This window comes from Echeneis naucrates, chromosome 6 (genome assembly GCF_900963305.1).
Source record: "Echeneis naucrates chromosome 6, fEcheNa1.1, whole genome shotgun sequence".
Taxonomy (NCBI): Eukaryota; Metazoa; Chordata; class Actinopteri; order Carangiformes; family Echeneidae; genus Echeneis; species Echeneis naucrates.
In genome coordinates, this window is record NC_042516.1 from 2,931,433 (window position 1) to 3,003,521 (window position 72,089).

At 42.2% G+C, this 72,089-nt stretch overlaps 3 protein-coding genes across 4 annotated transcripts in view; 1 reads left to right on the top strand and 2 right to left on the bottom strand.

Annotated features, from left to right (window-relative positions):
• Positions 1 to 3,394: 3,394 nt before the first annotated feature.
• tgfb2 (transforming growth factor, beta 2) lies at positions 3,395 to 37,405 on the bottom strand. Its single transcript, XM_029504509.1, has 7 exons — positions 36,362 to 37,405; positions 20,288 to 20,451; positions 13,985 to 14,117; positions 13,792 to 13,902; positions 11,601 to 11,781; positions 5,474 to 5,627; positions 3,395 to 5,397 (listed from the first exon to the last, which is right to left on the bottom strand). Exons 1-7 carry the CDS (start codon positions 36,705 to 36,707, stop codon positions 5,239 to 5,241), a joined length of 1,248 nt encoding a protein of 415 aa, XP_029360369.1. The 5' UTR covers positions 36,708 to 37,405; the 3' UTR covers positions 3,395 to 5,238.
• A 1,259-nt stretch (positions 37,406 to 38,664) lies between these two features.
• Positions 38,665 to 44,620, bottom strand: rrp15 (ribosomal RNA processing 15 homolog). Its single transcript, XM_029505402.1, has 5 exons — positions 44,562 to 44,620; positions 41,200 to 41,474; positions 39,622 to 39,719; positions 39,352 to 39,541; positions 38,665 to 39,202 (listed from the first exon to the last, which is right to left on the bottom strand). Exons 1-5 carry the CDS (start codon positions 44,599 to 44,601, stop codon positions 39,065 to 39,067), a joined length of 741 nt encoding a protein of 246 aa, XP_029361262.1. The 5' UTR covers positions 44,602 to 44,620; the 3' UTR covers positions 38,665 to 39,064.
• Positions 44,621 to 65,503: 20,883 nt separating this feature from the next.
• The window catches only part of vegfaa (vascular endothelial growth factor Aa), a 7,958-nt gene continuing 1,372 nt past the window's right edge, over positions 65,504 to 72,089 (top strand). Inside the window, exons 1-6 of one of the 2 annotated variants that reach the window (XM_029504612.1) lie at positions 65,504 to 66,122; positions 67,762 to 67,804; positions 69,284 to 69,480; positions 69,912 to 69,988; positions 70,076 to 70,108; positions 71,480 to 71,611. In XM_029504612.1, the coding sequence (XP_029360472.1) occupies positions 66,057 to 66,122; positions 67,762 to 67,804; positions 69,284 to 69,480; positions 69,912 to 69,988; positions 70,076 to 70,108; positions 71,480 to 71,611 (548 nt within the window). In that variant the 5' untranslated portion in view covers positions 65,504 to 66,056. The remainder of the gene's footprint in view (positions 66,123 to 67,761; positions 67,805 to 69,283; positions 69,481 to 69,911; positions 69,989 to 70,075; positions 70,109 to 71,479; positions 71,612 to 72,089) is intronic. The other variant, XM_029504611.1, reaches the window with a different exon arrangement.

Here is a 72,089-nt window from a genome sequence, read left to right on the forward strand (position 1 = left end):
ATTTTTCTGTGTTGACAACTAACACTTTGCACAATTTTTATGAAATATATATATTTTTTTGAAAAGTTTTGCACTGAAGCACTTAATTTATCTTTCACATTTTATGACATAGCGATTTTTGATTTTTAGAAAACACTTTATTATTACTGCCATCTGTCTCTCTCTCCCACTCTCAATCCAACCGGTTGAGGCAGATGCCCGCCCTGGTTCAGAGCCTGGTTCTGCCCGAGGTTTCTGCCTCTTAAAGGAAGTTTTTCCTTGCCACTATCGCCAAGTGCTTGCTCATAAGGGGATCTGCTGGGTTCTTTAAATAAGTTTGGACTAGACCTGCTCTATATGTAAAGTGCCTTGATGTATGATGATTTTTATGATTTGGCACTATAGAAATAAATCTGATTTGATTTGATTTGATAATGACAATGTGAAAAAAGTTTTTGTTTTTTTATATTTTGGCAAAAAATAACAATAAAAAACTAAGAAATTAGGCATTAGGCATTAGGCACAGGGTGGTATTTGGAAGGTTGGGGTGGACCTTGAACCACACTCAGATTGTATCAGGTTCTGGTGTCAAATTGCTGTCAAAGGAAAGTCTTGGCTACAACAAAGTCAGACATGTAGTATGTGACAGTGTGTTTCCTCTGCTGATGGAGCCAGTGCATTGCTGACTGCTGATGTCACAGCTCCAGTGCCTCGATTGTGTGTTTTTGTGCCGGCAGCTGCAGCTGAGTAATCAAAATCTCTATATCGCTTTTCTCCCCAGAGACTGAAAGACTTTTGACCTTGAAAATCCCCCATATGGCTCTCACAGAAGCTGCATGTTGCAGGAAAGAGGACAGAGGGCTGTTAGCTTACACTATACAAATTTACTAATGCACTACGACATGGACTCTTTTGATTAACAGATTATTTATTATTTTATTTTTATATTCAAAATTGTTTTTAAACTCTTGAGTAGAGTTGAGCCAATTGATTTTTGCTGACTGTTGTATATATGTTATATGTAGTTGCTTTAGTTTTCAGTTACAGGGTAGCAAAATAATGTAAGATGATTAATAATACATCATTTCAATATAAAATCATAAGCACCAAAACAATGGTGCTGTTGTTGTTTCGTTAAATTAGTTTATTAAATTATTATTTCATCTTAATAGTCTTTTCTGTGTATGTTGTGGTTTTGTCTTTTTGATATTTGCTTAGATAACAATATTAAAATCCAGATGTCCTAAAGGCTTAGTAATTGTATTAACATTGGAGTAATTTATGTGTATTCATGTGAAGTAATTTAGTACATTTACCTTAAGTGCAGGACTTAAGTATAATTCCGAGTACCTGTATTTCAATTGTTCATTTCCATTTAATGCTATTGGAAACTTCCACTCCTGCATTTTCACTCAACCACATTTATCAAACAGCTTTAGTTAGAGTATCTAACACATTCTTCTTACTTGTTTAAGTACTGTAACATAGAAGTCACTGAAGAGGTTGCCTTTAATTTTATCATGATTGTATATGCAGGAAAACTAAGGCTCAGGAGAGGATAGAAAGTGAGCAGATAGGGAAGGCAGGAGGGGGTGGGGGGTTGGGGTACAAAAACAACATCAACTGAAAAAAACAACAGTAACAACAATATTTATATTTAAGTACGGTTCAAGGGATCCTGATGATAGACATGCAGGGAACTGATTTCCTCATAATGGATGTCAACAAATGGCATAAACAACGTGTCAAACTAAAGGCCTGTGAGCCAAGTACAACCTGGGATACAATCATATCCAGCCCACAAAAACATTTCAATTGTCGAATTTTTAATGGGATGACTGTATATTAAGAGCCTATAACACTCATACTACTAATCTCATAATGCAGTGCCACACCTGTTGTGCCAAACATAGGCTACCTGCAAGAATTTTTGTTTCAGCTTCCCTTACAACACACGAATCAGGCATCTGTGGATGTTTTATTTGTGTACTAAATGTGTCTTGTTTGTGGAGCTAATGTGGCTGTAATTTAATGTAATTGTAATTAGCGATTTTTGGTTCACAGAAGTTTAGAACATCTACTCATGTTTACCAAATTACTAAAAAGATGATATGTCATCACTATGCATTCCTGCTCTGCCCATTATTGCCAATGACCCAGCTGAGGACACACTTCAATGGCTTCTGGATGAGATGTTGAATTGTAATTCACTGAGGTTCAGATTTTGACAGGGAGCCAGTGCCAGACTCTCCTCTGGCCTTCTCCCCTGCCTTAGAACCACAGAGAGCCAGGACCACATGGTCTTTATATCTTTATTTATCTGCTGCTCTACCACAAAGACGTAATACCTCACACAGAGCCTAGTAGAAAGCCTCATTCCAGAGCTCACAAAAACCTCCCCCACATTGTCAATGTTTTTCCTCACTCCTGCCAGAAGTGCATCCCATCTCTTTTAGACTGTCAGCATTAGGGGGTCGTCAGGGGTTTTGACAACATGATTTAGATGAGTAGGCTTTATGCAATCATGGGAATCATCACACAGTTCATCTTGCAGGAGCAGATGTGGGGGAACAAATTGGTCAAATTCACTCATTCATTCATTATCAGCTTCTGGTCGCAGGGGGTGCTGGAAGCAATCCAAGCTTACATTGGGTGAGGGTGAGGTATATAGACTCAGCAGTCTATGCATTGCAGGGCCAAAATACAAAGACAGGCAAAGACAAACAACCATTGACATTCACATTCATTACTGATGAATTTAGAGTCACAAAAAGCTAAACATGGATATCTTTTGACTGTGGGAGGAAACCGGACAACCTGGAGGAAACCCATGCAAGCACAGGGAGAGCATGCAAACTCTGTATGGAAAGGCCACAGGCCCAGGAACCGAACCTGCAACCTGGTGTTAAGGTTTTGGAATTATGTAGAACATAAATCCATTTTTTGATTGAAATCTTTTCTGGTGCACTGGTCAGCCTTACTGTGAACAGTTTGATCCTTACTCATATAAAAACCGTAACCCACACCAGGAACACATTATGTTAGTATGGAATGGGATTCGGCTGTTGATTTCTTATGTCAGCAAAACAGTATGACAGAAGGAGTATTTTAAGTACATTTAAGAATTAATTGACAATTGTAAGATCCTGTGCTGGACTTTGCCTTTTCTAATTAGTTAAAAGTGCAAAGAGGAGTGGAGGTGGTGAGAGGAGAGGAAAGGATTAAAAGAGAGCTTTCCATTGGTCACATCAGCAATCTCATCTTCATCTTCTACTGCTCATCCATCGCAGGAGATGATGAAGCCAATCCCAGCGCACATTAGGCGAGGTCACATCTAACATTAGACAAATAATCAGCATCACAGCACATGAAAACACACAGGCGCAAACACACATACACAAAACTCAAGTTCAATTGAAAATTAAATAATTTATTTACCACTAGAGCACCACAACAATACTGTGTTACAATACAGCATAGTCGGTCACAATAATGCCAACATCATCTTTATCACAACAATAACAAATACAAATAAAAATAAACAGCTCTATCGCAGAGTCATGCCTCCCTCACTTCTGTTGCTCCTCACAAAGTCCACTGGCACTGAATGTCCACAGGGGTCAGGATGCCTACATTAACACTGCTATTTCATAAAAGCTTTGTGTGTGTGTGTGTGTGTGTATGTTTGCATGCATGTGTGTGTTGTGTGTGTGTTTGTCAGTTTGTTTATATGGGGTGGGGGTCAAACGAAAAAGGAAAACTAAACGTTTAAAGTAGAAAATTAAAACAGCATCAGTGCAAATGTATATTATTTCACATACAAGGATGAAAAATAAAATAACTGAAATTTGGATGTTTATGAGTCAAAATACATTTCGTGTGGGCAGCAAGATGACACAACTGCATAACAATACTAGAACACTGCTACACATCAGGAATGTTTGCTGGAGTTGTCATCTCCTCTTCATTAATACCTTAATTATAAATCCCATCTCCCTCAGCATCGCTTCACCACCACCATGATCATCATCATCTTCTTCTTCTTCCCCTGGAAAACAAACCTCAGCTGCTGTGAACTGAGGCTGAGTAAACACTGATGTATTTCCCATCCTCTGCACCCCACCTTGAATTAACTCCTCCACTCCCCGCAGACTCAGTAAAAAGATTGTCTTGGTTTATTAAGTAATTTTTAGTCTTCCATTTCCGAACCTGCAAATACATGCTCTTATGCTTTTTGCCAAAGTTAGGAAATGTTTTTGTAAAAAGTTTTTGTTAAGTACAAAATATTCTAAGTTTTACAGGTACCTCATTGTTTGGGGGGACATTACCTTTAAATGTATCATTACTTTCAACCTTTTCTTGATCAACAATAAAACATTTAACAGAAGAGTTGACACCAATCACATAGTTGGAATCAATGATTTCACTCACAAAACACTTGCAGATTATCTGAAATTTGTATGCGATTGCACTCAAAGCTGCCACTTGTTTCATTAAAAAGAATGATATTTAAATAATTTCCTGGCAAACAATCTCAAAGCTTTCTCTTAATTTTTTCACATTACAGCTTCCTTTTGTTACAAAATTTAAATCACAAAATTGAGCAAAATTTGGCAAAATCTATTTCAAGTACTGAGAATAAACTTTTAAATTAGGTTGAGTGCAATGAACAATAAAGCTTTCATAAGCACACAAACTACAGGCGATCTGTGGTTTTTTGCAAGCATAATAATGTTTTCAATTTAGGCTGTGTGAATGGTGATAATTATTGTGAATTATTTATTTATAATCAAAGAGGATTAAGGAGAAACTGATTTAGTTTTTAAAGATGCAGCCTCTCCCCTACCCTGTAACTTATTGAAATAATTAGTGAGCCTTGCATCTAAAAATCATCTGTGTGGGGATGATGTTATTGATATAATGACATGATAAAAAAAACAACAGAGTAGGTGAAACTGAGAAACAGAAGTGAGGAGAATGTTGGTTGGTTAGAGTGTAAGATGATAGAGAGAGGGTGAGGCGGGTGGCGAGGCTGTGTTAACTTCTGGACCTATTTCACATATAGACACTTATCACTTATTCTTCCAGTGTTTACCTTACATTTGTGTCTTGGTATGTGAGGTTGTGCAGGAGACAGACCTGTACAAAAGCCAGATCAGTGTGTGTGTGTGCGTGCACACGCACATGTGCATGCATTTGTGTGGTTGGGCATACTAATGCGTGGTCTGCATGTGTTGATAAAATGGCTTCTATAGGTTTCTAGCTGCATTTGCAGGACTTGACCTTCATATTGGAGAGCTGCTCTATTTTGGGGGTTTTCCCGATATAGTAGAGGATAGTGAGGGGCTCCAGGTCCTGAGAGACGCAGCAAGGCGATGCTGATGCTTCAGGGTTGATGGTGTTATACAGTCCTAACACCTGGAAGACCAGAATTCGTACCATGAAGAAAATATCAGGTCTCACAGAGTAATTAACTCTGCCCCTCACTCCCTACCTTTGAATGCTGGGTATCAGCACTCCACAGGTATGGGCACGCTCCAGCACAGAAGTTGGCCTCATATCCCTTTGGCTCGTGAATCCACTTCCATCCCAGGTCCTTCTTGAAGTCGATGAAGAGTGACCGTAAGCAGCAGTTGTCCTGAACATTTCTACATACAGAGGAGAAACACAGGTGACCCCTTGGATCTCTTAAAGGTATAAGGTTTAATCATCTTAGCTCCACTGTAAGAAACCTTGGAGTAACCTTTGACCAGGACATGTCCTTTGTCTCTCACATAAAACAAGTCAGTAGGGCAGCTTTCTTCCATCTGAGAAATATTAGGAAAATCAGAAACATCCTCTCTCAAGAGGATGCAGAAAAACTAGCCCATGCATTCGTAACTTCAAGGCTGGACTACCATAACTCATTACTATCTGGATGTCCACACAAATCTCTGAAAGGTCTTTAGTTGATTCAGAACGCTGCTGCATGAATATTAACAGGAACTAGGAAATAGGAAAAGAGATCGCATCTCTCCTGTGTTAGCGTCTCTTCATTGGCTGCCAGTAAAATCCAGAATAGAATTTAAAATCCTTCTGTTAACATATAAAGCTCTTAATGGCTAAGCTCCATCATATCTCAGAGAGCTTATAGTTCCTTATTGTCCTAGTAGGCCACTCCATTCTCTAGATGGAGGTTTACTTGTGGTTCCTAGAGTCTCCAAGAGTAAATCGGGAGGCAGATCTTTCAGTTATCTGGCTCCTCTTCTATGGAACCAACTTCTAGTATCAGTCAGAGCGGGGGCCTCTTTAGCAATTTTCAAGACCGGGCTTTTTTGTATGATATGATATATATTTTTTTTTATGAACCTTACTTTACTTTCAATACGTGCTTCTATAATTGCTCCCATTAGTTATCATTACACACTTATTCACACTTACTGCTAATATTCACCAATGCATATTTAGTGGAATGGCAATTACTCCTTACATCATTCTTATTTGCTTGTATTTTTATTGCATTTCTCTCCATCTCTCTCTCTCTCTCCCCTGATTCCCTCCACTGCCTTTTCTCTCTCTCTCTCTCAACCCATGGCGATGGCTGTCCTCCCTAAGTCTGATTTTGCCCAAGGCTTCTGCCTCTTAAAGTATGTTCTTTCTTGCCACTGTTGGAAACTGCTTGCTCATATATGGAATTGTTTTGTGTCTTTTTAATAACTCCATAAAGAGTTTTTTTTATGATTTGGCGCTGTACAAATAAATTTGATTTGTTTTCATTTAATAGAAAGCATCAACAAAACTAGTGAATTATATACAATTTCTCCCACAGTTGTCTTGAAAGAGGCCATTAGCCACAGACCGTCAAACCAAAACTGTTATTTGTGCCACGCTGTTCATTTCTGCTGTTAAGTAGTGAGTTAAGGGTATTCATTGTTGCAGCTAAACTCTTTTGATCTGTAGATGAAATGTAGGTTTCGCTCTTCACTGTTGGCTTCATATCTCAGACCCAGAGGTTGGAGGTACTAGCTGTGTTTGGATGACTGATAGATTCATCATGGAACCGAACTAGAATCAAACCTCAGCGTAAAATTGATTATTTTCTTTTGTGGCAGAGTCAGCTAAAACAGGAGAGTCTAGGTCAAAGTTGAACATAGTTTCTACCTTGACTGAGATGAATGTTCAAGTTATATCTGACCCATCTGACTTTCTCTCTGTTGTACGGTGACCGACGCTCCTACCTAACTCAAACTGTTATTTTATGACCAGAACAATTCTCTCAGTGACACAGGCGAACGTCATGACTACTTCTTTCATTTGTTTTATCCACTTCAATTAAAAAAAAAATAAATAAATAAAAAACATAAAGTACCATAACTCTCCAGAGGCTATTGGAACAAAGTAGCTTATGAATCAACAAAGAACAGGCAGGCGACCAATGGAGAGACAGTTGACAGCTCTGCAAGATGGCACATGGGACAGTATGGGTTAGCAGCCCATTTATCTTATTTGAAAAAGAACTAAAAAACCTATGGAGGGATCTACAGATAGATATCCTGGCAGTGTAGTTCCACAGCAGATTAAGTACCCCCCAGTCAGCAGATGGACTGCAGTTTGACTAGGATGTGTCATGAAACAGCCAATGGAGAGGTCGACAGTCAACTCCAAACACAAATCACCATCATCATCAGCTATGCCGTAGAGAGATTTGGCCAGATTGAGAAGGGAAACACCAAGACCACCTCATACAGCGGGAACCACAGGACCACCAACATATAGTAGCTGTGTCAGAAGCTTTGTGCCCTCAAGAACACAACAAGAAATCCACTGATGAGGAGAAACAGTCATTGGAACTGCAAAACATCCTGTGGAAGAAACTGATGGTCCTTCGAAGAGCAGAGTGGCACAGGAGGCAGGGTAGAAAAAGAACCAGGAAACAAGCAGCCTTCATTTCCAACCTCTTTGGCTTTACAAAACTATTCCTTGGAGACAGACACAGTGGTCAGTTAAGAGTTTAACAGAAGTAAATCACTTCCTCCAAGACACCTTTAGTGATCCAGTTGGAGGGGGGGCAAGATTTAAGTGCCAATTCGGCCCTAGTCAACAACATGACCCCAAAAACGTAGTTCAATCAGAAGTAACCAAATCTTAAGGAAGTTGAAGAGGTAATCTGTCAGGGTTTTAGTTTCTCTGTTATAGTTTGAGTTCTGTGGTCAGGTTTTGAGTTTGGTCTGGTTTGTGTTTCACTGTCTGGGTTTGAGTTCTGTCTAGTATGTTCGGTTTGTGTTGTCACTTCCTGTTTTATTTTCAAGTCCTGGTTCTGTCGTGTTCCTCATTCTTTACTTCCTGGTTGTTTCCTCCTGTGATTGCCTTCCCTGCCCTAATGTGGTTCACTTGTGTCTTGTCTAGTCACTGTATTTAAGTCCTGTTTTCTGGTTAGTCCTGGTGAGATCCTTGTCTCTTGTTCACATTGGCTGTGATTGTGCCTGTGTCTCTCTGTCTGTCTCTCTGTGTCCCTGATCACATGTTGTCTCTGCTTGTGTCTTTGCATATCTCTCTGCCTGACTCCTGCCTGTCCCTGCCTGTCTCTCGGCCTGTGTCTACCTGTCGCCCCTTCACCTGAGTTATTTTGCAGTATATAGTTTTGTTTTTTTTTTTATTAAAACCATTTATTTCACCTCAACCTGGTTTCATGGCTCCTGCATTTGGGACCTCATTCCCTCAACAACCACACCAACATGACATAAGGATCTGACCAGTTATGGCCCTCGCCTACTCCTTCCTCCAGCCAGCCCCTCCAGTGTCGCCGCCTCTGGAGCCCTGGCCTCCCCCTCCCACTACCCTGGAGTCCAGGCCTTCTATTCCTGAGTTTGCGGCGTTGCCTCTGTCGTTGCCTCTGCTGTTGCCTCTGCTGTTGCCTCTGCTGTTGCCTCTGCTGTTGCCTCTGCTGTTGCCTTCTATTCCTGAGTTTGGGGGCTGCCACCGCCACCGCCACCGCCTTCTGTTTCTGAGTTTGCGATGCTGCCACCACCTTCTACTCCTGAGTTCATGGCACTGCCTCTACTGCCTTCTGTTCTCCAGTTAGCGGAGCTACTGCCACTGACTTCTGATCGCGGCGCTGCTGCCTCCACCACCACCTTCTGTTCCTGCCTCATCTGGGCCGCTGCCTCTGTAGCCCTGGCCTCCTCCTCCCACTATCCTGGAGTCCTGTTCCCTGCTGTGATAGTCCTGTTCACTTGGTGATGTCGTCTCTCTGTGTCTCTGCTCGTGTCTCTCTGCCTGACTCCTGCCTGTCCCCGCCTGTCTCTCTGCCTGTGTCTACCTGTTGCCCCTTCACCTGAGTTATTTTGTAGTTTTTTTTTTTTTGTTTTTTTTTTTTTATTAAAAGCATTTATTTGACCTCAACCTGGTTTTGTGGCTTCTGCATTTGGGTCCTCATTCCCTCAACAACAACATGACATCATCAAGGCAACTCGTTCAACATCTACCCCAGGCCCAGGCCACAGTGGTCTATCCTACCTTGTAGGATCCCAGCACCTATGGAAGATCTTGAAGGTGATCTGGTGAAGAGGGAGAGTTGCTGACTAGTGGAGGTGTGCTGAGGGAGTTTGGATCCCCAAGGAGGAGAAAGAAACATCGACCAGTTCTCAACAATCTCACTGCTGAGTGTCAAAGGGAAGGTGTTTTTTATCATTGTTTCTCTGAGACTGAGGGAGTTTCTCCTCAACAGCTTCATTGACCCATTGGGGCAAAAGGGTAGGATCCCTGGATCCTATGGCTGTTTGGAGCACACAGGTGTAGTAACCTGTGTTGACCTTGGTGAGCTAAGCACGTAAAGAGCATGAGAACAGAGGCGTCCCTGTTGTATTATGGTTGGACCTGGCCAACTCTTATGGATCAATATCACACAAGCTGGTTGAGCCAGGAACCAATAAGAGCCTACATCGACAACCTCACCATCATTACAAAGTCAGTCCCAGGGTGGAGGTGGATCTTACAAGGTTTTGAGAAACTCATCCCCTGGGCCAGGATGACTTTTAAGACCTCCAAGTCACGGCCCATGGTATTGAACGGTAGGTGACAAATTCCGATTCCTAATCTCAGGAACAGTCATTCCATCCATCACAGAGCAGCCAGTCAAGAGCTTGGGTAAGATCTTTGACACAGGCTTGAAAGATACCACTGCCATCCAGAAGTCTGCTTGGCTCACCAAGGTCAACATGTCTGATCTACCTGGTAGATTTAAAGCCTGGATTTACCAGCACTCCATCTTTCCCAGAGCCTTGTGGCCTCTGCTAGCCTGCGCAGTCATAATAACAACTGTGGAGTCCCTCGAAATTAAGCTTTCTCTGGAAGTCGCTGGGCTTTCCATACAGCCTCACCAGCACAGCACTGTGTGGGACATGCAACACCTTCCAGCTACCATTTAGTGGATGCAAGGAAGAATTCATGGTGACTCGCACACGGGAAGTCATCCAGTACAGGGACTCCAGGGACATCATGTTGAGGACAGGAAGGAAGTGGAGAGCAGAGCAGGCATTGGAGGTGGCAGAGTCACACCTGTGACGAAAGGCACTGGCAATCGGTAGAGTGGCTCTGGACTGAGAGACCACCTTCTCCAGGAAGAGGCCCGACCAGGGGTGGAAGAAGAGCGAGTGAGCAGGGCAGTGGGACTCTGACAGCAGGGAGCATGGACCAGATGGGAGAGTACACTGCAGTGCAGGGTCACCTGGTCAAAGATCATGCAGGCAGATTTCTGTTGAGTCTGGTTCTTGGTGCAGGCAGTCTACGACACCTTGCAAAGCCCAGCAAACCGCCATATCTGGGGAAAGAGCGAGACCACCTCCTGCCCATTTGCTCTGGAAGAGGCTTAGATCATCTACTCAGAAGCTGCCCAAAGGCTCTCGCAGATGACTGCTATTGCTGGTGACATGACCAGGTGCTTAAGGCAATTGCTGAGAGTTTAGTATTAGCAATTACCACTGGGAAACAGGCCTATGCACCAAAGGAAGCACTCACCTTCATCAAAGCATGAGAAAAAGCCCAGACTCAGGCAACATCAACAAAAGACCTTCTCCACACAGCCTGATCTGGGAAAACAGCTGACATTCCCACAGCACATTGTGGTAATTTCAGTCCGTGCAGACATGATCATCACCTCAGAGGCCCAAAAACACCTGAACATGCTGGAACTGACAGTGCTTTGGGAAAAGTACACTGATCAGTCCAATACAATGCACAGGGGCAGAGCCATAGGGTGGAAAACATTCTATGAGCCCGTAGAAGTTGGCTTTGGAGGATTTGCAGGACCTTCTTTCTGCAAGGTTCTCACTCATTTGAGCATCACAGGAGCAGCCACAAAGAGATCCATTCAATCTGCCCATGAAGCTGCAGAAAAAGCCACTAGGTGGTTAAAGAGGGTGTGGGCGAGGGTGTATGTTGTGAGACCCGAAACACCTTATGACCCCAGTTCACACACTGATGATGCATCCCAGTGCTATCTGGAGATGTTTCTTGAATATTTGATAGTACAATGAAACCTGGATGGAACAACTCTGATGTCAGGAGGATATCCTGACATCTCCTTACAATTATGATTACAATTTGTGCGTGAGAGAGTGCGTTTCTGGACAGCAGGTCAGTACTTGGAGCAGTAGGCAGCATCCAAGGCTCTTTTGGATCTATGGTTTTTGTGCTGGGTCTGAAGCTGGGATTCCAGTCGGTATGAAGGCAGCAACATGAGGAGGAGGTGTGGCGCTCGGGTGCTGTGCCGCCGTGTCCTAAACACCTTCAGGTCACTGCCAAGAATGAAGCTGTCATCAATACCTGTGAATTTCAGAAAGAACAATAAGCTGTGTCTCAATGCTTAGTGATTCCCTGAAATAGATGTAGTTTCCTTCAAACCTCTGAGTCTAATAAATCAATAAAGCTAATTTTCAGAAAACTGTACTTTCTAAGTCTAAATATGGGACTAAACATTCAAACTCATTAAAGCTTACACATCCATTACAGAAAGTGCCTCTTTTTGGCTAGAAATTGTGGCACATAAGCCAAACAAATAAATACAGTGCATCCGGAAAGTATTCATACCACTTCACTTTTTCCCCATTTTGTTATGCTACAGCCTTATTCCAAAGGGATTAAATTCCTTTTTTCCCCTCAAAAAAAAAAAAAAAAAAAAAACCTATACAAAATACCCCATAAAGACAAAGTGAAAAAACTTTTTTATAACATTTTGCAAATTTATTAAAAATAAGACACTCAAATGTTGCATATGCATAAGTATTCACACCCTTTACTCAATACTTGGTCGAAGCACCTTTGGTCGCGATTACAGCCTCCAGTCTTCTTGTGTACGATGCAACAAGCTTGGCACACCTGGATTTGAGGAGTTTCTCCCTTTCTTCCTTGCACATCCTCTCAAGCTCAGTGAGGTTGGATGGGCAGCGTTGGTGCACAGCTACTTTCAGGTCTTTCCAAAGATGTTCAATCAGGTTCAAGTCTGGGCTCTGGCTGGGCCACTCAAGGACATTCAGAGACTTGTTCTGAAACCACTCATTTGTCTTCTTGGCCGTGTGCTTAGGGTCATTGTCATGCTGGAAGATGAAGCGTCGCCCCAGTCTAAGGTCTTGAGTGCTCTGGAGCAGGTTTTCATCAAGGATGTCAATGTACTTAGCTGAATTCATGCCCACAGCATGATGCTGCCACCACCATGCTTCACCGTAGGGATGGTATTGGCCAAGTGGTGAGCGGTGCCAGGTTTCCTCCAGACATGACGCTTGGCATTCAGGCCAAAGAGTTCAATCTTTGTTTCATCAGACCAGAGAATATTGTTTCTCCTGGTCTGTGAGTCCTTCAGGTGCTTTCTAGCAAAGCACAAGCGGGCTGTCATGTGCTTTTTACTGAGGAGTGGCTTCTGTCTGGCCACTCTACCATAAATGCCTGACTGGTGGAGTGCTATAGAGATGGCGGTCCTTAGGGTTAGGTAGGGTTCTCCCATCTCCTCTGAGGAACGCTGGAGCTCTGTCAGAGTGACCATCGGGTTCTTGGTCACCTCCCTGACCAAGGCCCTTCTCCCCCGCTTGCTCATTTTGGCTGGGCGGCCAGCTCTAGGAAGAGTCCTGGAGATTCCAAACGTCTTCCATTTCTGAATGATGGCGACCACAGATATTTTTCTGTAACCTTCCCCAGATCTGTGCCCCGATACAACCCTGTTTAGGAGGTCTACAGACAATTCTTTCGACTTCATGGCTTGGTTTGTGCTCTGACATGTTCTGTCAGCTGTGGGATCTTATATAGACAGGTGTGGCTCTCCAAATCATGTCCAATCAACTTAATTGCCACAGGTGGACTGCAATCAAGTTGGAGGAACATTTCAAGGCTGATCAGTGGAAACAGGATGCACCTGAGCTCAATTTTCAGTTTTATACCAAAGGGTGTGAATACTACATGCAACATTTGAGTGTCTTATTTTTAATAAGTAAGCAAAATGTTCTAAAAAAGTTTTTTTTCACTTTGTCATTATGGGGTATTTTGTGTAGAATTTTTGAGGGAAAAAAGGAATTTAATCAATTTTGGAATAAGGCTGTAACATAACAAAATGTGGAAAAGGTGAAGTGGTATGAATACTTTCCAGATACACTGTAGCTTAAAGATTTTCAATTTAGTGTTTTCACATTGGAGAAATGTAACATCCACATACTATGTTGGCTGCAGTCCCTGAGATGTGGGCTTGGGCTTGTTTACATCACCTACTATTTATTACTGTGGAGTCTTGTTGTTTAATAGATTTTCTTAAAATGCAGACTAACAACTAAACTATCAGAATAAAGTCACCTGCAAACCGGGCCTCCAGCTCTTCACTCTTGTTGGGAATAATGTAGTTATTTGATGGAACAAATGTGCAGCAGGGGCAATGCAGGCTGATCTTGAATCCACTGTTTCTGTCTGCAGAAAAACTAATGTCAGGTCAAGGTAATGTCACCAAGTAACATTTTGCAAGGATGAAGGAGGGAAGAAACACACGCACCTCTGTGGTTGAGCCACTCACTCACTGCCTCTGTGACATCAAATGACAGCCACTCTCCTTCCATTTGTGTCCGGACCACCTTGCTGTCAATGTACCGCTGTGTTGGAGACTTCAGGTCTTTGTGTGCTAAAATCTGTGAGCAAACCACAGTCATTAGAGGTCAGAGATAGACAGAACCAGGCTCGGTGTGGGGGGGCAGCAAGAAGGGGGGAAAGGGGAGGATGCTCAGTGCTTCCCCCAGAAGCAGCATAGTTAAGGAGTAAGTGAGATTTGACTTTTCAACTATAAGTTCTGTCATAAAGAAACGTTTTAAGCCCGGTCTTGAAAATTGCTAAAGAGGCCACCCCCCTGACTGAAACTAGAATTTGGTTCCATAGGATTAGGGTTAGAAGAGCCAGATAACTGAAAGATCTTCCTCCCGATTTACTCTTGGAGACTCTAGGAACCACAAGTAAACCTCCATCTAGAGAATGGAGTGGCCAAGCTCCATCGTATCTCAGAGAGCTCATAGTTCCTTACTGTCCTAGCAGGCCACTCCGCTCTCTAGATGGAGGTTTACTTGTGGTTCCTAGAGTCTCCAAGAGTAAATCTGGAGGCAGATCGTTCAGTTATCAGGCTCCTCTTCTATGGAACCAACTCCCAGCAGGGGGGCGGACTCTTTAGTAACTTTCAAGACCAGGCTTAAAACTTTCCTGTATGACAGAGCGTACAGTTAAAAAGTCCTCTACTCTTTAGGTATGCTGCTATAGGCCTAGGCTGCTGGGGGAAGGACTGAGCTTCTCTCTCTCTCTCTCTCTCTCTCTCTCTCTCTCTCTCGCTCTCTGTCTCTCCCTGTCACCCTCTCTCCCTCTTTCTCTCTAACTCCCTCCTTGCATGCGCTGATAAAAACCATCAAGTTTCCCACCAGTTTCACCCAGTTCTAAGCATTTATACTGCATTTACTAACCATGTTCTGCCAAAGTCTCTGTCTCTCCCAGTTCCTCTCCTCTCTCTCCCTGTCCTCATCCTGCAGGTGGTGACTCATCTCCATCCCATGTTCCTGCAACACCTGCTGGTCCCATATAGCATGAATTCTGTATTACAGCTCAACTCCATGAACTTCATGCAACAACATGTTCCTGCCTACACCCCCCCCCCTGCAATGCCTGCCTGCCTGTCTCTCTCTCTCTCTCTCTCTCTCTCTCTCAACCCAACCGGTTGAGGCAGATGGCCGCCCCCCCTGAGCCTGGTTCTGCTCGAGGTTTCTGCCTCTTAAAGGAAGTTTTTCCTTGCCACTGTTGCCAAGTGCTTGCTCATCGGGGGATCTGTTGGGTCTCTTTAAATAAATTTATAAAGAGTTTGGTCTAGACCTGCTCTATATGTAAAGTGCCTTGATGTAACTTTGTTATGATTTGGCGCTATACAAATAAATCTGATTTGATTTGATTTGATTTGATACTAGGACAATAAGGAACTATGAGCTCTCTGAGATATTATGGAGCTTAGCCATTAAGAGCTTTATATGTTAACAGAAGGTTTTTAAATTCTATTCTGGATTTTACTGGCAGCCAATGAAGAGATGCTAACACAGGAGAGATGCAATCTCTTTTCCTAGTTCCTGTTAATACTCGTGTAGCAGCATTCTGAATCAACTGAAGGCCTTTCAGAGATTTGTTTGGACATCCAGATAGTGACATAATAATGAGTTACAGTAGTCCAGTCTAGAAGTTATGAATGCATGGTCTAATTTTTCTGCATCCTCTTGAAGTTTCTGATTTTCCTAATGTTTCTCAGGTGGAAGAAAGCTGCCCTACTGACTTGTTTTATGTGAGGGACAAAGGACATGTCCTGGTCAAAGGTTACTCCAAGGTTTCTTACAGTGAAGTTGGAGGCCAAAATAATGCCATCCAGACTGATTAGATGATTTTGATAGGGGTTCTCTGCTTAGGGCTGAGTATAATAACTTCAACTTTGTCAGAATTTAGAAGTAAAAAGTTACAGGTCATCCAGACTTTTATGTCTTCAAGACATGTCTGCAGTCTGACTATCTGATTAACTTTATTTGGCTTCATTGATGAATGCAGCTGAGAATCGTCTGCACAACAGTGAAAATTGATGCTGTGCTTCCTGATCATTTTGCCTAAAAGAAGCAGATATAAGTTGAAAAGGATTGGTCCAAGTATTGAGCCCTGTGGAACTATATAGTTTTCAAAAGTGTGTGAGGAGGAGCTATTGTTAACATGAACAGACTGATGTCTGTCCGATAAATAGAATTTGAACCATCTTAGTGCAGTTCCTTTCATTCCATTTTCATGTTCCAGTCTCTGTAATAAAATATTATGATCAATGGTGTCAAATGCAGGACTGAGATCTAAGAGGAGAAGTATGGAGGCTGATCCACTGTCTGAAGCCATTAGATTATTATTGGAAATTTTAACCAGCAATATTTCTGTGCTGTGAACTCTAAATCCTGACTGAAACTCTTTGAGCAAGCCAATCCTATGCAGATGGTCATGTAATTGTTTTGCAACAGCTTTTCTGATGATTTTAGAAATGAATGGAAGGTTCCATACGGGTCTATAATTGGCCAAAACTGGATCAAGATTAATTTTTTTACGTTGAGGTTTGATAACTGCAGTCTGAGGTACATAACCCAAAGATGAGATCAAATTAATCAGATATAAAATGAACGGATCAATTAAGAAAGAAAATCTCTTTAAAGAGGCTAGTTGGTACTGGGTCTAAAAGACAGGTTGATGGTCTGGATGATGAGACTATAGAAGCTAAGATGAGATGAGATGAGAATGATTCCAGATGTAAAATAGGCATTGCAGTTGATTCAGGAGCTGCTGAATTCAGTAGAAGATTATTGTCTAGTGTAGGTAAGAGCTGATGAATTCTTTCTCTGGTTGTTATAATTTTATCTGTCAAAAAGTACATAAAATCATCACTGCTGAGAGCTAAGGGGATCACTCGGGGATCACTCGTCCAATTGACCTATGACTCTCTGTCAGCCTGGCTACAGTGCTGAAGAGAAACCTGGGGTTGTTCCTGTTTTCTTCTATTAGTGCTGAGTAATATGAGCTTTTACCATTGTGGAGAGCTTTTTTTTTTTATGTTTTTAAGCTTCCTTTCCAGGCGCTGTGAGACTCTTCCGAGTTACTGGAACGCCATTTTCTTTCTAATTTCCATGACATCTGCTTTAAGGTACAAATTTGAGAATCACAGAGCCAGCCTCCTCTGTTTTATTACTTTCTTTTTTAGAGGGGTAGCATTATCAAGATTTGAACACAGTGTGGCTATAGTGCTAATCACAAGGTCATCAACCTGTGTATGGGAGAAATCCTCAATTGAATTTAGACATGGCATTGTGGCAAATGATGGCCGAATATTCTCTTTAAATTTAAAATTTAAATTTAAATTTCGGTAACACACCAGTGACCGGAAATGTCACAACATGCTTACCGCAGTGATGAGGCACTCAAACTGCAGCTTCAGCTATTTTTACATACTGGTGATTTTTACCAATTCATATTTAGTGTTATTAGTCATTACTATTTACATTATGTGAATATTTTGTTTCTAATTTATATGCTCTCCTTCTCTATCCCTCCCTCTCTCTTTCTCTCTCTACCCTCCTTTGGTCTCTAAGCCCAACCATTCAAGGATCTTGGCTCCACCCACCCTGAGTCTGGTTCTGTCTGAGGTTTCTGCCTCTTAAAGGAAGTTTTTCCTTGCCACTGGCACCAAGTGCTTGCTCATGGAGAGATTTGTTGGGTCTTAATAATTCTGTAAATACTTTGGTCTAGATCTGCTCTATATACAGTGGCTTGGAGTGGCTTTGTTATGATTTGGCACTATATAAATAATATAGATTTAAGAGATTCAGGTTTAATTCAAGTATGAGCAGATTCTCCCACAACCTGTATTTTTAGCTTGATTTACTGTTGTGACTGAGCTTTACAACGTATCTCTACAAAACTCATGTCCTGCTATTTATGCAAAAGGTCACTGTCTAATTTCAACAGTTATACAACTAGTGTTGTTATTGTGACAAGTTTAAGTCAGTAAACTATGATCACATGAACATATTTTAGACTGTCATTATGAAAAGTTTTATCATGCTGAGAATATGGTGCAGCCTCGGACAAACCCGTCAATACCATTGTGTGGTAGGTTGTACAGTAATTACTCTGACATTATGAAACAGGGCAGTGTGGCATTATAACTGTCCTTTTTATGTGCAGAAGCATCAATGGTAAGGAAACATCAGAGTAATTAATAAATGAAAATCTATTTGTTAGTTCATGTTTGATGTTTGTAAATCAACTAATACACCTTAAATGTATGTGACATATTCATTTGCTTTTATCTCTCTTAATGACAGACACTTCAACAATGATCTGATCTTTGAGCCATTTGAAAATAAAAAATTTCCACCAGGTATTGTGTGAGAAAGCTTTATTTTTTTGGTCCCTGGCAGCACATGTCTGGTGGTAACAGTGTGGTGTGATTTTGAAACTACTGTTTTCAGTTCAGTGTATGATGACAGGATTAAATACAGGCAGCGGTAGGTGGGCCCGAGAGGAAGATAAACCGTTGTAGAGACATGACCTGAATTTAAAAAAATACCAGAAATCAAAGACTGTAAATCAGGACTTCAGCTGGATAATATCTTGGTCTTTTTTCTCCATGTATTAGCAAAATATATGCGCTGTAGTCAGAACATAGTATCAATAGATATATCCACACAGAAGGCATCCAAGCATGTCTGGCAGCTGCATCAGAGAACAATGAGCTGAGATTGAACAACCCCCTGTTTTCACTCTGATGGATTGATCAGGTCTAGGAGTATCAGTGAGAATATGACCTGATGCTGGACAGACTTGTTATTCTGCTGTCCCCAGGAGTGTTTGTGTTGGCCCAACTATACCTAGTGTGTAAACCACTACTCTGCTATTTCCATTCACATCTCCTCCTAGAGCTGCTATGGGAAGCTTTAAGGTGAGACACAAACAAAAACTCAATCACTCTTAAATGTGGATATAAGTCCTTATCCATTTGAACTTAACACAAAACACTGACTTTTTCTGTTAGTGTAGTTTAAAAAACATTTGTGTCAGTAAGACAGATGATGAAATCATTCAGTTATATCATCTATATAGTAGTGGTATTTCACAGTGTGGGGATTCGATATGATGATATGATGCTTTGACGTTATATGTCAAAGAAAAAGAACAGATCCTTAAACATTCTCCTTTGGGAATTAGAGGTTCTGTGTCTTCATTTGGTGCTCAAACTTCAAAAGGCCTGTCAAAGGGTTGTCATTAGTTGGGGTTGTCCCCCCGCCTAAAAAACTGATGAAAAACATGTAACTAGCTCTCACTCTAAACTGACTAAAATGAAGGCAGGATGTAAAAAACTCCAGAAGAAAATATACTGTAATTTCTGGACTACTTTTTTCACATGCTTTCACATGCAGTTTAAACAACGATATGGCTAATTTATTAATTTTTACGGGTAACGATGTTCATGCCACCAATGCATTTAGCGTCACATCAGACCAATGAAATTGGTCATAGAGGACCAATGAAATTGTTAATTAATTAAACACACCCACACTAAATTCTTCAGATCAGTCATTTATTTTGCGCTTCATGCACCCACCCTTATCATGGAAAACACATGAAGCAATGCATATGATGCAACTTCAAGTTAAAGTCGAACGATCTGGCGAAAACTTTCTGTGTAACATATTTCCTGCCATATGCCATTTCCTCCCATATTTCCGACACCTGTGGCTTATAAACAAGTGCGTCCTATATATGTACAAAATAGTTTTTCTCTTTAAATTTAGCAGGTGTGGCTTATATTCAGGTGCGCTCTATAGTCCGGAAATTAAGGTAAGCTTCTATTGCATCTGACATTTGTAACTGTACAGTACGTGGTACTGTAGGATGGGCCTTCCATTTGTGACAGCCTTTTCAAAGCTACTATATGTGTGAGATTGCCTGTTTACCATGCAGAAGCCAGAAGGTGCACCACATCTCTGCATACACGTTAAGGCCTTGGATGACACAAATGAGTATTGTAGTCCTGTATTCGAAGTGTGGTGGCTGGGTAATTCTGGGACAAGAAAATTGAGTGTATGTTCCTGGTCCTTTCCCGACATAAGAGAAAGACCAGGATATAAGGATATGATGGGATGAGCTGATTTAATTTGACTTTCATTGGATAATAAAATATAATTAAGTTGAATTGAATAACATTTATCTTAATTAATTATTCAGTACAGTAACTGTTGGAAAGTAAGGGGTCGTGTACCTGGTAGAGCTCAATTCTCTGCTCGGAAACCCGTGCTCTAGGGTTCTGGAGACGAAAGATCCTGAGCTCAGCCTTAACCAGGTTGGATGCATTCTTCTCCATGGATGACACATCAAAGGTCAACCGCCTGAAGTAAGGGTTGAAGTGTGTTGGCGAGATGACATCTACAGAGAAGGAGACTTTGTGTTAAACTTTTAAAGATTTCTTACCTTCTATGCAGTTTCAAAGCTGACACCGTCACATATTATAGCTCCAAAATGCTGACAAAAATATGATGACATCACTTTGATATCATTGGGTTTACTTTGTGCTCCATGTGACCCATAAACAGATAATACAGTGCCTTTCCTTTGTGCCTGCCCTAACCTTAGACAGAACACACAATAGGTGACACAGTCATACATAGTAGAAGCAGCACAACTCCTCTGGATGTGTTTGAATGACACTCAAAGTGGAATTCATGTGTGTGGTGGAGAAATGTGATTACATATGACCAATATGTGTGTGTATATGCTCATTCATCCAGGTCATAGTCATATCCGGCAAGCAATTGAATTGCAACTGGACTTCAGACTTCGGTTTGTCAAAGATGTTTTGCCTCTTATCCAAGGGGCTTTATCAGCTCATAATGCATCAGTCTGACTAGTCTTCACTTATCTGACAAAACAGTGGAATTGGCCCCAGGTATTTAACCTCTGTGGGAGTGTTCACAAAGCTTCTTGTGACAATAGCCCATTAGTGGAGTTTCACTGACCACTGTTAGTCATGTGAGGCCTCCAGTGAATGGCCATTGTTAGGAGTCATGTGAGCCCATTGGAAAACGATAGTAGTTATGGTTGTTGGCATTACATGAGGTCAGTTTTGGGCAACCGTTTTTTGGAGCCTGCCAGCTCTCCACAGTTGCATGACAGGCATGTCAATTTCAAGTTTGGTTTGGTTTCTGCTGTTAAACACATTGCTCTCGTATGTTTCGTTTAGTCTTGGTGTACAGAACTGTTCGAATTTACTCAGTACTGTGTTACAATTCTTTTGTTCGTCTTCCTTCAGCTGGAAGCTGTTGAAGACATCTATAGCTTTGGGTCCCGCGACGATCAGGAGGGCAATTTTTTGCATGCTGTCCTTCTCCATTGCCCCATCGCAGTTAGGTAGGGTGTGAATCGTTGTTTAAAATGTCTCCACTGGTGTTCAATGTTACCAGTTATTTTCAGCTCGGTGGGAAGTTTTAGCTGCTCTATTTTCATCCAATCTAGCCATCAAGGCTCACATGGTTGCTGCACTGCTTGGCAGTCCGTGTCAGCTTCTCAGGTGCTCCGGCTAGCTAAGATGCTGTTGCTGCTCTCTTGCCCCACGCTTCACAGGTGTTCAGATGAGGCCAGGTCCATGTACTCCTGGTACCATGTATTATTTCCATGTGATAGAATGAAAAGACTACCAGTATTCAATTTTACATGGTTCTTTATTGGCTTCCAAGCTCATGGCCAACAGATCATGGATTCCCGCTTTCAGTACTTTATTCTAGCGCATGCGCTCTGCTCGCCTGCCTAGTGAACTCAAATCATGTGACACTGAAAATTCTGTAATATGCCACGCTGCGTTTTTAATTCTCCTGGCTATGGTTGACAAGGCAGCATTGTAGATGGAAGTTAGGTGGTGTCAAAGACCCCCTCACCTATTTAGAGAGGGTTTCTCCACTTTTACTCCTCTTTCGAAACCACCTTTGTCCAGGTTTTTAACATTGCTGACCTCAAAGGAGTGTGCCTTTTCCGACAGCTGAAACTGGACCTTACACCACAAGGAAAATGCACAGTGGGTTCCTCCTAGCGACTGCCGTTCACTGGAGGCCTTACATGACTGACAATGGTCAATGAAACTCCACTAACGGGCTATTGTCACAAGGGGCTTTGTGAAGACTCCCACAGAGGTTAAATACCTGGGTCCAACTCCACTGTTTTGTCACACTAATATAAAACTAATAATAAACCAATAGGTCAGACAGATGCATTACAAACTGATGAAGCCCCTTGGATAAGATGCGAAACGTCTTTGACAAACCTAAGTCCTAAGTCCAGTTGCATTTGATTGTTGAACAATTGTTGGCTGTACATATGAGCAGTGTTTGACATTCGCACAGCTTGGAAAGTTAAAGTCCTGGAGGTCTGGTGGCTGTAATAAAAGGCATGGACACAGTGGACTGTTTACAACACAGCAAACACACACACACCCACATTCACAAGCACTCACACACTTTCAAACCATTGTATTATACAGTGGTTGGGGCAGTCTTGTTACTTTTTGTGTTACCTGTTCAGGCCCCTGTTGTGTACCTAACAAGATGTGTGGTGTGTAAGTCAGTGACTGAAGGAAACACCCTTTCAGTAGCTGATTGAAATCTACAGAGGAAGTCATTGTCTGGTTCAGATGGTTGCACATAGCTGTTAAATACCTGGTGCTGGTTGTTTCTGCTGAGGGCTCTTCAGAAAGAAAGATTCCACCGTAATTCACTTGTACTGTACTAACCAAGACAACAGGCACTGCAACACCTTTGCTCAACTCTGAAGGTATTAGCTTTGAGACTAATGTCTTTGAACTGTATTCAGAGAGTCCAGGGTCCATGAGTCAGCACATCTTGGAGGTCAGGCATCAGTGCACAGCACCAATAGCAAAATGTTTCTATTCATTTCCTCACAGCTGCTCCTAGAGGAGCAGCTGAGAGTGTGTGTTTACACTGCTACTGGGGCCAATGAATGACTCTAATGTGCTAAGGCTCAACACTGGACACATTGATGAAAAACTTTCTCTCACAGTCACACACACGCACGCACACACAGTCCTGACCCACAAACAGAGTGCTGATTTCTAAATATTTGTTATCAGCTGTGAAGACAGCATGCAGTTCAACTATGGCATGAGAAGTCTTCAGTCATACACATCCCTGTGACGACAATATCCATTATGTGGTGGTGGTGTGAGCTATCTATTACAGAGATGACTTATTGAGAATAACATTAATGCTTACACTCATGTCACACAATGAGAAATTCAAATCTTAATATTTTTAGCTGGAGGAAGCTGGAGCACCACTAAGGAAACCATGCAGGCACAGGGAGAACATGCGCCCTCCACACTTTAAGTCTTTATGGTTCAAACTTCTAGGTGTGACACTGCAGTGCTAAGAATTGCGTACCACAGTATTGCAATGGCTAAATATTTGGTTAGTTTCACTCCTTAATAAGATCATCATAATGCACATGATTAGCCTCTATCAGAGTGTCAATATAAGAACCTCAGATGGAGATGATTCCTCTGAGTCCATTTCTAAATGTACCTCTAGACCCTTATACACCAAAGGTCACAACCTTTATCTTTGTGTGTATATAAACAAAAATATACAAAAATGTGTTGCTCTCTCTCCCGCAACCAAGTGTTTAAGCTGAGATAGACAAATCAAAAATTAAATCCTGACTCCAGCTCTGGACTGATACAAGACGCTAATCTGTGAGGTGAAAACTGCAATCACTACTCATGAGAATTAATTACAGCTAATTTGTTGATTAGTAGGGGATAGATGTGATCTTTGTCTACCTCCACATAGCAGCCAGTGAACACAAAACAGCAGCTGGCTGCCATTTCTACAGCGAGGTTTGCAGGGAAATTCCAGGGGCCTCAGTAAATCCCTGTCTGCAGGCCGTGGCAAACAGTACAATCCGCCCACATCTCCACATTATCCAGACTTGACATGAAAATCAGCCACCACAACTGGCGTCGCTGTGGTCTGTGTGTGTGTGTGTGTTTGTATGCGTGTGTCACTTCATCACAGTGATCAGAATAAGACAGGGGTGAGCCCAGTGATGTCACAGCCTCATACAACAACATAGATGCTCTCCTCTTTCAGTGACGAGTTAATATCACATACATGGGGGCCAAGTCCTGCAAATCATTCACTTCATTACTCATCAATCCCATTACCTCAGATGCCACTGGCAAAACACTGGAGCTGGCGCTCTATTTCTGAATTTCAGAGAGTTGATGAGTGATGGCTAGTTGGCAATTGTTAGCATAAATAAATATTCTTTACAGGAGCTTCTAACATGTTCTGAGCAGCTACATCTTCAGACTTGAGGCTCATGTGATTTGGTATGTGAAAGTTAGCTGGTAGGCATGTTAACTTTGGTAAAAGAAGATATATGAAAGTGACAAAAGTTAACATTGGTTACCTTAAATCTTTAAATGAATAAACAAAGGAAACAGTTTAGAATAATTTCATGGCATTGCCAGTGCATGTTGTGACATGGATTTTGTGTATGCTTCTGTCTTGTTCATCCTGTTATTGTAAGGCACAGACTGACAGAATAACAATACAAAAAATAAAACACTGCTATTCAAGAAGCACCACTGACTAGTTTTTTCTTGTGCTTGCTCATTGGGAGATCTGTTGGGTCTCTTTAAAACATTTTATAAAGAGTTTGGTCTAGACCTGCTCTATATGTAAAGTACCTTGATGTAACTTTGTTATGATTTGACGCCATACAAATAAATTTTAATTTTATTTGATTAAAGGGCCTCAAACAAATTATTTGACTCATTGACTTTCAGGCAATACAGCAGCCCTACATAGGATTCAACTAAAAAGTCTTCTCTACTAATTCAATTATTTCTGGGTTATTTTATGGTTTAAAGAAACTGTTGAGTATTCTAGGATCAGACAGATGTACACAGGTGTCGAGAGATGTACCTATGTAGCTGTTTTAATTTAGAGTGAACTTTGATGATGCCTACCACAGGTCATAATCCAAGGAGAAGAGATAAATAAGAGAAAAGGAGAAAAGAGCTACTTTGTCTCAGGACTTTTACAGATGAGCTGTCGAGGTGCGGGTCATGTAACCTTATTTGAACCTCTCTTCTAACGGCCACATTTTTTCATGCAAGCAAAAATCTCAGCTCTAAAAATCTGCATGGATTCCCAGGGTCAGACTTGTTTGAAAAGGGACCAAGGAGTTCAGACCTGTTCATCACTCAAATCAGACCTGAGTGCAACCTGAGATTCACTAAGCACCTACATCTGTCACACAGCACCTTTTAATAATAAAGACACAGATTTACTATTATAAAAAAAAATCATGAAACCTGTATTTAAAGGCCAGTGAAGTTGAGTAGGTCTGTAACTTATAATAATGCAATTTTTTTCCATTTTCGTACTTGGGCCTTTCATAGCCATATGTAGTGTCTGTTATGTTATGTTTTGCATCATAACATTCTAACAGGTAGATTCATTCAAATATGTGACTTCAGTCTGTCAGGAGTTTTACTTAACTGTTTATACCACTGAGATCATAAACTGAAAAGACAAGACAGCCCCCTACAGACCCCTAACCTCAGCTGACTACAAAGTTAGAGATATGAGGTTCCAATAGCAGCTAACCAAACTCTGAACCTGGTGGAGTAGTAGTAATGTGGACTCATTTGGCCTCCACTTTACAGGCAATTTTACACCCTGTAAAGTGGAGGCCAAATGAGTCCCCATTACTACACTGGGACTGGGACCTGGAATCGGATCCAGTACTGCAACTCAGATCAGGTGGTGAAGGGTTTTTTTTACTATTTCCTATTTTATTTTCCAAACCTGACTATATTTCTGAAGTTGAGTAGGTGGCAGTAATATTTCTGCACAAGAACAGGGAATACATAAATGAAAAGATTTGCTATGAAATAATTATTCTGGGAGGAATCTGTGAATGCTTTTCCTGATGTGCTCCTGAGTGCTGGTCCTGGTTCTGACACATCCTCATTATCATCATCTTTCCTGCTCACATACACACTGTCACATTATCAGCAGTCTTGTGTTGTTTGATTTAAGTTCCCATGGACACTTTTGCTGCAAAACATGTTGATTGAACAAAATAACACACTGTAAAAGTGTAATTTGAAGATAATGTGTTTCTTAAAGGGTACCACTGGAGTGCCATGGTGTATTTGTGGATGCTTATTGTTCATTGCTTCCAAATCCCTGTTAGTGCAAGAGAATGGAAAGAGCAAATGACTGCTTGTCTGACTGGAACGAAAAATATTTGGCCTATATTTGATTATTTCTGACTTTCAGACAGGAACCAGGGAAGAGAAGGACCAGTTGAATTCATTTGCAGAGGGAAATCAGTGCAAACAGAGACACAGTGACAGAGATGAATGATACAGAAAAACAGGAAGGAACTATCGCCTGAAAAGCTAAATGTAGTCTGAAAGGTATAACTCAAGATCTAGTCCCTGCTGGTCCATGAGATCATCAATTGTCCATTAGCTCCGTTGCTGCAGTAACAGACATATGTTCTACCCAGTAAATCTGATGGGGGGTGGGGGGGGGGGGGGGTAGTGAGAGAGAATAACTGTGTGAGAAAAAGGCAAGAGTTTTGACAGTGGAAAGAAAAGGATCAGAAGTGAGGCAATGTGATAGCTTGCCTGTCTGGGTCTTGCTTGCTCCACCCAATTCCCACCTGCCAACAGTAAATTGAAAACAACTCTGTACTAAAAATACTGAGAGGACCCTGACGCTCTCCACAGGTCTGGATATAGATATTGCAGTTATAATGGTAACACAGCATAAACAGAGGGGGAGGAGGTAGATTGGGGCAAAATTCTGAGACTGCTCTCACAATGGGAACCAGCATGGGCACTTTCTCTACCATTGATTTAAATATAACACAACAACTATAACAACATAGTTAAGAGGTTCCTACTCTGATAATAGGACAGACAGTCTCTGGACAAGCTGTTGTGTGAATTCTGTGATGCATTTCAGCTGGCATTTCAGGGGCACATTTTTCAGGAATTGGTCAACCTTATGGCATCCTTAGACCATGTGCTAGAGGAGCCCATGAAGACTGCCACAGTTAAAGGCACCCCAAAAGCAGTTTGAACTACTTTTTGGTCTGCATGCTATGGAGACATTAATTATGATTACAGCCCAACGATTACAATTTATATTCCCATGACAATATATTTCTGCGTGCATAGTGTTCCAATGACAGTTTTTCTTTGAGCTTGGTAAATTTTAATAATCATCAAACTCCTGGCTAAAAGTCGCTCAAGAGCTATAATGTAGTATTAAGAGGATTTCCTAATGTACTTAAACACTATGTGTCCATATTTCTGTCTGAGCAATGAGCACAGCAAGACTATAACTTATTCATTGTCATTATCTGTCGAACTACTGATTACTAAAAGGTAATTAAATAATTGTTGTTTAAAACAATGGATTTCTATGGTTTGGGTTCTTTTGTTGGAATAGTTAGTGAAAGCTTCAGGTAAAGACATCCCAACCCAAAATGTCACTTGCTGCCACTGAACACAGTCAATGCCTCATTTTTACTGTACTGCAGAGGCTCAGGGGCTACTTAAAACCCACTGCTAGACTGCATAACACCTCAGCCAAAGGCAGTGGCTTACTGTGTTGGACTCTTTACTATGGCTACTGCAGCTAATCAATTAAATAAACTAAAATAAATTATTATATTATTTTCCCACTTATTTGCCATTATTTTAATAATTATAATTGAATAATTAGTTGAATTTCCATAATTATACACAGAAGAACAGTGTCAACATTTCTCAATGTGGGGCAAGAAAGAAAGTATAGAAGTAGAGAAATAGAAGTGGAAGAGAACCCATGCTGAGCCTTTGTGTAGCTCATGTGATGAAGCTGTGGAAGAAGTGTTTAAAATATGGTAGATATGGAGAGAGCAGATGCAGTTGTTACAGTGGAGGAGGCTAACATTAGCATGGAGAAAAGTGCATATGCCAAGTCGTCAAAAATCTGGACAACAAATCCAGAGAAATCTATAGGTAGGCAGTTGAAGAAAAGATGTTCCACCTCCGGAGGTAGAGGTAGACACACTGTTTACCCTAGTGGCGTCAACAAAAAGCTGCAAAGGAAACGCTTAGTAAAACCTAAATTTACATATAAATTGTGTTGCAATGCACATCTAGGTTACTTGGTGGCTTAGTGTGAGTTGTTGTTGTGTGCTTCTGTTTGTCTCATAAAACTCCATAAAGTTTTGGCCTAGACCAGCTCCATATATAAAGTGCCTTGATGTAACTCTGTTATGATTTGGCACTTTATAAATAATTGGATTTTAATTTATTTGATATGATGTCTCTATATGTTGGCCCTGCGTTAGACAGGTGACCCTGGCCATGCAGGTTCTCACACCGAATAGTTCTCATACCAAAACTCTCACTCACTCACTTTTTATTGTTTATCCATTTCCATGTCGTGGAACTGAAAAGTTTAAATTTTGTTAAATTCTGCCTAAGAATATTTGAAAAGAAGAAATTCTCTCACTGTTGCATAAACTGAGAGCTACAAACACTGCCCACACATCCATCCAGTATGTGAGGGGGTCTGGCCTCAGCCTGAGCACCATTTGCCGTCCTCCCCTCCCTCCTGCATTGCTGTTAAGACTATCCTTTTACCCTAGACTTGTGCTGTTGCTGTAAACAATACAGAAAGTGCTGACAAAGAACTTGTTATCCTTCTACCTCTCTCTCTTTCTATTTCATGTTACGCAACACTGCCTGGCCACAGAGCCTGAATAGTTCAAGTGGCAGCAGCATCCAGGTCTTGCGTAAGTGAACAGAAAGCGGGCTCAGAACAACAACCCTGTGGTGAGGTCCTACACTCAGGCAAATACCCTGAAGTCTTGAAGTTTTCAGCTATGCCTGCAGCTGCTCTCCTTCTTCTGACTCCACCATCACAAGAGACAAGACAAACACAGCATAACTAACTGCTGGCAATGAACACAGATGAAAAATGGTGTTCAGTAACCAGGCAATACAGCAATAACACCAGACTGCAAGTTGTGTTATTGCTCTGAGAGCTGTAGGTCCACCACAGTGACATCAACTGAGATTGATGTTAAAATAATGTTGTAGTAATGACTACCTCACACATTACCAGATGAATGACCTATAACTATCACCTTAAAGCCAAATCTAATGAACAGGGTCAGTTGATTGACCACAAAGTAAGCAGGTGTTTTCAGGAGCTTAGGCTCACTTTGATGCCCAGTCTGTTATTCCCAGCCAGTGAGTAAATTTATAGGATTAACTATTAAATACACACTACCTGGATTCCTGGAGGGATGATGTCACAGACTGTTGAAGATCTGAAAACTGAACTGATGTCTTAACAAAACAGGTAACAACCTAACCACCATGTTTTCAGATGATGAGAAAGACTAAATTTGAAACTAGTCAAACTCTGGGAAAAGTTGGAAAAGTACAATCCCTGAGCAAAAAGTTAATATGTATTACTTAGATTCAGGCTCATCATGTCTGGATTCATAGGAAATAATCTAACTGTGTTCAGTCCAAACTAGATGAACCAAGATTGAACTGCTCATACCAGACAAATCACATAAAATAACACGACATCACTTCATCACACTTGACATCATTGCGCTACATCTGAAAGGGTATCACACCTGACATCACATTTTACTTCAGTCCATCATAGCTGACAGCGCACCTGTCCTCGGATGTCAGGTGTTATTACATGACACCTGACACATTTAAGCAGAACACCTGATGTCACTACATTCTGTGACACTACACTTGAACTTGAACTTGAAATTTTAGGTGCTCCCAAAAGTAGGTAGTAATCCAATACATCACCACAGGCCTGTTTAAATGAGTACATCCAAACTAGTAGACAGATTACAGGAGAAAGGAAAGAAATAATAATAATAATAAAAAAAAGACATGGACAAATAAATGAAAAGCTACGAAAGAAATGTCAGCTTAGCATGCTATCTGTAAATAATGTTAATGAGCAAGTATTAGTTGAATTAGTTGCTCATTAATATTATCTAGAACAAGAATGCTAAGCTCCATCAATGCTACAGAGTAGAGATGCATTTATCTGCATGGGTATTTCAAATTATTATTTCTGGTAATCCCAGATAGTTCTTTTGTGATGACTGAAATGCATTGCTTATTTTGCTTTCATTATTTATTGTGTGGTGGCAGTAGTGCTGGAAGCAGAGGCCACTCTGAGAGGAGATTTAAATGATCAGTGGTGTCATGTCAGTCAAATAGATACAATCTCCACTACAATCTATGGTCTCAATGTAATTAAGTTTTTTTTTATACAACTCTAAATAAATTCAGCTGTCAAGGGGTTAGAAAAACTTTCACGAACCAAAGTGCTGTACAATTAGTAATATAATTGTTAGTATTACTATTATTATAATTTGAATCCTCTCCTTATTCCCCTTACTGTGTACACTCAAATCCACCTCACACCTCACACACACTCAGTTGTGTGTGAGGTAGATTTGAAATTAAAGCAGAAAAATATCCAAATACTGACTCACATGCAGCTATAACATCTTAGTGAAAACAGTCAAAATAAGATTATCTTGCATTTTTAAATATGTCAGGGCAGGAATATATTTATTGAAAAATAGCTTGATCATATGGCTCTGTGTTGAATGGCTGCAGATTTTCTCTCATGGGTGAAGTGTAGCATTATATAGAGATTGCATGGCAGCTCGCATGGGCTGCTCTTCAGTGTAATCATAGCATGTTATTCCTCAGTTTCACAGCACAGCAGCACAGCAAGCAAAACTAACGAATCCAACGAACACACTTTTTGGATAGCAATTTAAAAGTCTTCTCGAGACTTTAAAATTTTAAATTAAAGAGATAGATTTTCTTATTGAAGCTTCAATTTGAGGAAGAAGATTTAGGCTTTTTGTGTTAATTTAGTCACAGTCAGTATTAAAGTTTGGTCATTGGCAAAAATGTTATGTCTAGTCTGGTCTGAAAATAAATAAATGAATACATAATCCTTTTGATGAGACTTGACACATGCATATAAAATGCTAAATTACGTTTGATGTGAGATTTGAGTGTATCAAAAGAAACTGCGACTATTCTGGGCACCTGTAGACACGTGGGAGGATATAAAATTGGATTAGGGGTTGTCTGAAGCGGTCTTTCCTACACCATTGTTGATCCCACTGACACAGAATCTCTGCTGCAGGAATTTTCCATGGAGTGACTCACACGCAGGTCACACATTCCGACCAAAGGAAATTTCACAAGGTACAAGGAAACTTTCAAGCAATTATGTGTCTTCCGACTGGTGGAACGAGGAGGGAAATCCGATGTAGCTTTCAAGGAAGAAGGAATTTTGGGACGTGCAGCCTGCAGTGCTTAACTTTTCTGATTGGTTGGGTATCGGCACATTACTTTTATATTATGATTGTTTTCTGTAATCAAGAATGTTTGCTTCAAGTTCAAGTCTTAACTTTCCTTTTCTACTGTGTCATCATTGTTGCCGTACAGCCTTATTGAGGTAATTTTAATAGTTTTTTCCATATGTCAACAGCCTGATTTGCATAATCTCCAGAAGGATTTCTGGCTCCAGTCGGAATGCAACAAACAGTGGGCTACAAGAACCTTTTAGTTCCTCAAAGAGAGACAAATACGTCCTATCAGGTCCTGCGAAATTTGGTCAAAATGCACCAGTAGATAACTGAGAGATCTGGAATAATGTCTCCAGCCCTCTCCATACATATCCCCTTAACTCATTCACACTCACTTTCTTCACCACATCAATACATACTCTCTTCCAAGTATTTGAATGCTTATATTATGAATGGCTCAAAGCCCTGGCAAAAAGGGAAGGTAGCACAAGGCGGTTCTATCAAAAAACGAGAAATTCATTAAATGAACAAGACAAAACAGTTATGGAGTGTGTCTGTCAATAATTCAGTGTTGAAAGCTGTGTACTCCATGAGTGAAGCATGTGGGGATGTGGAAACAAATAGTAGAGCTGGGGAACATGGAAACCAGGAACAGAAGGAAGTCTCCTCCCATCCGACTCCCCTGGGGCACAACTGACTGGGGCTTATAAAACTATTGATGCACTGGGCCCAGGTGCATTCAATGAGCCAATCCCCGACCACACCACCTAAAACAAAACAATTAGTATAGAAAGATCAGAGAAATTGGTATGCCACCCACACCCCTTAAGAAGGGATGCCCACAGCACCCCACAAACACATTACAAAAATTACGACTACATACTATGACTATATACAGTGCCAAACCCAAGCAACATGTCTTGCTCACTCAAAATTGCCAGATCCTACTGAACACTGCAGGGGAGTAGAAGAAGTTAACAACAGGCCACAGTACACAACACAACTACCTCACACCACAGAGGCACGTGAAAGCGCATCACCAACAAGATTACATGTCCCCCTGGTGTGGCAAATATCAAAACAATAAAACTGTAACATCAGAGACCACCTGATTGGTCTCTAGTTCAGGCACTCAAGAGAATTGAGAAAGTGAGTAAGTGAGTATGCTCAGTAAACACAGCTACAGGCATACCTGGGCCTACATGCACATCAAAATGATACAGAGCCCAAACTAAGGCGAGAGTTTCTTTTTCAATAACTGAATAGTTTAATTGATTTGATTAAACTTTTGAAAAAGAAACTTACAGGCCTGTCTACCCCCCGACAGTCTGTTTGCATCAGTATGGCCCCTCCCCCATGAAATTGGTATCCACTTCCCAGAAACTGCTAGCACTGGAGCTCTGTACAGCAGAGCTTTAGCATTTTGGAAAGCCTGTTGACAAACATAAGTACACACAAATTTAACAGAATCACCATACGGGGTCTGGTAAACCGAGACTGAAAAGGGACCCACGTGATTGGCAGCAAGGCTAGCATCTGATAACACAACATGAGTTGCTGTCACTTAGCACAACGATCATAAATACACTTTTGTTTTTTACAGAGAACACACGAAGCAACCATATCTGGAATGTCACCCTAAAAAAATATCACTTTACATTTAGGCCTTGTAAGTCTGTCGAAGATACTGTGTCATTGTGTCTGTACTCCATTCTGCAGCATCTACAGGGTCATGGCAATTATTCCCTTTGGTTGACTATTGACTATTTAAGTGCAACAAAATATCAGTGACAGTGAACAATGAGCACAGGTGTCCCACAAGGGTGTGCATTATCCCTATTCCTGTTCTCACTGCACACCAATTACTGTGTTTTGTATTGTCAGTCAGTTAGATTGTTCAAATTCACAGATGACATGCTAGTAGTAGTTTAATCAAAAGAAATTATTAATCTGTGTCCAGGAATAAAATCTCATCTCTGGTGGACTGCTACAGTACAAAAAATCTGGAACTGGATGTTTCAAAAACAATGGAAGTAGTTTAGTAGGACTTTTACAACAGGCATGAAGACCGCCTCCCCTTTGCCATCAACAATGCAGAGGTGCATCAAGTGGAGAGCTATGGATTCCTGGGCTTCAATTCATCCACCAGGAAATGGAAAAACAAGTGCAGCTTATTTTTAAAGAAAGAGACAATCTTTTTACAAGAGCTGTAAAAATATGGCGTACCCAGCAAAAGTTTGCTTAATTTTTATTGGGCAGCAGTTGAGAGCATCCTTACCTTTGCCAATACTGTGTGGTTTCTGAGTTTGATTACAGAGGAACAAAAACGACTGGGTGTGAAGTTCCACAGAATAAGGCCAGGTTGCACAAGACAGGCCTTAAGAGGACTGCCTAAAAGATCTGCCGTTTTAACTTTCCTCCCCTCACAAAAAAGACTGAGAAGCGTAATTAATCAAATAATTAAGTACAATATAGGTTTCATTTATAGGGCTGCAAAGGTTTTGTGTACAATGCGTTTTTATTTTTATTTATGATGTATTTATTTATTGTTATTTTATTGCTGCTTAATGTGTTTGGTATTTATTTTGTACCCTTTAGTTGGATTTTAACTAGTTGTTAATAATATTTTTTGCTTGAGTGAGTGAATGCTTCCTTGTTGGTGTGTAACCCACCAAAACATATTCCAATGGGCAATGTCAACATGGCAATAAAGCATTGAACCTTGCATTCTGAATATATGCTATAGATGATAAATAAATAAGCTAAATAAGCTATATATGTCCCTTCACCCTCTCAATACACACACCCACACCCAGCTGACCAACATTTTTGTATGGCTTGCACGGCTGGTGTGACACACATTGTAACCTCTGAAGACTTCCTGACAACCAACCAAATAAAACTGATAGTGTGTTTGGGTATGTGCTTGTGTGTGAGAGAGAACTGACGTTCAGATATAAAATTTGTGGAGACAAAATAAACAGAGCCTATTAGTTGAATGGTTAACACCCCACTGTCAGTGTCTGCCTCCAGATGTGAAGAGCTGGGCAGTGTCACCAGTTCACATGAATAGGGACCAGTTGTGACCCATTTCCTTCCTGAGTGTTAGATAGATAGCCTTTATTGTCCCATAAGGGAAATTTGTTTCCACAATCTGTCACATACATAGAATACAGAAACAAGAAAAACACCGAACAACATGAAGAGAACACCACCAGACACAGCAAAATACACAAGCACAAACACAAGCAGACAACTGACATGTTCAGGAGGACTGAGTCCGTACATAATTCTATATTACTCCACGAATGCTTTCCTTTCGGCACTTGGCATCGGCCTCTTCTATTAATATTGAAGATGTTGACAAGAGGTTGGGCCAAGGAAAACATGCAGTCCAAAAAGCACCTTGGGGCTACAGGACATGGTCTCTGTGAGATGTGGCTGTGCAACCTTGATGACTGTGATTACTTGGCTTCCAAAGCCTCTGCTGTGTCTTTGATCTGCCGATTGAGGAATTCATCTGCTCCACCTGGGCGTGAAAGTTTACTGTTTACAGGGTTTACTGCAAATACAGCACAGAGAATGTCAGCAGAGCTGTGAAACCACATCTCCGTATTGAAGCATTATGACATAGATTTCTCTGCATACATTGCAGATTATGGTCTTCAGGCGAATGTAGTTACTGTTTCAGAAACTGCTGGTCACAATATTTTGAGTTTGTGTTCCACCAAAACAGTATAGCCTATGTAATCCTCACCTCTTCAAAGTCTCGCCTTTTTAAAATTCTAATTGAGAACTGTTGTAGTTAATGAATTATCTTTCTGTGTGTAACTTACTTTTATTATTTACAAACTTTGGTTTTGTGAACATCATTTAATCCTTTATATGTCGTTTACAGATGTGTTTTACAAGCATGTTACATGCATCATCCAAGAGGGAACAAATTTTCTCAATTATAGACCTGCATAATTGAGAGTAGCTTTAATGCAAAGTGCATTTCAGTCAAATAATTTACAATTTTTAAATGCCCTATGGGCATTTAAACCCTGGGTATGTTGGACTGTTCATGTACCTCTGCTTGCTTTAAAACGAAATTATTGTATTTTCATGAAGAACTTTATTTATTCTAATGCAAATAAGAAAATCTCTTTTATATTTATGTTGTAAGGTCAGTTATTGGGCACCAAAGCTACCACAGGATAGCATTGAAATATTATTGATTCATGTAGTTCTCAGCTGCTGTCAGTTGAGTGGGAAAAAGAAAAAGTCAAAGATGCAAGCACAGACATAGAGCTCACTACCTGTGCTAGACCTACCATGGTAGCCTGCAGAACCATGACCAGCAGCTGCACTAAGCTCACACAGAAATTAGTCCTAGTATGACTAAATGGCTGCTATGGATGCAATATGACATGGAAGATATTAAAGTGAGTTCAATGAGTGAAAACCGTCATAAGGCTATTGTGTCTTTGAATGAGCAAAATGCTGTGTCACTGTCCTCAAACACACATGGCTGAGTGCTGTGCAGTTTAATCGAAACAGCTGAAGATCTCAAGGAATATTACACATAATGCAGGTCTAAGGCCGTCTCTGTAATGATAGAGAGGTCTCTGTCCTGTTCATTGGATTAGACGTTCCTGTACTGGGTTTTGCTACTATCTCAGTTGAACAATTTGTTGACGTAGAACCACAAGTCTGCTCCGTACAGCGGAGCATGATAGGACGGGTTTTTCTAAAGAATCTTAAGCAGACATGACCGTTCACAAACGCTGTTCGAGACTTAGCATGGATCAGGGCACGTTTTCTTCAAATGCCTCGCGCACAAACACAAACGCTCTCTCTCTCTCATACACACACACACACACACACTTACTCTCTGATGGGTAGAAGGGCTGCATGTCGATCTTGTGTACCTCCTTAGCATAATACTCCTCTTCACTGCGCTGCCGTTCGCACATTGCTGCACGTTCGTTTGCTTTCTCCTGCAGCAGGTCTCGGGTGCTGTTGTATATGGCGACTATGTCCCGGGACACCTCCTCTGGCTCGGGAAAGTCTTCTGGTGGGCCATTGAGCTTCAACTTGCTCAGAATCTGCCCTCGGATGGCCTCGATGCGCTTCTTCTTGAACTGGTCCATGTCAAGCGTGCTGCATGTGGACAGACTGAGCGCCACGGTGGCTAAATCCAGCGTGAGAAGGAGACCAACGACACACAGGTTCATCTTTGACTCCGGGGCCTTGACACAGAAACAGACTCACGGGAAACACGGAGCGGACGGGTTAAACGTTGCCAGGCAGATACATTTCTTGATCAAGGGATCTGACTGGAGAGCGTTTACGCACGTGAGCGAAGTGGCGCCAAGTAGTTATTTGAGAACCGTTCGGTTTTAATATCCAAGATTCAGAAAAGTCAATCCAAAGGTCCATCCAACTGCCATTTAATAGAAGAGAGCCGTTATCCAGGGGTCACGCGGATATGGTCCCGCTGACCGTGACCACAAAGCGAGTGCGTAAAGAAGCCGAGTGCTGCCAGAGTTGGAACAAAAACAGCTGAGCCGTGATCGTCAGCTGAACTCACGGCTTTGAGCACGGATCGACCGCATCAGACCGCTGGGTTCGCAGCTCTGCTTTCGCCAAAGGTTTCGATCTGATCTGACTCAGTGTCTTCAGTACCATCGCCCCTCCAGAGGTTGTTTAAAAACAATACAAACCAAAACCCGAGCCTGGCGTTCGTATCACCTCACGGTGATATGGCAGATCCAAAGAAAGTTGTGTTTTCGCGGTAAAACAGTTGGGCCTTTCCTCGGTGAGACTGACGAGTATTAAACGTGCAGTCCCTGAACCCAGCGAATTGGGAACGACCCGGTTACGCGTGCCAAACCACTGAAGCGGCTGCTCGTATGTTTGGAAGAGACCACAAGTTAGCACGTACCCCCCCCCAACCCGCCCGACCGACACAACTAAGGTTGTGCTCATCACAACAGGAGTTGGGGGACTCCAAACTACGCGACGACACTATTGTCTGTAAATAGGAATGCTTCTTGTGCCCGTTGGGACTGCATTGCAGATAATAGCCCGTTGGCCTCCGGTGTGTCGTGACGCAGGGTCCTAGAGCCGGTCCTAGAGCCGGTCCCCGCAAGGCTTCTGAACCATACGCACCAGCCCTAAAAAGTTGTCCGTCTTTTGGCATCGCTGGTACTATTAGTATCGAAACATTACTGATTATTCAGTGATTGTCATTATTCTCAGTGAAACTTCACTTAGTCCAACATTTATCTGCCGATATCATTTATCGGCATATCTGATTTCATCCGCATTGAATCAGTGAATTTGTCACGTCTGAACTTGGTGAAGTGTGTTCATCAAAGGATGACCATAATGACATCAATGATGCCATCATACAAAAAAATGCAAGAGATGAAGAAACAACAGCAGACCAGTTGGATTAACCTGCTTCAGGATTCGCTCCAGTATCCTTCCATCTCTTCTTATAGAGCAAGACTTATACTAGGACAGCTCCAGTGGGACCACCATATGAGAACATTTTAACTCCCCAGTCCTGAACCTTTCCGTCAGGAGATCAAACACAGTTTGAAGGTAGTGTCTGAACAGATATGGCATAGGTTGATATCATGATCACTGATCTGAAAACTCAATCCCACCCGTCATAGTGAATACTGAGTTGTGCAATATTAGACCTTCCAGGCAGACCTAGTGTGATTTATGGAAGAAGAATATCTGAAACAGCATTTAGTTGGACAAGATAGTGACTTGCGTGTGTTGGTTGCATATCATGTTACGATCCACATAGAGGGAGACAAACACTGATGCAGTAATTTCTCTGTGCAGTAATTAGGGAGCTGCAGTGGGTAAGTGGTTCCGGTCGAAAGAAGGCTCATAGCAAATCCATCTGGAGAGGAATTGGTGCACGTTCACTGTGAAAGACCCAGGTGGCCCTGCCATAATGCTATTAACATTAAAGCAGGATCACTTGGGTCTATTTTGAAACCTTCTGGGTCTGGATCAATGATGTAGTATTTAACAATATAGGGTTCCATCAACCACTGTCTTATAACCACCTCAGGCTAAAAAGGATTTTAGATATGTTCATCAAATCCAGACTAACACAAAATATTTGACAGACAGCAGTGTATATGGCATGTACCTTCACCCCTAGGCTTCAGACATACTGTAGTTTATTCTTACTCCAGATGAGGATTATTCCAAGGAAAAAAAAATTGTCCCCAACAAATGCTGTGTTTGCTTGTGGGACAGCTGTTTACATGCACAGCCAACACAATTGTGTAGCTGAAAAACTGAAAAGCTTTTTAATCAACCATTATTGCACAAATGATTTAGATTTACAGGGTTTTGTCATCACAGATTGTTCACTCAGAAAGTTTGCAAGCCGACTGACCCCAGACCCTGTAGCTACACAAAGAGGCCCATTACTTCCTGTATCCTGCTTTATTGTTTAGAACACAAGATGTACTTAAACTCTGAACATATAATAAAACAAGCTCAGGGTCTCCTATTCCCCATGCCACCGCTCATAGTGTATGGAATGTGTCAGTCTGCTTCAAGTTCCTCGACCCCCACCAACTCCTCTGTGAACTTCAGCCTCCTCTTTGTCACTTTCTTTGTCCCAGTCCTTCATAGTGGCACTCATCATGAAATCATCTCTGAGGACACTCCAGTCTGGCTTTTCCCCTGAAGCCTACATACACACAAACACAATGAGCACTTGCATTTTTCTTTAGGCAACAGAGCCCTCATCTGGCGAGACAGTGAACAAACAGTTTATTGTGTGAAGTAAACAAACGCACAGAGCTGTAACACATGAACTACCAACAAGTCTGAACTCACCTCCTCCCACTCAGACCTGATGACATCTCCACTGCCTTCCTCTGTTCTTCTCAGCACATCAATAAAGTCCCTCTTAGAGACAGAGCACAGGACCTTGGCCCTCTTCCTCTCGGAGCCTCCCACTTCCTTCACCTTGTCATCCATGGTTTTCTGGTGCTTCCTCACTGCATTGAACAGCTGCACCACACCTCTGATAACAAATACACACTTTGAATCAGAACCAACAGATTCTAAAAGTTTAAGACCAACCTGACACAGAAGAGCAGAAACCTGGTGGCAATCCTCTGTAGAGCTCTCTCAGCCTCACGGTTCTTCACCATGTTTGGTTTCTCCCTGCACATCATCTCCCAGGCCTGTCTCCTGTCCACCTGTTGGATGAGAATACAAAACACACTGTCACACTGGTAGCTGTTCATGCTAGACTTCACACACCACCACCACCACCTTTCCACAGCTTGGATGTTCCTTGTGCAGAGTTTACCTTCATGTATCCATTGTAGACAGAGGATGATTAGGATTTTGATTTTAACAATATTTATTGACATGACCATTAAAAAAAACAAAAAACAAACAACCAAAACCAAACAATTCTGAACAAAAGGCAAACTGATTTAATTTGTGATGAACCCATTTCAGAGAGACAGTATTGTCTGAGCGATTCCACAAAAATTAACTAGTGTGTGACACATGACACAGATGGTTAGTTTAATAAAACTGTTAATAACCTTTCACTTTTGTTTCACTGCTAAGTTCAGTAATGTAGAATGACACCTGTGTGTATGCATGTGTCTGTCCCCTAATGTCAGGTGTGTCCTCTCCAGTTGCTCAAATGTCTGCCTCTGTCTATATTAGCAACTAACACATTGGCTGGAAAATTTCTGGAAGCTTTCCATGGTAATTTTGGCTTTGGAATCTGTGGGATTTTAAAAGTTGGAAATAAACTTAAAAGGGCTTAGAAAAAACACTAATGTAAAGTAAGATATATAAATAGTTAATGTTATAAATATATGCTTGAAACTATAAAAAAAAAATGACTGCACAAATAAATAAAAATAGCTTAAATGAATAGATGAACACTCCGCAACCAGTAGGGCTGAGTATCATCCAGGATTTTGCAATTAATTTGATTCCAAATCGCATGGTCCCAATTTAATTTGATTCAATATTGTTTCAAATAAATACTGTACAAAGTCAATTTTGTTAGGATAGAAAAGAGAAACCTGATGCACAAGTGTCAATATCAACATCAAAAATTGATCGCAGAGCAGTTACATACATTAATATACTTTTATCAATCTATGATCTTTCATCTTAAATACAATACTGACAATATTTAGTCACGTTCTGGTAGAGAATGAATGTTCTGCAAATATTGCTGAGTAACCAGTAAACAAAATATCTGTACAAAGACGGCATTTAAGGTTATTGTTTACGACTATTATCTGTTAAATATTTTTAACTAACAACATGCAGATCAAGTGGTGCCCCTGTACAACACAAGTCACACGATTTTCCAAATTGATACTGAATTAGGAAAAATTATACTGCACTGATGAATCGATTTTTTAAACCAATCATGCTAAATCAAACTATAACAGAAAACTGACATACAGAGGGTAGCGTTCTATGTGCACGTGATTGAGAAATGCACTGGGCAACGTTGAAAGTATATAAAATTTGCATTATAGCTGGTTGTTTTAACAAATATAGTGCTGCAAGATAATGTTTCCAACTACATTTAAGTTCCCAGTTACAGATGAACTTATCTAAAAAATTCCCATGGAAAGTTCCCAACTTCGAAAATTCATAGAATTTTGAAACCCTTGTGTCTTTTGTGCATCTCTTCACCTGTTTTCTCCTTTCCAACTGCTCATTTTGTTCTCTTTTCTTCTCTTTCCCAAGGTCTTTGTTCTTTTTCATGATGATGTTGCTTCTGGTGCTGTCAAGGGTTTTCTTCCCAATTATCTTTGCCATGGCTTCTGCCCACCCAGCATTGGGATTGCTGTTATCGTCCTTGTCAGCCCCTCCCCCATTGTCATCTTCAGCCTCCTCATCATCTGAGCTTTCAGCATCGTTCCTACCTTCAGAGTCTGTTTGTGCACTGGTGTCCTCAGACTCAGGCTCTGTGTCACAGTCAAAAAAACAAAGTTCAATAAGTTAGGCCCTGACTGGACTTACAGCCTTTGAAAACATAGCTTAAAACAGTAAAAACATAAATTATATATAAATTGTGTGTCTCCCAAAGTATCTGCAAAAATTGATCCCCTCATGGGACCGCTCCCTGGTGCTCGCAGACTCCCGCTGGGTGTATATCCTCTGCAAAGCTCTTGGTCGGCCTGGAAAGCCCAGGCTCAAAGGTGGCTCGTGGCTTAGCCCACTGCATCAAGCCTCAGTGACTCACCAAACAACATGCTGTTTTTCCAGTTCCACTGCAGTTGGAAAATAAAACAGCATTGTTATTTCCTCCAGTGGACATACAACCCCAGGGACAGCATATACAAGAGACTCTGTCATTCACAAATAAGACAACACTAATACTAAAAGAGCAGGATCAGGAGTCTTCATAGACCACAGTTCAGTACTCAAAACTGTCAGTCATACCTGTGCCATGAATGAGTTGGGAATACAGAACAGATTTCAAATCATCTGACCTATCAGCGTCGAAGTTAATGTCAGCATTCATACAGTCCTTCACTCACGCACGCTAGAGGTAGAGGAGACATGATATTTTCACAACAACAATTGTGTATTCTGAATAAATATTGGTTGACAAAGATGGTAAATCCTTAAATTATAACATCACCACTCTCATTCTACTCCATACTATCTCTCTCATCACACACAACTTTAGAGTGCTAGCTCAATTATACTGGACAATGGAAGTCCATCAACCATTCCTCACACTCTGACTAAGATAAGGTGACCAGATTTCTGCACTGAAAATCAGGGGTGGTCAAAAATCAAATGTTATCATTTTGAAATAAATATTAAATGAAATAAATAACGACAATTACATGTTCATGAATTTTTACTCATCACTCATCCTTTTTTGACACTCCTTTATTCTTGAACACAGCAAAGTAATAATATTGTCATCTCATGGTTATCATCATTATTGATACCTTCACTAACAGTGATAGTTTGCCATTAGTATTGTGGCTTCAATTCAGATAAACAAACGCATTGCATTACTAATTATTCTTACTTTTATTTGGCCTCACCCCCACATGGCCAAGTTGAGTGCAAGCTCACAAAACATATAGGTCCATTCATGACTTAACGTTACACAGGTTGCAGGTGTTTTCTGTCCTGTGTTCCACATTGTAGTCTGTAGTACTGGTGGCCAAATCGATCCAAATATCAATAATATTGATAATTCAGTTTTGCACTGCTGCAGTTTCTATTATAGAGATCACCTGACTACCGCTGTCTTTGCCACTCCTCAGCACGGAGCAGGCAGGCAATGAGTTTAAATGGGGGGGGTGTTCTAGCAGTGGCACATGAGCACCACATCCTGCCTGCCTTTGCATATTATGCAAATAATATTGCGTTCAAAATAGGCATTATGGTACCATGCCCTTTATTCCACGATATGTAGCTAGTAATGCTTAACATAAATAATAAAATGCTCGCAGTCTGTATTCAGAAGCTCTCCCAACATAGAGTCAATCATTATGAACTGAGAGCAACATGCATTTTTATGAAAACAAAAACAAGGTGAAATTGGCAACAACACAACAGCTTTCACATTACATAGAGCATAGTGCAACAAATAAAGGTCATCAATCATCGCCCCTTCCAAAAAAAAAAAAAAAAACAATTATGGGGTGAAATCTCTGACTATGAATTTTAGTTAACAAAAACCAAAAACTGCCTGAAATAGATTTATTTGGTGGGAAATGTGATTTCTCATCTTCTAAAACTTAATTTCCGGGGGCAAAATATTTGTTTGAGGGGGATGTAAAGCTGCCTCGTCTGCATTCACTTACATGACAACTTGACTTGAGAAAAAGTCAGTCCACTGCTGCCTCTTCTTTTTTGGCATCTCTGCATCCTTCTCCTCTCTCCTATTCCAAAAAGCAATGTTGTTCACTGTCAGCCAGCAGTGAATGACAGAAACTTTGAGTAGAACGTTAATGTTTACTTTCCCGGGCGGCTGCCGGGCCAGTTTTGGTTCAAGTGCTGTGATTGACTTGATGGCCGTTCAATCAATCTAATTTGACCAATGTTTTGTCATGTAGCATCGAACTGGGGTTCGCTTCATTTGGGTATGCTGATGCACCACGGGGGTGGGCAAAAAATGGTTTTATATTGGGAAAAAGAGGTGGTGAAATCATCTTGCTGTAAAAGTGGGGGTGTCGCAACTAACCCTATCCCCCATGGGTTCAATGCCCCTAGCACTTGCACACTCCTCCTCCCCACTCGTGTTTAGATGTTGTACCATCACGTGACTCAGTGGCCTGACTTCTAGTTCTCAGCAGCACATGTTTGGAAGAATGGCAGAGCCACAAAAAAGGGGCACCACATGGCAGGATCTTCAAGCTGATAATGAAACGACAGAAAGCTGTCTAATCCGCAAAAGGCTGTTAAATCCAGCGGGAACACTAATTTATTCAAGCACATAAAAACCATACACTAACGAAAAAAAAAAAACAAAACGCCAAGCCAATGAACAGAGAAAAACCCTGTACCCATGAGCCCAGCGTCAGACACAAACAGATGTCTTTGGCCTAAAGCTTTCAGCCTGCCAAAGAACATCCAGGTAGATAACAGTGGTCATTAACATAATAATGCTGGAATAATATTTCTACCTGCTCCCGGGCCTTTCTGTCGTATGTTATACATTCCTACACTGAGAAATGCGGCAAAGCCAAGTTTGTGAACGAACCTGAGCGCATGCTCAGACCAGGGAAAAAATTATTAACGAAGAACAAACGGCCGGCTGGGCTGGGCCGTTTGTTCTTCGTTAGGTTTGTGCCGCAGTTTTGTGTCGACGGTTGTTTATAACAACGCCAACTGTTGTTCATATGAGGGATTGACCGTCCACTTCAGCTAAATATAAATGTGACTATAAACTGCTAATGCTAAAATAGCCGCGATTCACATTGAAGAACAACGTCTGAACCGCAACACCCCATTTGAGAGATACGCCATATACTATGTTTTTTTTTCATGGAGAGCACACAAAAACAACAACTACAGAAACTCACCTGACACCCGCACGTGTTTCCTCATCCAAGATGCCATCATTGAGTTACACTGAAATGGCTCCGTGTGGTATGAGTAACAAACGGCAAGATTCCGCTTCCTGTACCGCCCTTTCCGCCTCATCGTCGTCATCTGCGGTGTTTTTGTATTTTTTTTTTGGCAGATCGCAAAACAGTTAAATCTGCTACCTACTTTCTTGATGTGTAAATTCATGTCATTAGATCAAAATTTAATTATTTTGCTTCTTCTTCTTCTTCTTAGTAGTAGTAGTAGTATCAATGAGAGAACAATAAGAGCAGTAATAATAAGTATTAATTATGCAGTTTTTTATTGATTGATGAAAATGTCAGTTTAGGTAAATTTTAGAAATATAATTTAATTTAATTTCAGTGGTGCTCACGTTGTTTCTTCATAGTTCTCATTTCGTTTATGCATAGGGGTGTGATTGGTAATTGGTGTGTTGTCAGGGAAGCTGACATTAGAGTTCTTGCAGGTAGCCTATTGTTTGGCATGGCAGCGGTTGCACTGCATCATGGGACTCGTAGTATGAGTGTTACGGGTACCTCATGCAGTCAGTCCATTAAAAATTCAACAATTGAAACAATCTTGTGGGCTGGAAATGATTGTATCCCGGGCCGTACTGGGCCTGCAGGTCTTGCATTTGACACATGTGGTTTATGCCAATTGTTGACGACCATTATGAGGAAAATTTAATACCAGTTCCCTGCATGTCATCATCATCAGGTTATAACGTGATACATTTTTATATTGTGATAACGTGAAATGTTTATTGTTCTAACAATGAACATTTCACATTATAATGTGATTATATTTTTTTCTTTTACTGATATGGCAGCACTAGTCTTACGCAATCAGACTCCTCCTTCGCAGAGTAAAACCGTTTCAGCACAACAAGGCACCAGGACCATTCATACTGCCTGCCCCAGCTGCTGAACAGGACAGGTTCAAAAGAAAAAAAAATCATAAATCAGTAGAATTCCCTTCGAGTACGAACATTATTCTTTGCTGATTTTTTTCTCTTTTTCTTCTAAAAGCTATAGCTGGACATATGGGTTTAGTTGACTGCATGGAGGGACATTACTGCCAATGAAAAATTTACAGATGTAATTTCACAGTTTCATAACCTTTTCCACTGCTCTCATATCTCCAGGAATGTATGCAATTTATTAACATTCCCATGCGGCTGAGCCCATGAATGAGAGCTATGTGGTTGTATACTCAAACTTTAGCTTCTATTGACAGACAAAAGGTTCAGCATGGCGGCATAGTGGTTAGCGCTGTTGTTCCATTCTCAGGCCTGGGGCCTATGTCTGTGTGGAGTTTGGTCATGAATCTGTAGTACCTGAGGAAACCCACATAAGCACAGGGAAAACATTCAAAGACATGCATGTCTAGGTTGACTGGTAACTCTAAATTGATCTTAGGTCTGAGTTTGAGTGTGAGTGGTTGTTTGTCTCTGTCTGTCTCTATGTGTTGGCCCTACAGTGGAATGGTAACCTGACCAGGGTGTACCCCGCCCTTGCCTAGTGTGAGCTGGGATGGGCTCCAGCATCCCCTGAGACCTAGAAACAGATAAGTGGAAGAAGATGAATGAATGAACTACTGAATGCCAGACAATAAATCAAATTCAATTTATTTATATCACATTAAACCATAATAGAATTACATCAAAGCCCTTTACAAATAGAGCAGTTGGAGACCAAACTCTTTATGGTTATTGAAACACCCGTTAAATCCCTCCATTAGCAAGTACTTGGCAATGGTGACAAGAAAAAAACTTCCTTTTTAGAGCAGAGAACTTCAGCAGAACCAGACTCACTTAGAGCAGCTGTCTGCTTCGATTGGTTGGGTCAAGAGGGAACGAGAGAGATCCAATAAACATGCAAGCAAAACATACAGATATAAGGAGTGGTTGAGGCCAAATGTATTCATATATATTGGCAGTAAGTGTAAAAAGGACTTTTAGCAGAAGATGTGACCATGGTGTTATGGTGTGTAACAATAACTACTGGTTGCTATTGTAGCAGCAGGATTGAACATGATAGGAACATGCAGAGATTATTCAGCAGCTGTAGGAAGGGGACAGCTGGGCCATCTAGCCCGAAATAACAAATATAACAAATATATCAAAAAGTAATCTCACTGAGCAGGAGGAAACTGACCTGTAAGGAAAACAAAAAGAACCAAACAACAAAAGCTAATGTCCCCAACTAATAAACACATAGGAAAATTGAGAAACAAAGCACAAAAAGAGCTTTATTGCTGATATGGCTGGTTGGATTAAGAGGAGGATGAAGGACCAATCCGCAGACATTAGCCTCTTTGCCACCCACTGATGTCATTTTGAATCTTGTGCACTAGGTCTCCATCTACACAGGCAATCCCCACCCAGCCTAGAAATTGCCTTATCGACCCCAGGGGCTGCATTCATGGAGACATACAACAACCAGCCATTACAGAAAACATACACAAACAGTAGATTACCGCTGTAACACTTTGTCAAAGAAGACAAGCCTGATTTAAGCCTGATCTTGAAAGCTGCGAAAGAGTCCACCCCTTGGTTGATACAGGGAGGTTATCCCATAGGAGAGGAACCTGAAACCTGAAAGTTCTACCTCTACTACTACCTTCTACTTCTCATTTTAAAGAGAGCCAATGAAGAGAAGATTTTTTTTACTCTGTTAATGTGCGTGCAGTTCATGCAGTGAGTTTCAATTGAAGTATTTTTGAGATCACTGTTATGATCAATGGTTTTTATGGTTTTATGGACAAACCTGATTATGTTCCCACACGTTTGTGAGAGATATAACAGCTTATTTCGCATAGTTTAAACCTGCTGTTGCTCTGGCACTTCTGTCCACCTGTGCACAGGCTAACGCCAGTAGCTAATGCAAACTGACTGTCACGACACCGGCTTTCGGAGTTTACCTGGTCCCAGCCTCGTCATGTGGCCCAGCAGTTTTCTCACCTGGTTTGGACTCATATGGATATTCCTGTCATTCTGCCATCATCTTGTGGCAGGACTACACCATTACTCTGTCACAGACCTTCTCAGGATCTGCTGGAATGTACCAGAGCCTCCACCACCGGAGCTCCATGATCACTCACCGCCCCGTTTTCCTACATCCACCGTGGGTCCTGCAGACATATCCAGCACAACTAAAGTAAAATCAACTCCACTGCTTCTCATCGTTCACTCAGAAACTCCTGTCAACTCCTCCTCCTCCTGTCGTACTGTCAACCACCATGCATTAGCTGGTGTGTTAACTGATTTGTGTCCCCCCCCTGTTTGTGTTCCTCTTTATGCTGATTTACTGCTGAGTCTTGCGTAGTTGGTATGTTACCATAGCCGGGGGGGAGGGGAGGGGACAGATAAAGAGTGGTTCAAAAGATCCCATGGAACAACGAGGGAAGAAAGTAGTGACCTTGCCCGGAGGAAGCCCGGGGCCCCCTTTTGGAGCCAGACCTGGAAGGCCCATCAGTGAACGCCTGGTGGTCGGGCATGCCATGGAGCCTGGCTGGGCATAGCCCGAAAAAGCAATTTGGCACTTTCTTAACCTGCCGTGATAACCAATGGGGTTGGGTGCACTGCCAGTTTGGTGCCAGTGAAGGCGGGTGGCCACGACAACCCAGACCTTGGCAGCAGAGGCTGGCTCTGGTGACATGGAATGTCACCTTGCTGGGGGAAAAGGAGCTGGAGCTTGTGCGGGAGGTGGAGTGCTACCAGTTTGATCTGGTGGGGCTTACTTCTACACAAAGCCTTGGTTCTGGATCCCTACTCCTGCAGAGGGGTTGGACTCTATTCTTCTCTGGTGAGGTGAGGCACCGGGCGGGTGTGGGGATACTCACAAGCCCTCGGCTGCACGCCACTACGTTGGAGTTTTCCCCGGTGGACCAGATCGTCGCCTCCCTACGCCTCAGGGTTGTGGGGGGGGGAAACTCTGACTGTTGTTTGTGCGTATGCACCAAACAGCAGTTCGGAGTATTTGGGCTTCTTGGAGACCCTGAATCGGGTCATGTATTGGGCTTCGGTAGGGGAATCCATAGTCCTATTGGGGGACTTCCACGCGCGCGTGGGCAATGATGGAGACACCTGGAGGGGCATAATTGGGAGGAATGGCCTTCCTGATCTTGTCAGACTCTATTGTTGTTGTCTTGTACACTTCCTGTTTAATTTTGAAAATCTTGTATTCCATGTTGTTGTTTACCATTTACTTCCCCTCTTTGTTCTTTTTTTTTGAGTTGATTCCTATTTTGTTTCACCTGTGTTGGTTCCTGTGTGTTTAAACCCCACCTCATTCCCCATGTCTCTTCCACATTGTAATTATTACCTCCTGTGTGCTAAGCTCTCTTGCGTACCCAGTTGTTTGCTCCCAGTGTATAACCAGACAGTTTTTTGATGTTTGATTCTTCTGCCTTCTGATCTTGCCAGCCTTTTTGTGTACGACCACTGCCTCCATTTGGATTAAAAGCTCTTGCCCTACTGGACTCTCTACCTCTGCCTCGCTTCCCCTTTTTTGCACCTGGGTTCACTCTCATCAGCCCTGACAGTACAATCTGGCCGTGATGGACCCAGCAGAAGGGGATGCTATCCACCGTGCCTTCTGAGCTCAGGGAGTTCACCTTACAGAGTTGGAGCAGTCTCTCTCCAGTCTGGGGCCCGGTGTTCAGTCACTCTCGGAGCACCTGCAAATCTTGGCTGCCCAGACTAACCAAATTATGGCCCGCCTTGATTCTATGACCCCATCAGCACATTATCCTGTTGACTCTTCTCAACCTTGAGCATCTCCAGCACCACCAATTCCGACACCTCCACATTTGGAACCTAAAGCGCCACCCATTTACCCTTTTTGACTCTATGCTCATTGACTTTTCAAACTGCAACCTTTGCCACAGAATGCTCAAGGGTGGCATATATGATAACGAACCTCACTGGCAGAGCTTGTGAATGGGCTACTGCTGAGTGGGCCTAGCAGTCACCCACCTGTGACTCTGTGACTGCTTTTTCTGCTGCTTTGACCCGCGTATTTGGCCAATCTACCACAGGCCAAGAGGCAGCCCGAGCCCTTGGTAACCTCAGGCAAGGCAGAAACCATGTCATCGACCACGGCATCCATTTTCACACCCTAGCAGCTGAGAGTCACGGGAATAATGAGGCACTGGCAGACATGTTTTACCTCAGCCTTTCAGAGCATATGAAAGACCATCTCACCACTGTGGATTTACCTGCAGACTTTGAAACCCTAGTGGAACTCGCTATCAGAATCGACAACCGGCAACATGACCGTGAGCGACATTCAGTCTATGGGGATTGTCATCATTGGAGGCAATATGGCACTGCTATGCCCCCTGTGGCCAGCACCCAGCACGACTCAATCCGCCTAACCCAGGGGCTGGTACCGCTACATCCCGACAGGAGCCCATGCAGCTTGTTCGGACACGACTAAGTCCTGAGGAATGGCTAAGACGTCAACACGATGGATTATGCCTCTATTGTGGGGGTTCTGGTCACTTCCTCGCCCATTGCCCAGTAAAAGCCCAGACTCACCAGTAACTGGAGGCCTACTGGTGAGCCACTCATTTGTTGGCCCCAACCCAGCACGCTCACTGATACCAGTCCAGCTATCAATTCATTCCCAGTCTCTCTTGGATGGATCTGCCCTCATCGATTCAGGAACTGAAGAGAGTTTGATGGATAGAAACCTGACTTCATCTCCAGCTACAGCCGTTGGCCATGCGCTCGATGGCCACCTGATGAGCAGGGTCACTCACCAGACTGTTCCTCTTTCATTGTGCTTGTCAGGTAACCATAAAGAGACTATTTCCTTTTTTATCATTGATTCTCCTGTGTACCCTCTCATTTTGGGGTATCCTTGGCTGTGCAAATATATGTGATCCGGCACAAGAGGGTGTGGTGTTTTATCCTTGTATTTTTACAAGGATAAACATTTTATCGAACATTTTAACGGTTATATTGCACATTTTAGCCCACTTGTTTTATATAAATTTTATGGACTTTTAGCATAAATACTACTTTTATTTGTGGGCATTTTTAACTTAATTTTTGACCATCTTCCTCTTGTCCTCCTTGGCAATTTTAAAGTGTGTTTCACCCGGTCACTATTCAAAGGTTTACAATAGCAGTTGGTTTATTCATTCAACTTTATCCATAGCCCCCATTACATATAACCCTCACACAAACTGGGCTAGGGGGAAAGTTTTGGGGTGTCAAGCCTGCCACTCATCCTGTCTGCTTCCTCTCTCTGTGGCTTCCAAGTCTGAAGTCGCCTCTGAATTTCCAGATTTGTCCAGTTCACCTGCAGTGTACCTTGACTTGAAGGAGGTCTTCAACAAAGCTCGAGTCATGTCCTTACCACCCCATTGGCAATATGACTGTTCCATCGAACGCCTCCCTGGAGCAGTTTTGCCTAAGGGTCGCCTCTACTCCCTCTCTGGTCCAGAAACAAAAGCTATGGATGAATACATCCAGAGGGCACTGTCTGCAGGGCTCATTCGTCCGTCCTCCTCTCCTGTGAGAGCTGGATTTTCTTCACAGAGAAAAAAGATAAGAGCCTGTGGCCTTTTATTGTTTATTGAGGCCTTAATGACATTACGGTGAAGAAATCCTACCCCTTACCACTCATCTCCTCTGCCTTTGAGCTTCTTCAAGGGACTAAAACCTTCACTAAGTTTGACCTCCGTAATGCCTACCACCTGGTCCGTATACGGAAAGGCGATGAGTGGAAAACTGCATTCAATACCCCAAGTGGCCATTATGAGTATCTTGTAATGCCATTCGGACTCACTAATGCCCCCACTGTCTTCCAGTCCCTGGTCAACAATGTCCTCCATGACATGTTGAACAGGTTTGTCTTCGTGTACCTGGATGATATCCTGATATTTTCTCCATCTGAAGAGGAGCACATGGGGCATGTCCGCCAGGTGCTGCAATGGTTGCTCCAGCACCAATTGTTTATCAAAGCGGAAAAATGTGAACAGGTCCACTGTGTCCTTTCTGGGGTATATCATCTCACCAGGATCGATCAAGATGGACCCAGAGAAAGTTGATGCTGTTTCTCAACTGGCCTGTACCCACCGACCGTAAGCAGCTCCAGCGCTTCCTTGGCTTCACTAACTTCTATCGATGGTTCATCAGAAACTACAGTCAGATCGCTGCCCCTTTGCACTCACTCACCTTGGCCACTTCCAGATTTTCTTGGTCCCATGAGGCTGAGACTGCCTTCCGGACCCTCCTGCCCAGATTCTCTTCCTCTCCTATTCTCCAGATCCCAGACCCCGAGCTCCAGTTCATCGTCGAGGTGGATGCCTCAGATATGGGAGTTGGAGCTGTCCTTTCCCAGCGCTCCCCTAAGGACAATAAGGTCCATCCTTGTGCTTTTTTCCCCCGGAAACTCTCATCGGTGGAGCGCAACTATGATGTGGGGAATCAAGAAGTGGGCATTAGAAGAGTGGAGACATTGGTTGGAGGGTGCTGACCATCCATTTCTGGTCTGGACCGACCACAAAAATTTGGAATACATTCAAGGGGCCAAACGATGGACTTCAGACGGCTATCAGCCTCCACTGTTTCCTGATGTTGAGGGGCAGGTTTCCATCCCATCAGTCCAAGCTCTGGTTCACCGTCACCTCACCTGGAAGAGAGCCCGGGCAACTCTGCTGTGCACCACTGCAGGATACCAAAGAGCGGCTGACTGTCATCGTACCCCAGCTCCTCCCTATCGTGTGGGACAAAAGGTCTGGCTCTCCACCCGTAACTTACCTATTCAGGGGGAGTGCCATAAACTGGGTCCCAAATTTGTGGGCCCATTCCCGATCTCCAGGATCATCAGCCCAGCTGCTGTTCGTCTTCGCCTCCCTCGCACTATGAAGATCCATCCCACGTTACACGTATCCAGGGTGAAACCTGTCAGGACCAGCCGTCTGGTCCCTTTCTCCAACCCTCCTCCTCCACCCCAGTTTGTCACTGGTGGCCCAGTCTACACAGTGAAGAGACTGTTGGCCATTCGCTGGGACGTCTAGGGACATACATTGAAGGGGGGGGTACTGTCAGATTCTGTTTTTGTTGTCTTGTACACTTCCTGTTTTATTTTGAAAATGTGTTCCATGTTGTTGTTTGCCATTTACTTCCCCTCTTTGTTCTTTTTCCCGCCATGAGTTGATTCCTAATTTGTTTCACCTGCGTCGGTTCCTGTGTATTCCCGCCTCATTCCCCATTTGTTGCACCTACGTTCACTCTCATCAGCCCTGACATATTTGGACCCATGCAAGCCATGGACTGTCCAGAATGAACACCACGTTCAATCATAAGTGTACTTGGTACCAGAGCACTCTAGGCCGAAGGTCAATGATCGATTGTGTGATCGTGTCATCTGATGTCAGGCAGCAGGTGTTGGACACTCGGGTGAAGAGAGGGGTGGAGCTGTCAACTGATCACCACCTGGTGGTGAGTTGGGTTAGGTGGCAGGGGAAGACTCAGGACAGACCTGGCACAAACGTGTAGTGCGGGTGAACTGGGAATGTCTCGAGGAGGCCTCTGTCCAGCAGACCTTCAACTCCCACCTCCGGCGGAGCTTTTCTAGCATCCCTGTGGAGGTTGGGGACATTGAACATGAGAGGTCGATGTTCAAAACTTCAATTGCCAAAGCTGCCATGGGGAGCTGTGGTCTCAAGGTTTTAGGTGCCGCAAGGGATGGTAACCCTCGGACACCATGATGGACACCGGTGGTCAGGGAAGCCATCCGACTGAAGAAGGAGCCCTTCTGGGATATGTTAGCCTGGGGGACTCCTGAGGCAGTTGCAAGGTACCAACAGGCCCAAAGGGCTGCAGCCTCAGCAGTGAGGGAGGCAAAGCAGCGGTTGTGGGAGGAATTTGGAGAAAGCATGGAGAAGGACTTTCGGGAGGCACCAAGGTGTTTCTGGAAAACCGTTCGGCATCTCAGGAGGGGAAAGCCATCTATGGCAAGGATGGATCACTGTTAACCTCGACTGAAGAGGTAGTCGGAAGGTGGAAAGAGCACTTTGAGGAACTCCTGAACCCAACTTGCACGTCCTCTGGGGTGGAGGCTGAGCTGGAGGATGATGGAGGATCATTGTCGATCTCCCGGGAGGAGGTCACAGAGGTAGTTGAACAACTCCACAGTGGCAAAGCCCCGGGGATTGATGAGATCCATCCGGAAATGCTGAAAGCTCTGGGTGTTGAGGGGCTGTCATGGTTGACACGCCTTTTCAACATTGCCGGGGTGTTGGTTCCCTTGTTTAAACAGGGGGACCAGAGAATGTGTGCCAATTACCAGGGCATTATAGTCCTCAGCCTCCCTGGGTTAAGTCTACTCCAAGGTGCTGGAAAGGAGGGTCCAGCTGATTGTCAAACTTCAGATTGAAGAGGAGCAATGCGGATTCCATCCTAGTCGTGGAACAATAGACCAGATCTTTACTCTAGCATGTACCCTGGAGGGGGCCTGGGAGTATGCCCATCCAGTCTACATGTGTTTTGTAGACCTGGAGAAGGTGTACAACCGGGTTCCCCTTGATATGTTGTGGGAGATGCTGAGGGAGTATGGGGTGAGGAGATCTCTGCTGAGGGCCATCCAATCTCTGTATTCCCAAAGCGAGAGCTGTGTCCGGGTTCTCTGCAATAAGTCAGACTTGTTTCAGGTGGGGGTTGGCCTCCACCAGGGCTGCGCTTTGTCACCAATCATCATGAAGTACCCGCTTTGTTTGTGATTTTCATGGACAGGATATCAAGGCGTAGTCGTGGGGGAGGAGTGCTACAGTTCAGGGAGCTGAGGGTTTCATTTTTTGAAGATGATGTGGTCTTATTGGCTCCATCGGTCTGTGACCTCCAATGCTCACTGGACAAGTTCGTGGCCGAGTGTGAAGCGGCTGTGATCAGGATCATCACCTCTAAATCAGAGGCATTGGTTCTTAGTAGGAAACCAGTGGCACGCGTACTCCAGGTAGGAAATGAGGCTTTACCCCAACTGAAGGAGTTCAAGTATCTTGGGGTCTTGTTCACAAGTGAGGGTAAGATGGAGTATGAGATTGGCCGGAGAATTGGAGCAGCAGGGACTGTGTTGCGTTCGCTCTACCGCACTGTTATGATGAAGAGGGAGCTGAGCCAGAAGGCAAAGCTCTCTATTTAATGGTCAGTCTTTTTTCCTACCCTCACCTATAGTCATGAGCGAAGGGTCATGACTGAAAGAACGAGATCGCACGTACAAGTGGCTGAAATGGGTTTCCTCAGGAGGATGGCTGGAGTCTCCCTCAGAGATAGGGTGAGACATTCGGCCATCCGGGAGGGAATCGGAGTAGAGCCGCTGCTCCTTCACGTGGAAAGGAGCCAGTTGAGGTGGTTCGGGCATCTGATAAGGATGCCACCGGAACGCCTCCCACCCAGAAGTGATAACGGGAGCGGCCAGTTTGACTTTGATGGAGTGGAGTGGATAACAATTGATTAGTGATTGAGTTATGTTTTGCCTTTTTTGTGGACAACATCAAAGCTGATTAACACGGTTTTGCTTTTCGTGTGGTCGGTCTTTAGAGGACGTCGGACCAAGCACACAGGGGACATCGCAACATCTGGATAATGTTAACCAAAGTAAGTGGAGCATAACGCTTGTTATCTGAAAAATGTGACTGAAAGTGAATAGTGCTATTGGTTAGCGGCTGCTATCTTTCTACTTTGAAACTGGTAATATTTCCATATGAAAATTATGAATGATTTTAAAATGTGAGGAAAGCAGCTCCCATGCTGATTTGGAGTCAATTGATCACATGACGTGGAAGCTATTGAGGTAAAATGCTAATATTTATATAAAAAAAAATGTTTAGGGATTAGAAATGAAAAACAGGGTTGTATATTATGCAAATGGTGGAGTACTGTGATCCCACATTGATTTTGAGTCAATTGACCACATGACCTGGAAGTTATTGAGCTAAAATGCTAATATTTACCTTAAAAAAAATGCTAAAAAATATTTAAAGATTTAAAAAGAATCCAACATGACACAACGGTAGTAGGGCTACAATAGCTTGAGTTTTTATTGTTTCATAAAGAAAATATATTTCACAAAATTATAAAATATAACATTTATTCAAGCCCAAGCACTTAAAATGGTGCAAGGAGCTATTGTTGGACAGTCCTGGACTGGTAAAAGCCACACGACTGCACCCCATCCTGAAATGCATGGGGGTGCGAAGGACCGATCATCGCTGCTTGGAGCTTTCATTGTCATGATTGTAACCCTCTGAAGTAATGTCCCTTGATTCTGTGAATCATAGGCATAAGGGACATTTCCAGTTTTTGTCATGGTATTCTTTATTTCAATGCTCTCCATGGACAGACTTAAGCTATGGAACCACTTGTCGCAGTCATCACATTGGACCTGTTTGATTGAAAACAAATTATACATTTTATTATTTATTCATTTATTATTATTTGACACCTAAACATAATGATAATAGTTTTTTCATGGCAATATGTCAATTCAACATGTCTATGACTGTTTTACAATTACTCAGCCATTGTAACGATTATTGGTTCTGTCGTGAGACCCGGGAAGGGGGGGTGAGATTCCAATCCTCCACACCCCTCAGATTTCAAAGAGACTGTTACCTCCAACAGAGATTTTCCAGATCTCTGCTAAGTGTCATCCCGGACTCTTATCTGATTTTGGTGTTGAGAGGCTGCTTTCCCAAACAATAAATTGCAATTCATGCCACAAATCAGCAAAACTTGCCCACCCCTACCCCACCAGAGGTACCATTCTCTGACCCTTCACTAGGGTTGGCCCGTAAACATTATCAAGCAATGGCAGTAAATTGCCACTCTGGAATACATCCAGGACACAAGGACACAAGGACTGATATAATAAGAAATTGGATTTTCCAATCAAATAAGAGACTGCAAACATGCTGAACTGCCCCCCCCTGCAAGAAGAGGATTTAACAGCTGTTTGAACCATTCTTCTATGAGCTAATTTGGCAGAGATAAAATTAACACTGGACAATAAACTAATCCGATTATGTAATCACATTGCCACCTGATGGCGAACTACCGGGACCAATGCCGTAACACCGTAATCTATGTACTTGGTTTCTACTTATAAAATGTTAAAAAGAAAAGAAACTTCATACACAGTCCATAGTCATGCAATTCTGATTTTCCACAACCAGTCAAGACATGCATGAAAATGTTCTTTTCTTGGTTCTTTTGTTTGTGTGTTCTGTGATGATGTGCGCAAAGAATAACCATGTGATTGTGTTTTACAGAGGAGAAGATAAGGGCATTTCCTCTGCCCTTTGCGTGGCCAGTTGACAACGCAACTGGCCATGGCTTTTGGCTATTAGACAATGCTGACCCAAAGTTTAGTTTTAGAGCTCTATTTCCTCAGATAAACTCCCCCTTGTATTTTGATCAACAAGCTTCCATTCATTCGCCCAAAGTTTGTCATCAATTGTCATCAATCTCCAGCATCATGTTATGTTTGTCACACCGTGGTGAGGTTGTCTTGTCTGGGCTCACTGTCTCGTCATTTCCTGTTTTATTTTGAAATGCCTAACTCTCCTCTCGTTTCAGAACACTTGCCCTTCCTCATGTCTCCGGTGTGTCCTTCTGATTACCGATTGTCTCCACCTGTTCCCCAGTTTCCCCCACAGTTCAAATAGCCTGTCTTTCCCTTGTCTTGTGCCAGTGTGTCGTCATTTCATGTCTCACACCAGCGTACGTCCTAGCCACAGTCCTCGTCTCCTTACGTCAGCCTTTGATCCTCTACGGAGTGAATTTTTGTTTGTAAATTTATATATCTGAGTTAGCTCGTTTTCAACAATAGCCTTTTGTTTTTCCTCTATATGAGCGATTTTTTTTGTTTGTACAATCTGTTATTTAGATTAATGTTCATAGCTTTTGTGTTTTTCCTCCTCGAGAGTGATTTTGAGTTACCTTGATCCTCCGCTTAATCGCGCGAGTGAGTTTTCTTTTGTTTAGTCAGGTTTTCCTCCCTACGGAGAGTTTTGTGTTGTTCCCCTTTTTCCCTCGTGACTCCCCGCTACAGTTAAGGTTTCATAGCCTGGTTTCCTTTATTCACTCGGTTCTGAGGTCATTGCTACCAAGAATAAAGTCTGTGACTGACAAAACCTCTGCTCCTGAGTCCTGTGTGAGTCCCAGCCTGACAATGTTATTCCATCTACAGTTAAAACGCACTGGTTTCCCCCTAATTATGCTTTAATCTGTCCCCTTATATAATCAGCAAATGTTTTGATTACCACTTATTAACGAATAAAAAAAATGACTAAACCATTGCTACACACCTTCCTTCAGTAAAGAACATACCATCCAGATTGAGACTTGATAAGAGGCAACAATAAATTAAACGATCCTAGACACAACAGTTCACATCAGTTCATCTTTCAAATTCCTACCTCACATAATAAAAACAAATTGTTTTTGGCTTACCTTGACAACAATGACACCACAGCTGCTTCCATTTTGTTGGACTGGATGGCACATAACCCCCCCTCCTTTTATTTTTTCTGTGTGTAACCACACCAACGTGAGTGTTAATTTTGGTTTGTTTCTCTTAGAGAAAAGGTAGACAGCTGCACACTCATCAAAAGTGCATTTTGCTTTGGCACTGAAATGGTTAAATTTCTTTTTGTGGTGATTACTTCTTTTAACATGCTAGTACTTAAACGCCAGTGCACAATATGGATTCCCTCATGATGTATGGTTAGGGTCACTGGGGGTTGTGCTCTGTGTCAGCTTGTGTGTTGTTTCTGCTATTCTTTCCTATTCACCTGATTAATCTGACTGAAAAGTAGCATAGAACTCAATCTCTTTCCCCTTTCCTAAGCTTATAGATGATATTGGTCCGATAATCAAACTACACGATTAGCAATGGCCTGTAGCTCTCTCTCTCCACTCTCTCTTCCTCCTTCTCCCTGTCCTCTCCTCTCCTGTGTGCCTCATGTCTAGCTATTTTTCTGCCTCCTTTTATGTTAGCATCTCTTGTCATAGATGCAGGATGATGGTAGAAATGGAGGCAAAAATTAGAGAGTTAGAGACACAGCTCCGCACTTTAGCTAGTCCAGCCTATGCTAGTGTGGCTAGCCGCCCCCCTGTAGCCAATGCAGGCTGGCCTAGACCAACTCCTATGGCAGCCGAGAGAGTTTCCTCCCAAAGGCTGCCAAGCAGCTGGGATCTAGTCAGGGTGTTTGGGTGACTGTCCGAGACAAGAGGCATAGTCGTAGGCAGCAGCCCCCAGCCCCTACTCAGCGACACACCCGCTGAAAAGCCGACTCTCGTGATTGGCAATTCTATTCTGAGGAACATGACGTTAGCGAGACTGGTGGCCATAGTTAAGTGTATACCGGGGGCCAGAGCAGGCTTATCTGAAACTGCTGGCTAAGGATACAAGTAAATATGGTAAAATTATTCTTCACGTTGGCAGTAATGACACCAGACTTTGCCAGTTGGAAGTCACAAAAATTTATGTGGAATCGGTGTGCAAGTTTGCCAAAATTATGTCTGACACTGTAATTTTCTCTGGCCCCTTCTCCAATCGGACCAGTGATGACATGTATAGCTGCATGTCATCATTTAACCGCTGGTTGTCAAGGTGGTGTCCGAAAACAATGTGGGCTACATAGATAACTGGAAGACTTTCTGGAGGAGACCTGGTCCTGGGTGGGGCCGCTCTCATATCTAGGAATATAGCCAAGTTTATTAGAAAGCCAAAACCCTGACAGCCCTAAGTTGAGACCAGGAGGCAGAGCCACAGTTTAACACAGTCCTTTGCACCTCAGTCAGAGTGGGCACCTGCCAAGAACAGAATAGAGTCTCTGTCTATGTTTAGGTCTATAGAAACTGTGTCTGTCCCCGACCACCTAAATTTAGAAAAGTTACTCAACCCAAATTAAACAGAAGAGGAGCTAAAAACAAAAACGGAGTATGTTAGTATTAATGAAGCTACACCCCCCACTCATGTTAATTTTCGTATCCCTTGTACCATAGGTCGAAGAGTTGGGGTTGCTACGATATTTCAATCAAGCCTATTAATCAATTCTAGACCAAAACCTGGCTGTAGGCCTTTTGAAAGCCTCACTCTTCCTCTTTCCCACTCAAACTGGAAAGGTGAAAAACCATTTCTGTTAGTTACAATATACCGTCCATCTGGTCCATACTCAGAATTCCTATCAGAGTTTTCTGACTTTATGTCAGAGTTAGTACTCAGTACAGATAAAATCATTCTACTGGGAGATTTCAATGTTCATATGTCGATGTAGAAAGTAACAACCTTAGTTCCTTACTATACTCAATTGGCTTTTCCCAGCATGTGGCATTGAAATTGGCAAGTTAACAATTTTTTTCTCAAAACTCTCTTTTGACCGACCATTACCTTATTACATTTGAGTTTACTTGAATTGACTGCACAGCATCGATAAATAAATTTGGCTATAGAAGATGTTTATCTGAAGTTGCTGCAGCCATCAAACCTAGGCTTAAAAAGCCAAATCTTGATCCAGATGTTTTGGCTAATAATAGAGCCATATTGAACCTTTCATTAATTCCTACAATCATTGAGAAAGATCATGGAAGTTACAGTTCTTCCTACGCTCCCAGGACAATTAGCTCCCCAGGTTCCACCGCTAGGCTCTGCAGGGTTCTTCTAGCTGCCTCTGTTAAGTTTGACTGTGAAAGCCAAACAAAGCTTGAACCAGGATGGACATCATTCTTCCAGTCTCTCTGGACATAAGGCCAAACACCTCCAATGAGGCATCACACAAGGTGATGGAATCAGCAGTCACATTGCCCACCTGCAGTGAAACTGAGCGGGCCAACATGAGATGCAACATGGAGTTCCCCATGCGACCAGCACGTGCTCCAGCATCACCAGCCCATGTCAGGACATTATCTATTATCCAACACTGGGCACCTAGCATCCCTTCACAGAGCATCATTCAGGGACACTATGAGTGAAGCGATGGCTGCCTCAATTGGTTTGGCTTTAGTGTTCCTCCAACAGGCCTGCAACTCCAGGGAGAGCGTATCCTCCTCAGGTATCAGCACTGGCATTGGAGGAGAGGGTGATGCATTGACTTCCAAGGGAGCATCAGGCTGGCATGCCGCAAGCACGGACCTCATCCTCCCCCTCTGCAAACCCAACCTTGGTGTGTGACGTTATCCACCCTGTCATAGCCTCGGTTCACAGACTGAACACCCGAGTGCATTCATTGCTCTCGGGTGACTTCAACCACGTCACAACTGACAAAGTACTGCCCAATTTCATTCAGTATGTGAGTTGTCCCACCAGAAAGGAGAGGACCCTGGACTTGCTCTATGCTAATGTGAAGGATGCATACAGCTCCTCTTCCTTGCCACCTCTGGGAAGGTCAGATCACAACCTTGTGCACCTCAGCCCCTGCTATGTGCCTCTGGTGAAAAACCAGCCTGCAACCACGAGGATAGTGAGGAGATGGTCAGAAGAGACCTGAGACACTGCAGGGATGTTTTGAGACCACAGAATTGCAGGCACTCTGTGAGCCGAATGGAGAGGACATTGATGAGCTTACAGAGTGTATCAGAGACTACATAAACTCCATTGTCCTAACTGAGACTTTACATTGTTACCCAAACAACAAGCCGTGGGTGACAAAGGACATTAAAGCCATCCTGAATGAGAAGAAGAGGGCCTTCAGAGATGGAAATAAGGAAGAACTGAGAACAATACAGAGGCGCTTGAAGGTCAGGATCAGAGAGGCTAAGGAGGAGTACAGGAGGAAGCAGGAGTCAAGGCTTCAGCTGAACAACACCAGAGAGGTCTGGAGAGGGATGAGGACCATCACGGGTTTCAGGTCAGCTGGCAACAGGACAGTTGAAGGCAATGTGGACAGGGCCATTGAACTCAACTTGTTTTTCAACAGATTTGACACTGTGGCCCCTGTCCCCAATGCTGACACCTCCAAAATCACTGCGGGCTGCCCACTTTCCTCCCCTCGCCCTCTTAAGAGCCATTATAACACCTCCTCCCCTGGTTTTCACACACTCCACCCGACAACAAACTCGACCCCCCTCAGTTACCTCTACAGTAAATATCACAGCTGACGATGTGAGGAGACAGCTGGTTAGACAACACTCAGGCAAGGCTGTGGGTCCTGATGGTGTGAGCTCCTGGCTCAAAGCCTGAGCCACCCAGATGACTCTGCAGTTGTTGGATCACTGAGTACATCAGCTTCTGTGAGGACACCACCATGCCAGCCCAGACCGTACATTCTTTCTACAACAACAAACCCTGGATTAGAGGTGGAGGACTACAGATACCTGGGAGTGGTGATCGACAACAAACTGGACTGGAAATCAAACACAGAGTCTGTGTACAAGAAGGGGATGAACAGACTCTACTTCCTGAGGAAGCTGAGATCCTTCAACATGTGCAGCAAGATGTTGGAGATCATCTACCAGTCTGTTGTTGCCAGTACCATCTTCTTTGCGGTTGCATGTTGGGGCAGCAGCATCAGAGCCAGCGACACCAACAGACTTGACAAGATCGTCAAGTCTGTTGGTGTTGCTCCTGAGTCTTCCTGAGCCGAAGACTATCTGCAGTCGAGTGCACTCTATATCGAGTGGACAATCAGAAACGCACTGTCTACAGGCAGAGGGCGAAGTATCAGCGACTCCTTCATTTACGCATCTATGTGGGATCATTGCTTGCAGAGAGACTGATGCTTAAAGTTAGTAATTGACCCGCCCATGCCATCTGAGTTCCGCTGTGGATTTTAGAGCCCGGCAAGAGTCGCCGTTGGATGGTAAGAGAGCAGTGCTGCTGGGAGACACGGGAAGTCTTTCTGTGAACGAGATACCTCTGTCTGGAAGACATGGATTTGCTTTTGCTGTAGCCTAAATTTGCCACGGGTTTTTAAAAATATATATATTTTTTTTTACTTTTGACTGTATTTTTTTGTTGGTGTTGGGAGATTTTTTTTAACTCTCAAATCACTACAGAGGTTTCAGGGCCCATCGTGTGGAATTTTCAACCATGAACTTTGTTGTCAGTTTGATTCAGATCCTTTTGGCCGCGGTTCTTCACCTACCTTTTGTAAAGGTGAGCGTTGGCTCGTGTGCTTCATGTTGGTATTAATTATTATTCGGGACCGTGTGTTCTCTTTCAGCTGAGCTGCTTCTATGGCTCATTTAGAGTACTGAGAGGCATGCACTTAACACAAAGATAACGACATGCTCTCATCTTTGGTAAATAAATAATTAAAAATGATACACAATACCAATTGTTTATAACTCAAAGGGGGTGTTTACGGTTGTATTCTGTTAGACTTGACAAGATCGTCAAGAAGGCTGGCTCTGTACTTGGTCTAAGACTGTACTCCATCAGGCAGAAGCCACACAGTTTTTCAACTGTGCGGGCGGTTCTTTTTTTTCAGTTGTTTTGAGTTTATTTTGGTTTATTTCCTGCAGCAAGTAAGTTGTTTGATTTACAGTTAACACCCGGCTATTGTTTATGCTCCATATCACCCTGCTGCATCTTCAAAATAAACGTTTTTAAATGCACTGAATACCTGTACTGTCAACTGCTTCACGTGTTGGAAAGGGCTCCATGCCATCCCTCACTGGCAAGTTTTTTGTGGTTCCAATTGCCTTTATAGCCTCTTTTGAATCGGCCTCGATAAATCAACTTATCATGAACCTATATTGAATGCAAGAAAGGGCCACAATGAATTGCCTCTACTGTGTTATCAGGGTGACTCGAATGTTTATTAAAACAGTATGTGCTCTATTATGTGTTACACTTCCCAAGTCTCTATTTTATTGCTCTATACAATAGAGCTTTGCTGTGAAATCTGTCAAAAAGAAAAACAACTGTGTATTCATCAACATATCATCTACACTCCTGTCAGAAAACAAGTTCATGAAATTGACAGCACAATGTTAACATCTAGAAAATTCACACATTTTAAAAAGTATCAAAAGGGTGTCTTTTGGGCACATTTTGGTTCTTTGTATTAAGGGGTTAAGTTTTGGAACTCAAAATTATAATTAATGAATTATATGATGTGTAAGAAATCAACAAATTTTGTAAGTTGAACATTATGTAAATAAACCATATATCTCATACATTATTTGCCTGAATTGATTACTCATTTTCTCACATTTTGGCATGAGATAAACTGAAATATGATTGTATGAATGTATAATATTAAATAATGTGTCATGTTGAGACTCACTTTAGAGCTTGCACTACTCTCGTTTTTCTTTTTGCTGAGATGCTAGAAAAGATAAAACCAGAAGAGAATCTGAGAACTCAAATAGTGAGCAGTGAGAGATGGAATCTTGTATATTTCTCACTGAGACATAACTGAGAAAGTGCGTCCAAGTAAAGATATCAAAGACATATTTGAAGGCAACACAATATGCCTCATTTGTCTCTCTCATGTCTCTTAGCTGAGATCAGAAAAAGAGACAGCTGTGTGAGAATTTAAAGAACTCACACAGTGCTATTTCTCAGGGGAGGCATTTGAGAAGAATGAGAAAAGCACTTTGGTTTTGATTAGTGCTCATTATCTACGAGATGTAATTATGACATAAATTTGCTATGGGACATCACCATCCATGCATACACATGCACACACATTCATCACCTTAAACATACAAACAATAAAGAAATTAGTTGGACAAATTAAAAATGTCCTTTCCGAAGATAAACTACACTGCAGCAATGGCCTCTCAGCATCCCAATATTAATTGCCATTAGAATTTTTTATTTTTTTTGCCACGTGAATAAAAGTCTAAATTATTATAAGAACAGAGATTGTTTAAAAAGTTATGTTTAAATTGTATGTATGGAAAAAAAAGGGCCAATAAAGGGTTAATGTACAGGATGTAAGTGGGGACTGGGACTGGGTGGAGTTTGTGAGCGCACCAACTCAGTGACTCTAATGACTCAAATTGTCGATTCAATTTGGTGAGTGACTCATATAAACTCGAGTCAGTGAAAGGAATCGGGTTTCCCATCACTAATGCAGAGACCCCAGCGAGTTTTGTGCCCTGCCCCTTTTATTACGGAAATTTGAAGAGTGGTGTGTGTAAGCTTGAATTGAGTTAAAATGGCTGAAATACATACTTTGGTAGGGAATAAAGGTAAGACTTCCTTTGCCCACATTTTTTATTGATCATAGTATCTTTCCCCGTCTTTCGGCTTTTCCCTGTTCGGGGTCGCCACAGCAAGTCAACTGCCTGCTACTTGCACGATTGATTTGAATAGTTTTACGCCGAATTCCCTTTCTAACCCATTTATACAGGCCTGGGACCGGCACAATAGTCCCACTGGTAGGCTATGCGTCTTGTGCCCAGGGTTCATCGTCGGTGAATCGAATTCCAGACCCCCGCATACAAAGCGGGTACACACAACTGTACAAGTGATTTTCAGTTATTTCCGGTTGTTTTGTTCAATTGTATTTAACATACGTTCGGATTGATCAATAAATGTTAATATTTGATAAAACAATCAACAAAATTGGTTTTACTATCAATCTAAATAATCGAGAGCAATATTTTGTCCATAGCTCTAACAGCAACTGGTGTTCTTTTCCTTAAAATGTTGATTTTAAAACAGTTTTATTTATTTTTGTACCTGCTGTTATGATCGTTTTAAACCAATGTTTTGTTTATTTTTACTACACTCGTCGACATGGCAGTCCCAAGAGTGTAAGGGAAAGCAACCAAAACTCACGATCGTCATTAAAACCTTATGAAATGAAATTTCAAGCCATCAATAATAATAATAAAAAAAAAAAAACACCTCTTCCTCCCCCGCCCTGTTCTCTAAATTTCTGTTATTGGATGCCTCCAGCCGTCCCGCCTATTGCATGGGGCCTGTGCCACTGCTACCGGCATGCTTTAATAACGCAGGAGCCTTAGCTGCATTAGCTAAGAAGAGCGAAGATAAGAGAAGCTACTGCTCCTGAGTCTTCCTGAGCCGAAGACTATCTGCAGTCGAGTGCACTCTATTTCGAGTGGACAATCAGAAACGCACTGTCTACAGGCAGAGGGCGAAGTATCAGCGACTCCTTCATTTACGCATCTATGTGGGATCATTGCTTGCAGAGAGACTGATGCTTAAAGTTAGTAATTGACCCGCCCATGCCATCTGAGTTCCGCTGTGTTGTGGTCCTGGATCCGCTGTGGATTTTAGAGCCCGGCAAGAGTCGTCGTTGGATGGTAAGAGAGCAGTGCTGCTGGGAGACACGGGAAGTCTTTCTGTGAACGAGATACCTCTGTCTGGAAGACATGGATTTGCTTTTGCTGTAGCCTAAATTTGCCACGGGTTTTTAAAAATATATATTTTTTTTAACTTTTGACTGTATTTTTTTTGTCGGTGTTGGGAGATTTTTTTTAACTCTCAAATCACTACAGAGGTTTCAGGACCCATCGTGTGGAATTTTCAACCATGAACTTTGTTGTCAGTTTGATTCAGATCCTTTTGGCCGCGGTTCTTCACCTACCTTTTGTAAAGGTGAGCGTTGGCTCGTGTGCTTCATGTTGGTATTAATTATTATTCGGGACCGTGTGTTCTCTTTCAGCTGAGCTGCTTCTATGGCTCATTTAGAGTACTGAGAGGCATGCACTTAACACAAAGATAACGATATGCTCTCATCTTTGGTAAATAAATAATTAAAAATGATACACAATACCAATTGTTTATAACTCAAAGGGGGTGTTTACGGTTGTATTCTGTTAAACAGGCCTATCAGCGTTTTGTTCATTTTATGTGGGAATTTCCACCTATCTTTTTTGTTGAATTACACATGCCCGTCTTTTTTTTAAATAAACCAGATTATATTAAACATCGGCAAGGTTAAGACTTGTTCTATAAAATCTCAGACAAATGCTTCATAAAATAACTTATGTGTGAATTTTAATTCTGTAAGAGTTGTGTACTTAGGGCATATTTCGTTCGATGCCGAGAGTATATTTAAATGGAAAGAAAGCCTAGATGGGGTCTCTAAACTGGGTGGAACAGCCGTGAGAGTAAATCTTAAAAATTTGGTTCTGGTTAAATAAACGCTTGTGGCTGTATTAAGTGTGTGCCGATCTGAATATCAACGTATACGTTTTCCCCCAAAACTCCTCACTCATTCTTATTGTCGTAGCTTGTTTCAATTTCATGGAAAGTGAGTAGTAAGTGAGATTTGTGAATGGAGTTCTGGTTGTGGCGCGCATCCTGAGCTGAGCTCTGTGTGCACTCAAAGCTCAGTTATTCAGTCTCTATTTTTTTTGTTTGTTTGTTTGTTTTGTTTTGTTTTCATGGTGATCCGCAGCGTTTCTCCTGCCTGCTTTGTGAGGTGCCCACCAGGTTTCCAGGCAGGCCGATCCACTTTCTCACGCAATATCTGTGCCTGTTACAGCAGCCATAAAAGGTGAACTGTAAATTCCTCGGGATGTTGATTAGTCACGTCATCTTTACATGAGGAAAACAAAGGTTGCTTCCTGTGTAACATTTCAAAATAAAATGTTCACATGCGAGCAACGTGACTTGAGACGAAGTTTCTTGACAAAACGGTTTGTCTTGTTGCTTTAACCCACCTCCATGCTAACATTTTCCAGAAACTGCAGGATACAGGCTAAGAATAAGGCCACGGTTAAGATGGTGGTCATGCGTATTGAATGGTCAATTTTAAAGTACTGCTCATGGTTAACTAATGGCGAGGATTTACTAATGATTTAAAGTTAACTAGTGCTTTGAATAGGTGGATATTGTTCTAATGCTTTGCTCTGACGAACAAATAATGAAAAACGACAACAAACAAACGAAAAACAAAACAAAACTACTTTGGAACATAGGCTACCCCTTCTTCAAAGTACATAAACTTATTTTATTCTGAAGGGAAGTAAGTCGTATTTATCTTTGTGCAACTTGACAGAAGTAATGCTCCTTTCTGGTCAACTGTAATAGAAATGCGGAAATGCCCATACCAAGGTACTGGTTTTAATCATTGCGAGAGTTAATGGCAGATCATCGTGATATAACTGCAAAAATCGAAGCTTTACATGTATTGCATGCTCCATCGTGTGCAATAAAGGAAAAAGAATGTAGTATACGCTGAAGGCAGTGGTGCAGTTTCAAAGACTTAATCCTGCTCTTATTCTTGCAGACTGTCAGCATTAACAAGATAGTGGAGAAGACTAAAGATGATGGTAAGTGTTTTCTGACCATAGGGAAAACTAGTGACCATGAGAGTAATCGATTTACTCCACTCTGCTAAGACTTATTTTATTCATTTATTAATTGAGTAATTTCTTTAAAATTTCTGTCAGGTGTCCTTGTTGGTCAGTGTGAGCTGAGGATTGTTTTCTATCCTGAACATAAAAGAATGAAAGATCCAGTGAGCAAAGGTTTTAGTCTCACCTGGTCCAGTGGTCAAAGGTCACACCTGGGACTTTGGAATTGTCATAAAACAGGTGCTGATTTTACAATAGTTAATACAGGAGAAACTCTGGAAATCTGTCAACACCTCCATTATATTTCACAACAGTTTTTTGGCTGGTCAGTAAAGTATAAATTACCCCAGAGGGCAGGTTTCTGTCTCGATGTGTCAAGTAGTAGTGTCTGCCATATCCCTGGTTTGTTCCTTGACATATTGACACTATCAAGGATCACACCACCTGTCAAACACTGTCATGCATACTGAAATAAGCCTGCGGCCTGATTAATATTTTGTGCAATCGAGGTGGGAAGGTGTGCATGGGTCATTATCATGTAATGCACAAATGGTTCTGGGCTGTAAAATATGTGCAGGATAATTGTGCTCTTAGATTGAGTGAATGAGAACACATAAGGTGATGTAAAACAGGACAAATCTTTGGTTTGGAGCTAGAACCAGTTGAACTTGTTGGTATGAGGCTGCTGTCAGCTGACAGTCCTGTGAATTCGATCCACTCAGACAGTCTCTGTCCTGGAGCAGGTGTTGAGGTGTAGCTGGTCATGCCACCGTGGAACCAAAATTGCAGAATCAGTGATCGCAGAGAGATGATGCTGAAAGTTTTTATTAAAATCCAAATGTCCTTTAAGTGAGATCACAGACTCCACCATCTGACCAGCCAAGGCAGGAGAAAAACTGCTTAACAGGCTCAGTTATATTACTGGGATTTGGAATCAGGCTGCTGAAGTAACCCAGAGGCAGATACGCATTGGGTAGGGCTTATTGGGGTCACATGTGAAGCCAGTGAAGCCTGGAGCCATGGTGCCTGTGGTCATGGCTGAACTGACGAATCAAGGGTGAGGAGGAAGCTGGGTGTTGCTGGGAACCCGGTCTGGTGGACTGTGAGAGGGATTCTGTAAGCTCAACATGTAAAGCCCAGGTCCCAGTCATCTTCATATCTGCGGCTTCCATTTGACTAATATTCACGGATGCTTTTATGTTGTGTTTATGCCCTGACAGTGAAGCACAAGTGGTTTGGCAGTCTGATTGAATTGTGTTTGTGCACCTTTGTTTTTTTTTTTTGTTTTTTTTTAAAGGTTGTGACTGTTGATTGAACACTGTGTGATAACTTTGTGTCTGGCATATACAAATACTGTTGCTTCCACATAATCGTTGCTTGCTGGCCTGTTTGTGTTCATGCTGAATATATAAGAAAGAAAAGGGTTTTTAAAACATGTTTTTTGTGTGTCTTTAGTGATCTCTCTATCTGAAGTCCTCACCAAGAGCATGTGTCAGTCCAGGGAGATGCTTGTGGACATCTTCCAGGAGTATCCAGAGGACACGGAGCACAACTACATCCCTTCTTGTGTGGTCCTCAACCGCTGTGGAGGTTGCTGTAGCGATGAAGCTTTGGAGTGTGTTCCTACGGAAACCCGCAATGTGACGTTGCAGGTGAGTCGGTGGAGAATGTCGAAATTCTATCTTGTTGAAGCTAAACCAAAGAATCTCACTGTTGGACATGGTGCTTGCCTATGTAATTAGCCCTTTGCCAATAGAGGCAGTTTGAAATAATAATTGTAACTTTAGCATGTACCTTTCAATGTCATCTAGTCATCTATTTCAATGGATAGAGTGGAGTTGGATTGGTCTCTATAAAATCTCCAGAGCCACATTTAATCGTGGGCCATTGTAGGGAGCTGTGGTTTATGAAAAAGGGGCATTAGGACTAGATTTTGTTGGACTGTACCCCAACACTGCATGGTTTCAGGAACAATACAGAGACACAGATTGCAGAACAGACAGAAGGTAAGGTGTTTGGGCACTGCTGTCTGAGTCTAAAACTTGCCTTATCATATCCTATGTTCTCCATGTTTCTCTCCAAGGTGATGCGGTTCAGGCCAATGGTGATGCAGCATACTATTTATTTAAGTTTCACTGAGCATCTTAAGTGTGATTGCAGGTAAAAGAGCTCACATTCTCTCAATACTGTCACATTAAAATCAGTGCAATAAAAACATAAATCAAACTCTTGTCTTTTTAATTTCAGGCTAAAGCTAGAAATTGAAGTGAAGAAAGAATAGTAAGTACATTTTTTTTGTGTTATCTGGCCTCTGCAGCTGTGGAATAGATAGTCAAGGGTGTTTGATATTGGTTGATTGTTATAGTAATAGCACAGTACTATGTATATGTGTAGGATAGTGAAGTATAGGAAAGCTTCTGTCTGCCAGTTTGCTGATTTTCATCCCATTTCTTCATGTGGAGAGTTAGACACCTTCTCTTTCTGCAAAAAAATATTTGAAGTTAAGCCTCAGCTTTTTCAAAACCTGCTGTTTGTGGTGATGCCACTGTATAGGTCAAAAGTCTGTAACCCATCTTAAGGGCAAAGAGCACTGTGGTGGTTCCTGTAGATGTTGGAGGATACAGCTCCTGTCTTCCAACTTTGCAGAGCAAAGACTTATTTGTAATGGGGTTGAACTGAGCACAACTCGTTTTTCCTTAGTCAGTGGATCGATCTTAGCCATTTCCTGATGAGGGGACTAGACCAGAGCAGATGCTCTGTTGGCTCATGTTTGGCTCCTGTTTGATTCTGCCTCTCCTCAGGTGTCTCTGTTTGTAGAGCTGTGGCAGCATAAGTATGCCAGAGAATGTGTCCTTTTTCATGCAGCCTAACCACTTCTGTCACAGAGAGATTAAGTTGCCATAGCATTAGCAATCTCAATGACAACAGCTGTCTGTTCAGTGCTGTTTACTTCCTTTTGCCTTTTTTTTTTTAAATGTGATCCCATGCTTCTTTCATAGTTCCAGTCAGAATTAAAGTAGAGAAGTACAGACATTTGGTGCTTCCAAATATGTAAACGTTACTATTTTCATGTAGGAGTTGTATAGGATAGAGAATTGATCCTGCTGCTGGGTGTAAACTGACAAAACCCCTCCCATTAGACAAAGCGTCATTGCCAAACAGCAGCTGTCCTTATTGATCTAGTTTTGTCCTTGTTGTGTCTGTTCTGTGACTTTGTTTTTTCTTAAAGGAACATTGTGACACAGACACTAAAACTATATAGTCTTATCCAGCTTCCTGTGAGATGCTCATTATTGTTCAACTTCTAGAGCTGTTTGTTGGGATTTTGTAGTGATGGAAGAAAAATCTGGTGTGATGAACAATTTACTTTGCTCCTAATACCAAAATATTTCATTCTGTTTTAACCAAGAAGTTGTGAAAGTGAAGGCACTACACTTGGAGTAAAGCTTGTACAACAAATAATGGGGCCAAAGTGCCTTGGCTACTGAAGCCATAAGTCAATGCACATGTTGTCTTTGCAATACTATCTCACGGCATGTTGAGGAGTAAGGGGGTTATGGGGGAGTTGCATGAGTGTCTGTTTCTTGCTTTCTGCATAATTCTCTATAGCTTAGATCTCTTTCTCTGTGTCCCCCCTGCTTTCTCTTGCAGCCACTGTGCGCCTTGCTCTGCGAGAAGAAAACGCTTGTTTGTACAGGACCCTCTCACCTGTAAATGTTCCTGCAAACTCACACAATTAGACTGCAAGTACAGGCAACTTGAGTTAAACAAAAGAACTTGCAGGTTTGTTTACTATACATCTCACAATGTGCTTTGAACCCCCCTTTACTTCCCATCTGCCAGTCTCTGTCCATCTTCTAAGCTCCAGTGTAAATAGCGCTGTAGCTGAGAAATGCATGCTTCTTCCTGCTTCATTGTTTTGTGTGGGTGCTTGTACACAAAATGTGAAAGCTCAATGCTTTTGTTGTCTAATGGACTGTCATGTCCAAAATATTTAAATCATGCTAATGATGTCTGAGTTGCCACTTTTATTAAACCAGTCGGAGTGTTAGTTACATTTATTTGCTTGCATATTGTTTAGCTCAGATGTTAAACATTTTTATAATTTGCTATCTCAGTGGGTTTGTGTTAGACAGCAGTAACCAGCAGCCATTCTCTGCTGTTCATACCAGTCGGTTTTTCAACCTGAAAACACATGGTTCACTTATTTTACGTGTTCCACTCCCACCCCCCAAAGTCTTTATCAACAGATGGAGTTGCT

Excerpts from the sequence above, each read along its gene's own strand:
- tgfb2 (XM_029504509.1), bottom strand. The coding sequence starts at position 36,707 with ATGAACCTGTGTGTCGTTGGTCTCCTTCTCACGCTGGATTTAGCCACC. Across the intron at positions 14,118-20,287 it reads AGAGAATTGAGCTCTACCAG|ATTTTAGCACACAAAGACCT; the intron begins GTACACGACCCC and ends GTTTGCTCACAG. Across the intron at positions 13,903-13,984 it reads TGAGTGGCTCAACCACAGAG|ACAGAAACAGTGGATTCAAG; the intron begins GTGCGTGTGTTT and ends GTTTTTCTGCAG.
- rrp15 (XM_029505402.1), bottom strand. The coding sequence starts at position 44,601 with ATGATGGCATCTTGGATGAGGAAACACGTGCGGGTGTCAG. Across the intron at positions 39,542-39,621 it reads CTACAGAGGATTGCCACCAG|AGGTGTGGTGCAGCTGTTCA; the intron begins GTTTCTGCTCTT and ends ATTTGTTATCAG. Across the intron at positions 39,203-39,351 it reads TCAGGTCTGAGTGGGAGGAG|GCTTCAGGGGAAAAGCCAGA; the intron begins GTGAGTTCAGAC and ends GTGTGTATGTAG.